This window comes from Haliotis rubra, unplaced genomic scaffold (assembly GCF_003918875.1).
Source record: "Haliotis rubra isolate DU_JTF1 unplaced genomic scaffold, ASM391887v1 Scf19, whole genome shotgun sequence".
NCBI classification, from domain to species: Eukaryota; Metazoa; Mollusca; class Gastropoda; order Lepetellida; family Haliotidae; genus Haliotis; species Haliotis rubra.
This window is the reverse complement of record NW_025765891.1, coordinates 3,085,966-3,158,054: the sequence shown is the minus strand read 5'-3', so window position 1 is coordinate 3,158,054 and position 72,089 is coordinate 3,085,966.

Here is a 72,089-nt window from a genome sequence, read left to right as displayed (position 1 = left end):
ACAAATCTAAAGGAAATATTTAACATCATGATGAAGTGGCTTTGATGAACTAATGTAGAAAAATCAATGTCATTATAACGCCGTGTCCAAAATACCCAATTCGATATACACAGATAAGGGGTCTTGTTTTCCTTATTACTGGAAATAACGAGTCTCTATCAGTTTTGTTTTCTTCTCAATAGCGGTGTTGAAGTACTATATACGTATCACCCCTGTCGCGGTATTTTCAATACGATCAAAGCTCTGTTACCTTACCACCGAATCAAAACAACCCAGAAACAGATTATTTAGATGATCAGATTTACGTAGCATAATAACAGGCCTGTCTTCAAATACACTCACTATCTTGATAACAAAGGCGTGGACTTAATACGCAAGAAAGTGACATGAGTTATAACTCACTTTTTCTATAATCATCGTGATCCATGTGTCGAAAACAATTTTTTTCCAAAGTAAAGCATTTATGAACACTAATATCTTCTTTTTACAAAAAGACAATGAATTATGTTTGTACCAGGGCGAAATTACCTTCATGTAATCTAACAAACATGTTCTTTGTTGATGTTAAGAAGTTTTTCCGGGTGTGTTCATAATGAAATCAATTACTGGATGTAAAAATCTCACTTGTACATATTGCCACCTCTCCCAGTGTAACTAACCCTGTTCTACCCCACACCAATTCTCCTAACGTCTACATCCTTCAAAAAGTTTTATTCTAGCATCAAACTTTTAATTGTAACTGCCACTATGCATGGAACAAGCTTTCCTAGTTTTCTTTAAGTTAGCATGGTTCCATACATGTCGAAGAGGTCTGTAAGTCAGTGAGTCTGAACCAGCCATTAATAAAATTATCAACCCCACACGCCCTGGGGACACGAAATGTTAGCGAACTCGCACCATACCAACTTTATTACGCAACATTTACACACTGGTCACTCATCAGCAAGCCATGAAATATGTGAATTAAACAAATGAATATTAACATTTTATGAGAGAGAGACTATATTGTAGACTTTACAAGAGACTATTTAGACCATATTGATAAATACATTATTATTATTATAGGATATTTATATAGCGTACATATCCAACTAGTAAATGCTCAAGGTGCTCGATCATTGGATGTCAGTCTCAACGGCACATCGCATTATCAATCTCAACTCCTGGGAAGCATACACCTCTTGCAGCCACTAGGTGCACCGAATTAATGTGGCTTTCCCATCTCTACGCGGTACATATTTCAACTGCGGGCACCAGGGACAAACGTGCTATGATGAGTCCCTCACCTGACTGGTTTCTCAGGAACCAAAACTTAGCTTTATCCTGTAAGTATGGAACATTTGTGAGCATTCACACACTTATTTCAAAAGTTCCCCAGTTGGCATGTGCGGCAGGTTTCATTACTGTACAATCGAATCGGCTTTGGGCAAAGACTTCTCATAGGTATGAACTGGATATTGTAGCTTGTATTTACATTCAATCTGCCCTGGGAGCATGTTGTCCCTGGAGTGTAGCCATATAGCTTGTGAGATAATGGAGGTACGAAACTACCAATGTTCAACTGTAGCACAGCCGCCTTCAGTGTACTTGTGCAATCGGGCAGGCCACACATACCGTGCCGTACGGCTACAATGATATACTAGCCTAGACATTATCAAAATATCGTTACGGGGACATTTCCGTACTGTTATAGAGTCGGGGCACTTCAGTAATGGAATTGATGTTGTATTCTCTTCTAACAGCGACACGGATACATAATGACAGCCTCCGTTCTTGCAGGCGTGTTTAGACAGTCCATACCTCTAAAAGAGCAGTATTTCCTGTAATCCTTGACACCTTTGTATCACATCCGCAACGAACAGGATTTCATTCCAATGCGAAAGAAACTTTGAAAAAGAGCCTTTGGTAAATTCTTTATTGAAAGCACAGTAGACGAGTCCGAATCGGCCTGAGACTGCAGAACATCCTTTCTGCAGTGTATACCTTCTGGAGTTCCATTCTATTGAGGTGCCTTCGTTCTACCTGGAGTGTGATAGCTTAGAAAGTTGTAGTCTTAAAGTAACCGAGAATATATTGTTCCACTGGGCTGTTTGTACTGTACATGGCAAAGCTAACGCTCTGTTATTTTCACTCTGTCTAGGGACATTAATAACCTTTAAGGTGTTATTATCATTGTGTATAATGATAGTTATATACTCTATGACGTTACTGACATATGATAACTACCCTGTGGTGCTATTGACGTTGTATCGAGGGATTGTAATATAGCCTTTATGAAGTTATTGATTGTATCTAGGAAGGGTTTCTAGGGATGTTACGCTCGCAGTTTCTAGTGACGGAAATACTATGGTGTTCTTTGTATTAAATCGTAGGAGTGAGTGAGAGAGAGTATGGTTTTACGCCGCCTTTAGCAATATTACAGCAATATCACGGCGGGGGACACCAGAAATGAGCTTCACACATTGTACATAAGTAGAGAATCTAAACCCGGGTCTTCGGCGTGACGAGCAGACGCTTTAACCACTAGGCTACCCCACTGCCCCATTGAATCGTAGGATGGTAGTAGCGTTTATTGTTTTATTCTTATTGTATCTTATGATGGTAATACCCTCTTTAATATTATTTTAGTTGTATTTGGGTCAGGTATTACGACTATTAAAATAGATCTAAACGTGGAATTAAATACTTACCCCCTCTTTCGCATCGCGGTAGTTTCTTTTCAGCCACGTATCGCCGTGGAAACAGACGGAACACAGCAAGTACCCTATCACACTGTCATCAGCGATGTCTTCTGGGTTGATAGCATCCCTCACTAACCTACGAATGTAGAAAGGAATGCCTGAATAGATCTGGTATATTCTTTCTATGACCTGGTTAATTGCAGTTCAACGTGCACCAAATGGTTCAAAATATCAATTCCAGATCTCTCTCATCCAAAATATGATTATCTGTAGGTTTCCAGGATGTTGATGGAAAATTAAGGATTATGGCGTCAAACAGAAAATCAACTAAAAACAATAAAATATGCGTCAGTTTATTGGACTATGAGAGCCTTGGTGTGGCAATGGCTCCACTTCATCGGTACATTACCAACTCAGCCCTACAACCACGTACGGCATCAGGATGAGCAAAGACATAGAGTATAATGTCTGCCATGTATCTATAATGTAACTATTCTGTATTCGATTCCCTTCACACCGAAAAGCACTAAACGATGCCCGGGAGTTTGTTTTGGCAACAAAACTGTAATTGCTTTAAGAAACAGTAACAATGAGTCATCGTAAATGCACATATAAATATACCAATAAAGGGAATATTGTCTTAAAACCATAAACACTTTTAAATATGCCTAGGCGAAGGAACATTTTAGTTATGTAAATAATCAGCCATATGTATCTCATTATAACAGACTACAGCAACAGATAGTTGTTCTCAGGGGACTAATCTAGATTGTATATGCAGAAACGGTGATCTCTGTGTTATATCAGTGACATAATGGTGTATGGACTTTTCTCCACCATGCACAGGACCCCAGGGCTGGTGTCCGGGGACCTATGACATGAGTCACTGACAGTATTCTCACATACATTCGGAAGACTCACTGCGTTCGATCAACAGTTGAGATTAAGGCGCAATTTGCACATCCCTGTTGTAAAGCGGTTGTCTACTCGGTAAACTATTGTCCGTCAATGGACACTTGTAGACACTGTATTCCATGTGAGAGAAGTCACGTTTATTTATGTATTGACTGTAGTGTCAGAATCAAGTTCTAGTTACGAATCCATCGACGTAAGTCGTGGCGAACTCGAGCTTCATGTCCATGTACCCACCCCAGTGATAGGGGCACTGATTCCAGTAACACAATAGTATTGAACATTCACTCCAAAACATGTTCCAGGAATCTGTCCGTAGCCAGGGGCTCATGGAATGATTTGGTCAAGATCTGCAGTAACCCACATATGTCTCGAAAGGATTTTTGTCGATGGCGTGGTAGAGGCATGTGCTTTTGGCCAGTTCACTAGCATAAGGTGTTTGTTGAAATAATATTGGACACCTATTTTCACCTGTTTCCGGCTCTCCGCTATCTATAAGTCTGGGGGGACAGACCTCGTTAAATGTATGCCGTTTTTCCTACTGCCGTACTTGTGATTTATCTGCATTCTGCATATCGTCCCACGAACAGCAAGTAGCCATACATTTTTTCAGGGATAAAACGAAAATATATTGGAAATTCCATCCGTTCAATGTGTTTTACAATGAAAGTTGCAGGAAGTTTTCTTTTCCTGAACAAACATGGAATGTCTCAAATGTTTCCAAAGAGATAAATATGTATTCTAACGGAAACTGAGTTTGTTTTACTCGCACTCGAAAGAAACCTTGTTATAGATATTAGTGATGGAATTATGTGCTCAGGCCTTGTGGGTGTTATTGTGTGTTCTTCTCTTTTTCTGCTTCCGCTTTCAGTTGATGGCTTATAGTAGACATATTTCATATTTACAGTGCCGCGATGTTAATCCTCAAAACATTAAATACAGTTTAGATCTAGCTTCATCACCTGAAGCAAGTCAATAATGTTCACCAGTTTATTGGGTGTACGGATCACCCATGTTATTTTGTAGTAGCTGTTTGTCGTTGTGTTGGTGGTTGTTTTTTGGTAATACTGCTGCTATTGCCACTTATGTCACTGTTGTGATTATCATTACCATTTTCAATGTCATCCCACCAAGGACAATAAAAACACAATGTTGTCTTTGTTTCCCAGTGCCTGACTGATAACGTCCTTTACATATCCACAACCGTATGAAACATTCTGCAGTTGGATGTGCAAGTATTTGTTTTGATTATGAAAAAGGATGTATCGCTTTTATGCGACACAATCACTGTTCGAGTTTTTTGAGATGTGAATAGACACCTGTGTTAGTAACTGGCATGCAATCGGTAACAGATGCACGGACCTTCCAAGTCTCATCACTTACGATGCAAAGTGTATCTGCAGTACAATGTACATAAAATCAATTTCTAATTTGTCGGGTTCAATACGTCAAATTGAAAAGCTCAAGACTGTAATTTACAAGGCTAAACATTGTCAAAATATCATTTTCATTCTGCTATTGAGTCTGAGGTACTTGGTAAGAGAATGTCGTTTTCCCATCTAACAGGTACACGGACATATAATGACAGTCTAAATACTTCCAGACGTGTTTTGAACCATTTCACCCAACGAAAGACCATTTTGATCTTTGTATCAGGCAACTCAATTTGTCTTAAGGTTACCCAGAATAGGAATTCTTTTTAACAAGACAAGAAAATACAAAGGATTCCTTTGGATCTATTTGTCCTACTCCTTTGATGTGTCTCAGTGATATGAGGTATGTGAGACTTGAGAGGATTCTTCACTACCACAGACAGGAAGACTCAAAAACTTTGTACAGAGTTCCGATGAGGCTATTGTGGATGTATGTCAAGGGTTGTGTTCAACCTTATACAAAAGACTGGTAACTTCCTTTATGTCACCAAAAGGTTGGAAGTTATTCAAAGGCGTAAATATGTAATGTTATATAATCGATTGCTGGTGGCACAGGTGGCCGTGTTGTCTCAGACGCCACAATTTGCGGCAATGACTTGCGTCCTTTGGGCAAGCCAGAAACCTGTTACAGTCAGATCCTAATTTGTCCCTGTTAGGTTTCTGGGTTTATCAGCTCCATACTCATGTGTTCATGGGTTTCACCGAACTGATAGAAGTCGGGCTTTTCTCCCACATGGAGCTGATACCACTTGACACAACTTGACTACTCTTCAAAGAAACGTTAAACTCATTCGTTCATTCACTTTTGATAGGAAATTTAGAACAACACACTCCATGCAATGCACATATAGGGATTCCGGTTCAGGAATGTCTAATGACCTCTGTTTGTTCTACAATTAAAATGAAGTTTCGGTGATCACAATGTCAGACTAGTATGTGAGTGAGTGAGTGAGTGAGTTTAGTCTTACGCCGCTTTTAAGCAACATTCCAGCAATATCACGGGGGGGGGGGGGGGCACCAGATATGGGGTTCATACAATGTTCCCATGCGGGGTCTTCGGCGTGACTAGCGAACGCTTTAACCATTAGGCTACCCCAATCCACAGACTAGTATGTCAGCGAGTGAGTGGCTCTTAGTAACACCCAACGCACGATTACATTTAGTGTGGATTCGAAACACACATTTGTTAAACTCCAATGGATACTTGTATCTTTAGTGCAACAAGGAAAAAATAAAAACATTGATGTTTTGCAGAATGAGTGACAACGACATTAGAATCCATGTGGAAACGTCGCATGTACAGAATAAAGAAGATGTATATCTATAAACATTGTCCTCATCCTTCATCTCCTCAACTTCTACAATGCCAATCAAAGAAGCAAATTGAAATGTTGGTATTTTAAGAGAAACAATCACGTTTGTAATTAACTAATCTTTTCATGAAACTGACGATGCGCATCAGCAACAAAGACCAAAGGCATTGTGACAATGTTTCGTGATCGTGGATGTGTATGAAGTTGATTCCATGCTGTACCAGTCTCATGGCATGTGATCCTGATAGGCTGACACGCCAGTCAAAGTTTGTATTGTATTTCATTTCATGTAGGTGTTCGATTACAGAAATTAAAAATATTTTCCAGAAATTTAAACCCTATTAAAACTTGTTTATAAAAGACAATAAAAAATGGTTTGGGGGCACAGCTGTGTGTTGGAACATAAACTTCATCAATGCCAAATGGAGTTCAATTGTAATTTCAGCCACAACGGATATTCATTTATCGATTTTACTACGTGTAGGTTCGTTTACATTATAGTTCGAGTTTATTTCATATGGTTCGAATAACTAGTCGATATCAATTGATATGATATAGCCCTGCAGTCTTCAATATTTGATTTAACTTTGACAAATTCGAAGGATAAAAGATCCCATTACGTTCAAACTATATACCAAGAGAGTGAGTGAGTGAGTTAAAATTTTAAGTCGGATCGGCAATATTTCAGCCATATCGTGACTAAAACTAGTTCTAAATTCATGATACATATAATATAAAACTCTGTCAACGAAGGACAGTAAAATTACTAGATTATCACAAAATGAGTTAAAACTAACTAGCACATATCTTTAAAAGTAGAAAACTATTTTGGACAATACAATGTGAATAATCGCCAACAACTGAATGTAGATCACCATACTAGGGACCATGGGGACTTACAGTATATACCGAAAGAACTATAATATTGTTACTGTGAAACTTTAACTGTATTTAAATGCTGAAATGATATATAAAGAATGTTCACCGATGCGGTTCACGATATGCAGGTCTGTAGTATGCTTCTCCGTGTAAACGAAGCACCAAATAAGTATCAACTGTTGTCACGATAGGGATGTCCCTAATTATCCTCCATACCAACGTCAGAAAACAGTCAAACCAAAATAGATTCTACAGAGCGTTAAAGGCAAATACATTACTGAAATAAAAACACAAAACCTTTTCCACAGTGACCTGAAATTTCTGCCAAGAGCAGATTCGATTGTACGATTTCGACATCATCACTAACATGTGTTTACGAATCACTCCATTTCCGTCAATGTTTCGAATTTACAAATACCATTAACTATATAAGACACTTCGTTGAGTGGCATTTTAGTTGGGAAGTTCAATATTGACAAACGTTATCGATAACAACTTCTTTTATTTCGTGAGTGCGACGTTTCAATGCGGATTCTAGTACCGTTGCCCAGCAGGTTCAAACTTTTGTTTTTGGTGTGTATATTGACATATGGTACAGAGAGTGTAGATTGGTCGTATGGATGGTACACTTATGGATAGGGTAAGTGTCTAATTCCCACAAAGAAATCATATCAACTCGCCAATGTACTGCCGCCAAAAGCCAGTTTCACCGTACTCCGTCAAGACCCTAGCTGCATATTAAAACTATTCACATCCACGTTTACGTTAATACCAAAATGTCATCAGTAGTGTCACCTTGACCTTCACCTTCAACAAGTGTTTGCAAAAGAGACGTTTGGTTCATTCATGTACTTTGACACTAATACGTGGCTGCAGGTTTTGACTTTGTCCCTCCTACTTTGCTCACTGTGGGTTCCTTCCGTGTGACATGAAGAAATCCCTGGAGGCATTGGTGGTTTCAATTACCACGCCAGATACAAAACATCCCGTCCGTAGTCAAAGAGATGATTTGACAAGATGGCAAATGTCTAATTAGATAAAAAAAAACTTCAGTGGACAAATCAGATCTAAAATCTGCAGTTTCTGAACACATTATGAATAATCCCGATCATGAAATTGACTGGGAAACTGAAGTCCTCTCAAAAAACATCAGTGCCTGGCGTAAACGCAAGTTGATTGAAGCTATCTTCATCAAACGCACAAAACCAGCAATAAACAGGGACCAGGGTGTCTACCTCCCAAATGCATGGTACATAAAACAATAAGACAATACACTACCCTCGTCACTGTTCCCATGTATAAAGCATAATTTCTATGTATACACTGCTATTACTTTACATTCTATACATTTATAAATACGTCTCTGTACATTTCTAATTCAATCAACAATTTTGTATAAGTATCTGCACAGTTCTAAATTGATCCATTAATTTTTCAGTAAATGACATCTTATATATTCATAATAACATGTATTCTATGAGCCATGTCATCTGTATCTATTGACCACCACATGTATGGCGTCGTCATAGCATTGTGACGTCATAAGCATTGTGACGTCACGGCCCGAGTTAACAGTTACTGTTCAGTTTACCTGATGATGGGGCCAGAAAAAGCCCTGAAACGTTGTACTCGAGAATAAAAAGAAGATGTAACCCAGAAAAAATCTCTATGTTCATGGCAAATGTCATCATCACTATCTTTAGAAGACAATGAATTTCTTCTATCACTTCCCGTGAAATGAACATGGAGTAAACATCTGTTGACTTGTCCTTGTTGTCCATCTGTCTGCGTTGCTGAATTGCAACCAAACCACTAGGTGTATATAAAGTGTGTTATATATATCCGTGCGTAACTATATCCTTGACTGTTATTAATGGCACATAATTATGGAATACAATTCTCCATAACAAATTTTTACCTTCAAAGGTCATCCCATTTAGGACAGTGTATGGTTCAGATTTGGAACGCCGCACTCAGCAGCATTCCAGCTATATGGCGACGGTCTGTAAATAATCGAATCTGGACCAGACAATCCAATGATCAACATACATTTATTTGTATTACACATTGTAGCTTTACGTTTAGACCCATATCAACCTTTCTTCAGTGTTACCCTTACCCCTTTCACGAACACCTGGTGTCATCACTGACTGGTCTCCAGCCTTGAGTGTTTAATCAGTACTTTACAAACACATCATCATGATAGAGTTGGAATTGTACCGTGAAATCAAATCTGCCGTCAATATACTGGGATTTCTTGATTATGGAAAGGGTTTTCTCGCATCTATCATATAAACGTATAACTAGATTTTGTTTCGAAAACATATACGTTGTTTTAATCACATGAAGACTCTTGCCTTTAGAACTGCTTCCACAACGTAACGACAGTGTTATAGTCAATGGGAGACATTACCGTCCAAGTAAAAGCGACTTTCAGAATAACCTGTAAGCGGAGGGCAATTTGGAGACGAACAATCTACGAGGTAACTTATGTCTTGATGAGGAGCCATAAGTTGGGTCATGACAACAGCGCACAAACATGATGACAACCATTACGTAGAACTGTCTGGAAATGGGAACAGACTCTATATTCACCATCAGAACTGCCGCATCCAAAATGGACGATCGATGAAACTGTAAATGGTGTATTTGTTTTATGAGTGTTCAGTCTATCGCGCCATCGTTATCCAATCCTCCCTGGTCATACATCAGTGAAGTCACGACTGAAGCTGACAGGGGTGAATGGTGTGCTGCCATGCAGTACCCAGCCATTGTCTTGTACTGTGGGATATCACCCAATCAGCACCGTTACCATGTGGCGAGACTCGCGACCCGGGCAAAGAAAACATCAGCAACTTGGAAACATCTGCTGCAGGGTGATAAAACACGTCGATCTTTTCCTGTGGTCATATTAGTATTGCCATTCAGGGAATTCCCCCAAGTTCGTTAGTGTAAACTCTGTTGTAATAGGATAGACAACTAAGCATCAAGGTAACCAAGAGATATGTGGTTTAACTACGTGTGTGTAGACCCTCGGTGCCCTTCGCGTGGAGGAAGTCTGATAAGCTTATGGTGATACATCGATTCACATTTGGAGGATAAAACAGGTCTTTAAGGTAAAGCGTAGAGATTTCAGTATGATTTCCCTTGACGCCGTACGGTTTTATTGGTCGTGTCCCAGAGTTTCGTGTGTCGTTCCACCTGGGCCCGTTGACTATGGCACTAAGTTTACATTGTGGAGACAATTTGATTTCAAACTTATAGATAAGATGAAAATAATAAAGTTGACTTCCATGTGGTTATTCAACTGACTTCGAGGCAACCAGTCACTGCTTTATCCCCTTAAAGCCAAAATCTAAGCAGAGCAAACACAAAGTACCAACTGTAAATGTCTTTGGGCATGTCGCCCAAGCATCGACCCACAGACCTTCCACGTTCATGGTTCAATCCAGTAGAGAGCGAAGACGTCATCTGCTACACTACATGTATCCATCCACCGCCGTCCTAGGTAGTGTAAACACTGGATTGGATTGGATAGTAATCATGTACAGTCAATAACTTCAATATAAAATGTGAAAAGAGAGAATAAAAAAACTAATTGTTGATTAATTTAACTTGCTGAATTCATGAAAAAACTGACAATTGGAACAGTATTACCCACGATAGCTAGTATAATTCCGTTATGGAAACAATGCTCATCATTGCTTGTTGACTCTTGCTGGATCAAATTCACTGGTATTTATACTGCCTACGTGATTCTACAACGGTTTTACCAAAGTCTTGTATGTAAGAAAACACCGAATATTGAACTTTGGTGTTGCCTTTTTCTCCAAGAGCAAAGTTTGAAAGTTTAGACCAGTTACGTGGTTTGAAAGTTTAAACCAGTTACGTGGTTTAAATGGTTTCTTCTTTAACAAGAAGGTATGCTCTGCCGATCATTTCTGTTACTTTCTCTTGGCTCAAGGAAAGCCACAAGACAAGAACTCTACAACTTCAAACGCAGCCCGAGGCTACGACATCATCAGGGGGCAATAATGTGATTAGATCCAAGCCATCTTGTTTACATGCTAGAGAATTTATACATAGCACATATATAACAAGTACAATTTGTTTCTGTCAACTAGTGCCCTGTGTTTGTGTCCCCGTGGCAACATCGCTGAAAGTAAAAGAACGAGAGTTCAAACAAAATCCATCTCACCATTTTTAACTCTTTCCAATAAACGGATGCATTTTACAAAAGGATTTAAAAATGGACATTCATCCACCAAGTTATTTTAGCTATTCCTACAATTAAATTATGTAGGAGTGGATCACATAGTGCGGTGGTTGCTGCATAGAATACGTTTAGTTTAATCCTAGTCATTTTGCACTCGGAAACATCTTTCTTCTAAAGTTCAGGATATTTTACCAGCATTAATCTCAGACGTGTTTCGTTCTATGCAAACTCGCTGTAGAACGTTAGCTAGCTGAAAACAGGAAACACATCCCACAGAAAAACACAATTCTCGTCTAGGTATTTCATTATTCTGCTAAATCACCCTGACTCTGTCATTAGGATGTTGGATATTCCAGTCATCAGTGTTGAGAGTGAGTAGGGATGGAAGTCATATAAATGGCTGCAATTTACAGTGGAGATTTCAAGTCTTGCTTCATGATAAAACATCTTGCTGTTACATCATTCCAAATACATCCACAATGTCTATTAAAATGCATTTTACATGTCTGCAGGAATCTCCACTAAACTAGAGTGCGATTTCGACTATCATGTACATTTGTTAATGATTCACTATCAAATAGTGTTTGATACCAGCTGTTAAGGAAACAATTGGCAATTCCTGTTCAAATGGTGTCACCCATGACAAACATGCGATGGCAAGTCTCTTGTTCACTTGAACAAAAACCCAAACATATGGTATACATCAAGGTATATATATTTTCATTGATGCGTCCGATTTGGAATGGTTCTCCTTATATATACAATTAAGCTTTTTGAAAGTTTTTTCTGAGGCCATGAATGGTGTACACGTGATCAAATAACTTAAACACGAATCGTATGATGGTCTTTGAAATCTAGAGAGAAAGATCATACACTAATATTCCTCAAAGATATAAAACGTAGTAGCCAATGTCTGCAGTTGCAGGACTACTGCTTGACATAGAGGAAAAATTGTCTGCATGTTGGAAGGTTAAAGTCATCCTTATCCTTAAACAGTTGTGTGGATAGTGTTCTGTCTCGGAATAGGTATGCATAGATCACAGTATGAAACAGACTGGTCTTGTAATATATAGGTAAATCCGTGGAAGGGAGTTGGACATTTGATGCTATTCAACCATGTCAAGTCTTTGGTACATATAAGAGCAAGTTAATGTTCTTGACCGAGTTACCTTGTTTATATTTTGTCAATCTGAGCAGACATTCCGATTCATCTCAAAAAAAGAAACAGAGAAGGCCATACAATTGGGGCTCATGACTCATGCCGGTTTCTGGCCCTATATGTCGTGCCTTCAGTCTTTACATAGATGTTGTCAACATTTCATACATGGTTTTCTCCGTTAACTGCAAGTTCTGTTTGTTGTCATTTTGACGAACTGTCCAGATCATATGGTGACAGCTTTTGATGAGATCGACATGTGTAACAAACATTATGATTACAACGAGTTTTTTTCGCACTTGTAAACGAATTTGATTATAATAAATATGGTCTGGTTTTTTTCATAGGTTTGAATTCTCACTCGTAAACAAGATAAACTTTTGTAACTTGTCCAAGATGTGTAAATTAAGGTTCGAAGGAAAGATTTGCTATAGTTCATTGGACCCTGAGAGATAGCCCACACCACTTTGAGTGAGTTAGTATAACCTGACGCGTTTAGCAATATACCTGAGAGCGATATCGACGGACACCATAAGTGGGCTTCATTCATTGTTCCCATGTGGGTAATCGAACCAACGCCCTCGTCGTGACGAGCAAACGCTTTAACCACTAAGCTACCATAATTATAAGACTACGAATAACCATGTGGTCGGAAATAAATGTGATTGTACCTTGCTCTTTGTATATTTGTGATACTTGGTCCATAACACTATTGTGTGAGATCATTACTTCCTTAACGAGCAATTTGACATGGAGCTGACAAAAGGTCAAATCGTTACGCGATTATATATTAGACACAGACAACATTAGCAAAGTTATTTTCATCTTAACAAAATGGTAACAAAGGCGTACAATTGAACAAGTTCAAATTTCAATTTGGAAAGCAATTATTGTCTGGAAAGCAATTATTGGGATCTTAACATAATCAAACTAAAACTTAGGTTAAAAACTCTATTTTGGATATTAACAGCAGTTTAAGAGAAGGACGACTTCCTGACATTTACGGCCGTTAATAAATACTTTTGATGTAGTTGATGCTTTTGATGGCATCACTGTTTTACCCTCCAACCTATAACTCGTCATGCCATAAACCCTCATATGTCCAGGTAGATTATCAGTTGTCAGTTAGCAATTAAATTCAACTGTATCGACCATTCACTAAATAAGTAAATAAGACATCGTCATACTACATCTAAGGTATTCAACTTCGTTAAAAACACCTTCCGTAACACACGTCACCGGTTATGCTTATGTAATTTAGGAATCCCAGAAGTTAATCGTCTAACGCTTAGTATGAACTAATTTCAACATCAAGTTGACTGAGTTATGTTTGATTTGATATCGATTTAACTAGATGATTTGATATCGATTTAACAGTGGTTAACGTCTACGACGTTCATTCCTTCGGCGATTACCTTTCATACTGCCACACTGAAATACTTTTAGAGCGGCTTAAACTCACTCAAATGGCCCCTAGATCAATCTTAGTATTATCTGCTGAGTAAATCCAACATCACCTGTCAAATACAGTGTAACTAACCCTGTTCTACCCGACACCAATTCTCCTAACGTTGACATCCTTCAAATAGTTGTATTCCAGCAACAAACTTTAACTTCTTTAAATTTAAAATGCTACTATTCATGGAACAAGCTTTCCTCGCTTTCTTTAAGTTAGCATTGTTCCATTCATGTCGAAGAGATCTGTAAGCCATTGAGTCTGAACCAGCGATTGATAAAATTAACAACTCCACACGCCCTGGGGACAGGAAATGTTAGCGAACTTGGCTACACTAACTTTATTACGCAACATCTACACACTGGTTACTCGTCACTTAGCCATGAAATAAGTGAGAGAAAGACTATATTGTAGACTTTGCATGATACTAATTAGACCATTTTGATATATACATATTGTGGAGATAAAAGACAAATATGCAAGGATGAGTCCCTCACCTGACCGATTTCTCAGGAACCAAAAGGTAGCTTTCTCCTGTAAGTATGGAACAGTTGGGAGCATTAACACACTTATTTCAAAGTTCATCAGTTGGCATGTACGGCAGGTTTCTTTATTTTACAATCGAATCTGCTTTGGACAGAGACTTCTCATAGGTATGGACTCGATTTTGTAGCTTGTATTTACATTCGATCAGCCCTGGGAGCATGTTGTCCCTGGAGTGTAGCCATACAGCTTGTGAGATAATGGAGGTACGAAACAGTCCATGTTCAACTGTAGCACAGCCGCCTTCAGTGTACTTGTGCAATCGGGCAGGCCACACATACCGTGCCGTAAGGCTACAATGATATACTAGCCCAGACATTATCAAAATATCGTTACGGGGACATTTCCGTACTGTTATAGAGTCGGGGCACTTCAGTAATGGAATGATGTTGTATTCTCTTCTAACAGCGACACGGATACATAATGACAGTCTCCGTTCTTGCAGGCGTGTTTAGACAGTCCATACCTCTAAAAGAGCAGCATTTCCTGTAATCCTGGACACCTTTGTATCACATCCGCAACGAACAGGATTTCATTCCAATGCGAAAGAAACTTTGAAAAAGAGCCTTTGGTAAACTCTTTATTGAAAGCACAGTAGACGAGTCCGAATCAGCTTGAGACTTGAGATAAACATCCCATCTGCAGTGTATACCTTCTGGAGGTCCATTCTATTGAGGTGCCTTCGTTCTACCTGGAGTGTGATAGCTTAGAAAGTTGTAGTCTTAAAGTAACCGAGAATATATTGTTCCACTGGGCTGTTTGTACTGTACATGGCAAAGCTAACGCCCGTTATTTTCACTCTGTCTTGGGACATTAATAATCTTTAAGGTGTTATTATCATTGTGTATAATGATAGTTATATTCTCTATGATGTTATTGACATTAAATCTAGACATGATAACTACCCTGCGATGCTGTTGACGTTGTATCTAGGGATTGTAATATAGCCTTTATGGAGTTATTGATTGTATCTAGGAAGGGTTTCTAGGGATGTTACGCTCTCAGTTTCTAGTCATGGCAATGCTATGGTGTTATTTGTATTAAATCGTAGGAGTGAGTCAGAGAATTTTAGCAAGTTTTAGCAAATGGGCTTCACACATTGTACCCAGGTGGGGAATCGAACCCGGGTCTTCGGCGCGACGAACAAACTCTTTAACCACTAGGCTACCCCATCGTCCCATTAAATCGTAGGATGGTAGTAGCGTTTATTATTTTATTCTCATTGTATCTAATGATGGTAATACCCTCTTTAATATTATTTTAGTGGTATTTTGGTCAGGTGGAATTAAATACTTACCTCCCCTTTCGTATCTCAGTAGTTTTTTTTCAACCACGTAACGCCGTGGACACATGGGGAACACAGCAACTACCCCGTCACACTGTCATCAGCGTTATCTTCCGGGTTGATAGCATCCCCCACTTACCTACGCATGTAGAAAGGGGCGCCTGAATACATCCGATGATCCATTTCGATGACCTGCAGGTTAATTGCAGTTCAACGTGCGCCAACGTGTTGGTTCAAAATATCAATTCCAGATCTCTCTCATCCACAATATCAGTATTTGTAGGTTGCCGGCATGTTGCTGGAATATTGAGGATTAAACAGATAATCAGCAAAAACAATAAAATTAGCATCTCTTTGTTGGACTATGAGAGCCTTGGTGTGGCAATGGTTCCACTTCATCCGTACATTATTAACTCTGCTCTACAACCACATACGGCGCGGAAGGGTACAAGCACAGAAGAGTATAATGTATGCCACGTGTGCCTAATGTAACTTTTCTGCATTCGATTCCCTTCACACCGAAAAGCACGAAACGATGCCCGGGAGTTTGTTTTGGCAACAAAACTGTAATTGCTTTGAGAAACAGAAACAATGAGTCATCGTAATTGCACATACAAATATACCAATAAAGGGAACATTATCTTAAACCATAAACACTTTTAAATATGCCTAGGCGAAGGAGCCTTTTAGTTATGTTAATAATCAGCCATATGTATCGCATTATAACCGACTACAGCAACAGATAGTTGTTCTCGGGGGACTAATTTAGATTGTATATGCAGAAACGGTGATCTCTGTTATATCAGTGACATAATGATGTATGGACTTTTTGTCCACCATGCATAAGACCCCAGGGCTGGTGTCCAGGGACCTATGACATGAATCACTAAAAGTATTCTCACATACATTCGGAAGACTCACTGCTTCAGATCAACAGTTGAGATCAAGACTCAATTTGCAAATCCCTGTTGTAAAGCGCTTTCCGTGGATAATTCCATCGGTTTGTGCCGTCTAAAACTCTAAAAGATCTAAAGATAGCTTAAATATGATTATGATCAAATAAAATAGATAGGTTCTCTCCATGTTATCCATAACAAGTGACAAGAGAAAGGCAAACTTGTTACCGGCAATTTCCCACTGTCATCATTACCTGAAGAAACCTGAAGTTGATGATAAGCAAGAAATGTTAACTTGCGGATCAGAGCAGTCAATTTCACAGGAACAGCTGCATCAAGAAACTGAGAAAATGTCAGTTTATTGATTGTTCCCAACAACAGATAATGATGTAGAGGGTATGACCTCGTTCAATGTATGCCGTTTTTGCGACTGCCGTTCAATGTGTTTTACAACGAAGTTGGGTTTTTCCTGAACAAACATGGAATGTCTGAAATTTGTGCACAGAGATAAATATTTGACTCGCACTCGAAAGAAACGTTGTTATAGACATTACTGATGGAATTATGTGCTCAGGCCTTGTGGGTATTATTATGTGTTCTCTTTTTCTCATTCCTCTTTTAGTTTATGGCTTATAGTAGGCATATTTCTTATTTACAGTGAGGCGTAGTTAATCCTCGAAACATTAAATACAGTTTAGATCTAGCTTCATGACCTGAAGCAAGTCAATAATGTTCACCAATTTATGGGGTATACGGATCACCCATAGTATTTTTGTAGCAGTTGCTTGTTGTTGTGGTGGTGGTTGTTCTTGGGTAAAGATGCTGCTATTGCCCCTTTGTCACTGTTGTGATTATCATTACCATTTTCAATGTCATCCCACCAAGGACAATAAAAACACAATGTTGTCTTTGTTTCCCAGTGCCTGACTGATAACGTCCTTTACATATCCACTACCGTATGAAACATTCTGCAGTGGAATGTCCAAATATTGTTTTTGATTATGGAAAAGGATGTATTGCTTTTACATGTATGCGACACAATCATTGTTGGAGGCTTTTGAGATGTGAATAGACACATGTTTTAGTAACTGGCATGCAATCGGTAACAAATGCCACGGACCTTTCAAGTCTCATCACTTACGATGCAAAATGCATCTGCAGTACAATGTACATAAAATCAATTTCTAATTTGTATGGTTTAATACGTCAAATTGAAAAGCACAAGACTGGTAATTTACAAGGCTAAACATTATCAAAATATCATTATGCTATTGATTCTGAGGTACTTGGTAACAGAATGTCGTTTTCCCATCTAACAGGTACACAGACATATAATGACAGCCTAAATACTTCCAGACATGTTTTAAGCCAATTCACCCAACGAAAGACCATTTTGATCTTTGTATCTGGCAACTCGATTTGTCTTTACGTTGCCCAGGATAGGAATTCTTCTCAACAAGACAAGAAAATCCAAAGGATTCCTTTCGATGTATTGGTTCTAATCCTTTGATGTCACTCAGTGATATGAGGTATGTGAGACTTGAGAGGATTCTTCACTACCACAGACAGGAAGACTCACATACCTTGTACAGAGTTCCGATGAGGCTATTGTGGATGTATGTCAAGAGTTGTGTTCAACCTTATACAAAAAAGGTTGGGGGTTATTCAAAGGCGTATATATGTAATCTGATACAATCGATTGCTGGTGGCACAGGTGGCCGTGTTGTCTCAGACGCCACAATTTGCGGCAATGACTTACGTCCTTTGGGCAAGCCAGAAACCTGTTGCAGTCAGATCCTAATTTGTCCCTGTTAGGTTTCTGGGTTTGTCAGCTCCATACTCATGTGTTCATTGGTTTCACCGAACTGATAGAAGTCGGGCTTTTCTCCCACATGGAGCTGATACCACTTGACACAACTGGACCACTCTTCAAAGTGGCGTTAAACTCATTCACGCACTCCTTCACTTTTGATAGGAAATTTAGAAGAACACACTCCATGCAATGCACATATAGGGATTCCGGTTCAGGAACGACTAATGACTTCTGTTAACGCTTGTGTGATCACAATGTCAGACTAGTATGTGAGTGAGTGAGTGAGTTTAGTCTTACGCCGCTTTTTAGCAACATTCCAGCAATATCACGGCAGGACATCAGATATGGGTTTCATACATTGTGCCCATGCGGGGTCTTCGGCGTGACTAGTGAACGCTTTAACCATTAGGCTACCCCAATCCACAGACTAGTATGTCAGCGAGTGAGTGGCTCTTAATAACACCCAACGCAAGATTACATTTAGTGTGGATTCGAAACACACATTTGTTAAACTCCACTGGATACTTGTATCTTTTATGTAACAGGGAAAAAATAAAAACATTGACGTTTTGCAGAATGAGTGACAACGACATTAGAATCCATGTAGAAACGTCGCATGTACAGAATACAGAAGATGTATATCTATAAACATTGTCCTCATTCTTCATCTCCTCAACCTCTACAATGCCAATCAAAGAAAGAAATTGAGATGTTGGCATTTTATGAGTAACAATCACGTTTGTAATTAACTAATCTTTTCATGAAACTGACGATGCGCACCAGCAACAAAGACCAAGGGCATTGTGACAATGTTTTGTGATCGTGGATGTGTATGAAGTTGATTCCATGCTGTACCAGTCTCATGGCATGTGATGCTGAGACGCTGACATAGCCACGCCAGTCAAAGTTTGTATTGTATTTCATTTCATGTAGGTGTTCGATTACAGAAATTAAAAATATTTTCCATGTTTGAATTTGAACCCTATTAAAATTTGTTTATAAAAGACAGTGAAGCATGGTTTTGAGGCAGAGCTGTGTGTTGGAACATAAACTTCATCAATGCCAAATGGAGTTCAGTTGTAATTTCAGCCACGACGGATATTCATTTATCGATTTGACTACGCTTTGGTTGGTTTACATTATAGTCAGAGTTTATTTCATATGGCATGAATAACTAGTCGATATCAATTGATATGATATAGCCCTGCAGTCTTCAATATTTGATTTAACTTTGACAAATTCGAAGGATAAAAGATCCCATTACGTTTAAACTATATACCGAAAGAACTATAATATTGTTACTGGAAACTTTAACTGCTGAAAAGATATATAAAGATTGTATGATACCAGAGATCTTTACACGTGTGTCTCGCTTAAACGCGTATTTAGTACGACTGAAATGCTTCACCGATGCGGTTCACGATATGCAGGTCTGTAGTATGCTTCTCCGTGTAAACGAAGCACCGAATAAGTATCAACTGTTGACACGATAGGGATGTCCCTAATTATCCTCCACACCAACGTCAGAAAACAGTCAAACCAAAATAGATTCTACAGAGGGTTAAAGGCAAATACATTACTGAAATAAAAACCACAAAACCTTTTCCACAGCGACCTGAAATTTCTGCCAAGAGCAGATTCGATTGTACGGTTTCGACTTCATCATGAACATGTGTTTACGAATCACTGCATTGCCATTGATGTTTCAAATTTACAAATACCATTAACTATATAAGACACTTCGTTGAGTGGCATTTTAGTTGGGAAGTTCAATATTGACAAACGTTATGGATAACAACTTCTTTTCTTTCGTGAGTGCGACGTTTCGATACGGATTCTAGTACCGTTGTCAAGCAGGTTCAATAATTATTTTTTTAAATCTGCCTTAAGCGGAGTACATTATACGACCATACCAGAAGCATGTGTTTATGAACCACTATCAAATAGTGATGATACCAGGTGATCGAGAAACTCTGAGCGTATGCTGCCCTATCCATGGCACACGTCACAAATACATGAAACGCAATTCAACTGTTCACCAGAAAACCCAGGGGCACAGATGACTAAACATTGGTTAGCATCGGACATCATGTTTGTCAATGATGCCTCAGATTTGGAAATGTTCTTCATATGTTAACCATAAAACGGTTTGATACTTAATTGAGGCCTTGAATGCTATATCCCTGATAGAAAGAAATGCCAGTAAACTAGTCTTTGGGGCGTAATTGGCATTAACATATATATTACACACATGAAAAGACACTATTACCTGGTAACATCCAGTAAATCTTTAACTCTAAGTACAACCAGTTCTACATACCAGGAAATCCCGTTAGGCTGGACTTCGTTAGTCAATAGATCCGCCATTCCGGATGTTTGATACTTGGAACGTCTATGAATATAGATAAGAACATGGAGTAAACATCTGTTGACTTGTCCTTGTTGTCCATCTGTCTGCGTTGCTGAATTGCAACCAAAAAAACTAGGTGTGTAAAGTGTGTTTGTGCGTAAATATATCCGTGACTGTTATTAATGGCACATAATTATGGAATAAAATTCTCCATATCAAATTTTTACCATCAAAGGTCATCCCATTTTAGACAGTGTATGGTTCAGATTTGGAACATACATTTATTTGTATTACACATTGTAGGTTTACGTACTTTAGTCCATATCAACCTTTCTTTAGTGTTACTCTTACCCCTTTCACGAACACCTGGTGTCATCACTGACTGGTCTCCAACCTTGACGTTTTAATTAGTACTTTACAAACACATCATCATGATAGAGTTGGAATTGTACCGTGAAATCAACTCTGCTGTCATCAATCTGGGAATTCTTGATTATGGATAGCGTTCTTTCGCATATATTACATAAATGTAAAACTACATTTTGTTTCGTAAACATATAAATTGTTTTAGTCTCTATATTAGGGCAACTCATTTACTGGAAGGGACGGTTTAAGGTACCTCAAAAATATGTCGTATGTGCGCTTACCGTCCAAGTAAAAGCGACTATCAGACTAATCTGTAAACGGAGGGCAATTTGGAGGCGAACAATTTACGAAGTGACTTATGTCTTGATGAGGGGCCATAAGTTGGGTTATGACAACAGCTCACAAACATGATGACAACCATTACGTAGAACTGTCTGGAAATGGGAACAGACTCTATATTCACCATCAGAACTGCCGCATCCAAAATGGACGATCGATGAAACTGTAAATGGTGTATTTGTTTTATGAGTGTTCAGTCTATCGCGCCATCGTTATCCAATTCTCCCTGGTCATACATCAGTGAAGTCACGACTGAAGCTGACGGGGGGGAGGGGGGACTGGTGTGCCACTGTCTTGTACTGTGGGATATCACCCAATCAGCACCGTTACCATGTGGCGAGACTCGCGACCCGGGCAATAAAAACATCAGCAACTTGGAAACATCTGCTGCAGGGTGATAAAACACGTCGATCTTTTCCTGTGGTCATATTAGTATTGCCATTCAGGGAATTCCCCCAAGTTCATTAGTGTGAACTCAGTTGTAATAGGATAGACAACTAAGCATCAAGGTAACCAAGAGATATGTAGTTTAACTGCGTGTGTGTAGACCCTCGGTGCCCTTCGCGTGGAGGAAGTCTGATAAGCTTATGGTGATACATCGATTCACATTTGGAGGATAAAACAGGTCTTTAAGGTAAAGCGTAGAGATTTCGGTATAATTTCCCTTGACGCCGTAATGTTTCATTGGTCGTATCCTAGAGTGGCATGTGTCGTTTCACCTGGGCCCGATGTCTATGGTACTAAGTTTACATTGTGGGGACAATTTGATGGCAAACTTACAGATAAGATGAAAATAATATAGTTGACTTTTATGTGGTTATTCAACTGACTTCGAGGCAATCAGTCATTGCTTTATCTCATTAAAGCCAAACTCTAAGCAGAGCAAACACAAAGTGCCAACTGTAAATGTCTTTGGGTGTGAGTCGCCCAAGGATCGACCCACAGACCTTCCACGTTCACGGTTCAATCCAATAGAGAGCGAAGACGTCATCTGCTACACTACATGTTATCTATCCACCGCCGTCCTAGGTAGTGTAAACACTGGATTGGATTTGATAGTAATGTACAGTCAATAACTTTAATATAAAATGTGAAATGAGAGAATAAAAACTAATTGTTGATTAATTTAACTTGCTGAATTCATGAAAAAACTGACAATTGGAACAGTATTACCCACGATAGCTAGCATAATTCCGTGGTGGAAACAATACTCATCATTGCATGTTGACTCTTGCTGGATCAAGTTCACTGGTATTTATACTGCCTACGTGATTCTACAACGTTTTTACCGAAGTCTTGTATGTTAGAAAACACCGAATATTGAACTTTGGTGTTGCCTTTTTCTCCAAGAGCAAAGTTTGAAAGTTTAAACCAGTTACGTGGTTTAAATGGTTTCTTCTGTTACAAGAAGGTATGCTCTGCCGATCATATCCGTTACTTTCTCTTGGCTCCAGGAAAGCCACAAGACAAGAACTCTACAACTTCAAACGCAGCCCGAGGCTACGACATAATCAGGGGCAATAATGTGATTAGATCCAAGCCATCTTGTTTACATGCAAGAGATTTTATTCACAGCACATGACAAGTACAATTTGTTTCTGTCAACTAGTGCCCTGTGTTTGTGTCCCCGTGGCAGCATCGGTGAAAGTAAAAGAACGAGAGTTTAAACAAAATCCATCTCATCATTTTTAACGCTTTTCTTTCTTCGCATTTTACAAAAGGATTCAAAATGGACATTCATCCTCCAAGCTATTTCAGCTGTTCCTTTAAATTATTTAGGAGTGGATCACATGGTGAGGGGTTTGCTGCATAGAATATGTTTATTTTAATCCTAGTCATTTTGCAATCGGAAACATCGCTTTCTTCTAAAGTTCAGGTATTTGTACCAGCATTAATCTCTGATGTGTTTCGTTCTATGTAAACTAGCTGTAGAAACTTCATGCCTATAAACAGGAAACACGTCCCACTGAAAAACGCAAAGCCTCTTCTGAGCATATTTCTTATTCTGCTAAATCACCATGACTATAGGATGTTATTCTATTCATTAGAGTTGAGAGTCAGCGCGGATGGAAGTCATATAAATGGCCGCTATTTACAGTGCCGACTTCAAGTCTTGCTTCATGTTAAAACATCTTAATGTTTCATCATTCAAAACACACCCTAAATGTCTACAACAATGCATTTTACATGTCTCCAGAAATCTCCGCTAAATCATAGTGTGATTTCGACAACATCATGTAAATGATTCGCTATCAAATAGTGTTTGGTACCGTCTGTTAACGAAAAACATTATGTCACCAGAGTGAGTAAAACTTTACGTCGCTTTTCGCAATATTCGAGCAATGTCCACGGACACCAGAAATGGGCTTCACACATTGTTCCCATGTGGTTAATCGAACCCAGACCCTCGCCGTGACGAGCGAATGCTTTAACCACTAAGCTACCATAACCATTAGGCTACGAATAGCCATGTGGTCGGAAATATATGTGATTGTACCATACTCTTTTGTATATTTGTGATACTTGGTCCATAACACTATTGCTTGAGATCATTACTTCCTCAACGAGCAATTTGACATGGAGCTGACAAAAGGGCAAATCGTTATGCGATTATATGTTAGACTCAGACAACATTATCAAAGTTATTTTCATCCAGACCAATCGGTAACAAAGGCGTACAATTGAACAAGTTCAAATTTCCAAAGCAACTTTTGCAAAGCAATTATTGTGATCTTTATATAATTTCTGCTCAAGCTTAGGGATAAAAACAGAGGTTTAAGAGAATTACGACTTCCTGACATTTAAGGACCGTAAATAAATGACTTTGATGTAATTGATGCTTTTCATGCTTTTCATGAATATCATTGTTTTACACTCCAACCAAGACTGAACAACCCGTGAGGTCATAGCCCCCCAGGTAGATTATCAGTTGTTAGTTAGCAATTAAATGCACCTGTGTCGGCCATGCACTCTATTCCTTAATAAAAGTAAATAATACAAAGTCAGTCTACATCTAAGGTATTCAACATTTACTTTGATCTAATTTCAACATCAAGTTGACAGAGTTATGTTTGATTACGATTGAACTAGATGGTTTCTGTTAAAACTAAAATTATCATCCATGTCTGCTGGAATGTGTGATACTCACAGTAATATTATTATGATCCATAATTCAATAAGTTCGAATGAAAAAAACATTTATAGCACCAAGACCCGATGATCGCTGATTGCAATCCCAAATTCATACCAGCTCAGCACTAAATCTGCTCTATTCTATACCACAATAGTGGTTAACGTCTACGGCGTTCGGTCCTTCGGGGATTGCCTTCCATGTTGTCACACCGTGTCACTGAAATACTATTAAGAGCGGCTTAAAACAAAACTCACACAAATTTTAATATTATCTGCTGAGTAAATTCCAACATCACCTGCCAGAGACGTGGTGACAAGTGAGATTAAAGTTTTGGGGTGTACATTTTCTAGAACACCGTCATATAACTGAAATACTGTTCCAACCGACGTAGCAAAAAAACTAGCTCACTCATTATGCAATACATTATCGAACTGTCTAAAATCTGAAACAAGGACGCTTCTTTCCAGACATATCTTGGAAGAGAGCAATGCGTCCACATTAGGCTTAGAGTCTTAGAAGTCTGTAATGCAAGCTTTGATGTGGACTTAATTGGCAGTAACTGGTCACAGAGGAAACATCAAGTTTCTACTAGTATATCCGTAATTGAGATGTATGTCCTGGAGTGGTCCACTGGGCCCCTGGCTACCGTACACTACTCCTGCAGATGATGGCTCACACCGGAACAGGGATTCTGGGAGAAATAGCTCCACCTATCGGTGTCTCATTGGGAGGACTGAGATGAGTGTTTTCGTCTGAACACTGGCACCGTGACAGAATGTTCCAAGTGGATCTTTTAAACAGATAAAGAGAAACTACTTTTGAAACCTTCGTGATCTATTCTGTCCGCGACGCTGTTCAAAGACATGTTTTAATGTATGTTTTAAAAGAAAGGAGAGAATGAACAAGCTCAACATTACGAATACAAAAAAGTATGTTTACTATCATACAATATCAGAAACGTAAAGTTAATAACATGTTCATCTTGAAAAATTCCAATTGCCTCAATCTCTGACAACCAATTTTAAATTTATGTAACAAACAACTAATTTAAACTGAAACTGAAATTACTTTCTCTGTTGAACAGGGTTATTTTTGCATTTGCGCCACACAGAATGTGTTTTGACAGATATTGGAGACTGGTTTTCCTCTGACGCTGACGTTAACAAATCCCCATATTGTGTCTTACAACATTGGGTATTGTTCTTGTATGAGTGCAGATTACGTAAATTAGATTAAGATGCAATATCAAAGAAATATCAAGGCTCGTGGAAACATGCAACTAATGTATGTTGAATTACAGGAGAAATGAGTGGCTTGAAACATAAAGGGCTGTCATGAGGAAATGCTCAAAAGCAAAAATATATGTAATGATAGTAATAGTGCCAATGTCAATTTACAGTAAATGAATATATTTGATCTGTAGCCATGCCCTGGGCATGCTCGTGTCGCTACATTATCATCACATCGGTCAAAGGTTGAGGCAGAGCTGTGTGTTGGAACATAAAATGCACCAATGCCAAATGGAGTTCAGTTGTAATTTCAGCCACGACGGATATTCATTTATCGATTTTACTACGCACTGGTTTGTTTACATTATAGTCAGAGTTTATTTCATATGGCTTGAATAAATAGTCGATATCAATTGATATGATATAGCCCTGCAGTCTTCAATATTTGATTTAACTTTGACAAATTAGAAGGATAAAAGATCCCATTACGTTCAAACTATATACCGAAAGAACTATAATATTGTTACTGGAAACTTTAACTGCTGAAATGATATATAAAGAATGTATGACACCAGAGATCTCTACACGTGTGTATCGCTTAAACGCGTATTCAGTAAGACTGAAATGCTTCACCGATGCGGTTCACGATATGCAGGTCTGTAGTACGCTTCTCCCTGTAAACGAAGCACCAAGTAAATATCAACTGTTGACACGATAGGGATGTCCCTAATTATCCTCCATACCAACGTCAGAAAACAGTCAAAACAAAATAAATTCTACAGAGCGTTAAAGGCAAATACATTACTGAAATAAAAACCACAAAACCTTTTCCACAGCGACCTGAAATTTCTGCCAAGATCAGATTCGATTGTACGATTTCGACTTTATCACTAACATGTTGTTACGAATCACTGCATTTCCGTCGATGTTTCAAATTTACAAATACCATTAACTATATAAAACACTTCGTTGAGTGGCATTTTAGTTGGGAAGTTCAATATTGACAAACGTTATGGATAACAACTTCTTCTATTTCGTGAGTGCGACGTTTCAATACGGATTCTAGTACCGTTGTCAAGCAGGTTCAATAATTATGTTTTTAAATCTGCCTTAAGCGGAGTACATTATACGACCATACCAGAAGCATGTGTTTATGAACCACTATCAAATAGTGATGATACCAGGTGATCGAGAAACTCTGAGCGTATGCTGCCCTATCCACGGCACACGTCACAAATACATGAAACGCAATTCAACTGTTCACCAGAAAACCCAAGGGCACAGATGGCTCAACAGTGGTTAATATCAGACATCATGTTTGTCAATGATGCCTCAGATTTGGAAATGTTCTTCATATGTTAACCATAAAACGGTGTGATACTTAATTGAGGCCTTGAATGTTATATCCCTGATAGAAAGAAGTGCCAGTAAACTAGTCTTTGGGGCGTTGTAAGTCCCTGTGTAATCTGTAATTGGCATTAACATATATATTACACACATGAAAAGACACTATTACCTGGTAACACTCAGTAAGTCTTTAACTGTAAGTACAGTCAGTTTTACATACCAGGAAATCCCGTTAGGCTGGACTTCGTTAGTCAATAGATCCGCCATTCCGGATGTTTGATACTTGGAACGTCTATGAATATAGATAGGTCTTTTATTTAGGGCCATAGATTCGTTAATCCGGACGACTTCATTTCTCGGGTGAAGATATTGTCCCGATTAACGTAGTTCAGCTGAATTCTAGTCTCTAATTAAATATATCGGTGCAAGACATTTCTAAATATTTCAACTGTTCTGTGTCTTCTTGGATTTTCAATATAAAACACACTTGAACTTGTCCATATCACCCTTGGAGAGAAACTCCTGTCTGCAGAATAGAATTCTCCCTTCATACACTTTGCACAGAAACGTAAATGTGTGTTGAACAACAGTACTTCAATTCTGTTGAATCCTTTCTGCATGGTATTGCTACTGGTAGCTATCATCAATATACTGTCTCCTTGGCCATCTAAAAATGCATGTAGCACAAAGCTATCTGGAGTTGTGGCATCTCAGGTAAATGGGCCAGCAGGAAATGTTCAACCTTACACCTACTGGTGTGTATATTGACATATGGTACAGAGAGTTTAGATTGGCCGTATGGATGGTACAGTTACAGATAGGGTAAGTGTGGTATCAATTCGACAATATACTGTCACTTTTACCCGTATAGCAGGTCCATTTTACTGTACTCCGTCAAGGCCCTGGCTGCCTATTTAGCCGTTTGACTTACCGCATATGGAAACTATTGACATGCACGGTTAAGAAAGTTAATACCAAAATGTCATCAGTAGTGTGACCCTGACCTTCATCTTCGACAAGTATTGCAAAGGACAAATTGGTTCATTCAATATGTGCAGGTTTTGACATTGTCCATCCTACTCTCACTGTAGGTTCCTTCCGTGACATGAAGAAATCCTTTCAACTACAAGATACAAAACATTCTGTAGTCAAAGAGATGTTTGGCAAAATGGCATAATATGTCATCATCACTATATCTTTAGAAGACAATGAATTTCTTCAATCACTTACGGTGAAAACATGGAGTAAACATCTGATGACTTGTCCTTGTTGTCCAGGACCGCCTCCCTGGTGTAGTAGTTAGAGCGTCCGCCCGGAATGCGGAAGGTCGCGGGTTCGATCCCCGACCGCGTCATACCAAAAGACGTTAAAATTTGGTACTTGTTGGTCTCTGCCTGGCGCTCGGCATTAATGGGTACAACAAGGACTGGTCGGCTCGGAGTCAGTATAATGTGTCTGAGTGGGGTATTCATGCTTCACTGCGGCATGGTATCTCAGTGGGCTAGCACTATAAAACCAGCTTCAGTCTGGGCTAGTACAAGCAGCCGCACATACACATACACACGCATGCACGTCGTCATATGAGCGAAATATTCTCAAGCACGACGTTAAACCCAGTTCCACCACCACTACCTTGTTGTCCATCTGTCTGCGTTGCTGAATTGCAACCAAAGAACTAGGTGTATGTAAAGTGTGTTTGTGCGTAAATATATCCGAGACTGTTATTAATGGCACATAATTATGGAATAAACTTCTCCATATCAAATTTTTACCATCAAAGGTCATCCCATTTTAGACAGTGTATGGTTCAGATTTGGAACGCCGCACTCAGCAATATTCCAGCTCTATGGTGGCGGTCTGGACGAGACAAACCAGTTATTAACATACATTTATTTGTATTACACATTGTAGCTTTACGTACTTTAGTCCATATCAACCTTTCTTTAGTGTTACTCTTACCCCTTTCACGAACACCTGGTGTCATCACTGATTGGTCTCCAGCCTTGACGTTTTAATTAGTACTTTACAAACACATCATCATGATAAAGTTGGAATTGTACCGTGAAATCAACTCTGCTGTCATCAATCTGGGAATTCTTGATTATGGATAGAGTTCTTTCGCATATATTACATAAACGTAAAACTACATTTTGTTTCGTAAACATATAAATTGTTTTAGTCTCTATATTAGTGCAACTCATTTACTGGAAGGGACAGTTTAAGGTACCTCGAAAATATGTCGTATGTGCGCTTACCGTCCAAGTAAAAGCGACTATCAGACTAATCTGTAAACGGAGGGCAATTTGGAGACGAACAATCTACGAGGTGACGTATATCTTGATGAGGGGCCATAAGTTAGGTCATGACAACAGCTCACAAACATGATGACAACCATTACGTAGAACTACCTGGAAATGGGAACAGACTCTATATTCACCATCACAACCGCCACATCCAAAATGGACGATCGATGAAACTGTAAATGGTGTATTTGTTTTATGAGTGTTCAGTCTATCGCGCCATCGTTATCCAATGCTCCCTGACCGTACATCAGTGAAGTCACGACTGAAGCTGACAGGGGGGACTGGTATGCTGCCATGCAGTACCCAGCCATTGTCTTGTACTGTGGGATATCACCCAATCAGCACCGTTACCATATGGCGAGACTCGAGACCCGGGCAATAAAAACATCAGCAACTTGGAAACATCTGCTGCAGGGTGATAAAACACGTCGATCTTTTCCTGTGGTCATATTAGTATTGCCATTCAGGGAATTCCCCCAAGTTCGTTAGTGTGAACTCAGTTGTAATAGGATAGACAACTAAGCATCAAGGTAACCAAGAGATATGTAGTTTAACTGCGTGTGTGTAGACCCTCGGTGCCCTTCGCGTGGAGGAAGTCTGATAAGCTTATGGTGATACATCGATTCACATTTGGAGGATAAAACAGGTCTTTAAGGTAAAGCGTAGAGATTTCGGTATCATATCCCCTGACGCCGTACTGTTTTATTGGTCGTATCCTAGAGTGGCGTGTGTCGTTTCACCTGGGCCCATTGTCTATGGCACTTAGTTTACATTGTGGGGACAATTTGATTTCAAACTTATAGATATGATGAAAATAATATAGTTGACTTTTATGTGGTTATTCAACTGACTTCGAGGCAATCAGTCACTGCTTTATCTCATTAAAGCCAAACTCTAAGCAGAGCAAACACAAAGTGCCAACTGTAAATGTCTTTGGGTGTGAGTCGCCCAAGGATCGACCCACAGACCTTCCACGTTCATGGTTCAATCCAATAGAGAGCGAAGACGTCATCTGCTACACTACATGTTATCTATCCACCGCCGTCCTAGGTAGTGTAAACACTGGATTGGACTGGATAGTAATCATGTACAATCAATAACTTTAATATCAAATGTGAAATGAGACAATAAAACTATTGCTCATTATTTTAACTTGCTGAATTCATGTAAAAAATGACAATTGGAACAGTATCACCCACGATAGCTAGCATAATTCCGTGGTGGAAACAAATACTCATCATTACATGTGGACTCTTGCTGGATCAAATTCACTGGTATTTATACTGTTTTTACCAAAGTCTTGTATGTAAGAAAACACCGAATATTGAACTTTGGTGTTGCCTTTTTCTCCAAGAGCAAAGTTTGAAAGTTAAACCAGTTACGTGGTTTAAATGGTTTCTTCTGTTACAAGTAGGTATGCTCTGCCGATCATCTCTGTTACTTTCTCTTGGCTCCAGGAAAGCCACAAGACAAGAACTCTACAACTTCAAACGCAGCCCGAGACTACGACATAATCAGGGGCAATAATGTGATTAGATCCAAGCCATCTTGTTTACATGCAAGAGATTTTATTCACAGCACATGACAAGTACAATTTGTTTCTGTCAACTAGTGCCCTGTGTTTGTGTCCCCGTGGCAGCATCGGTGAAAGTAAAAGAACGAGAGTTCAAACAAAATCCATCTCATCATTTTTAACGCTTTTCTTTTCTTCACATTTTACAAAAGGATTCAAAAATGGACATTCATCCTCCAAGTTATTTCAGCTGTTCCTACAATTAAATTATTTAGGAGTGGATCAAATGGTGAAGAGTTTGCTGCATAGAATATGTTTATTTTAATCCTAGTCATTTTGCAATCGGAAACATCGCTTTCTTCTAAAGTTCAGGTATTTGTACCAGCATTAATCTCTGATGTGTTTCGTTCTATGCAAACTAGCTGTAGAAACTTCATGCCTATAAACAGGAAACACGTTCCACTGAAAAACGCAAAGCCTCTTTTGAGCATTTTCTTATTCTGCTAAATCACCATGACTACAGGATGTTATTCTAGTCATTAGTGTTGAGAGTCAGCGCGGATGGAAGTCATATAAATGGCCGCTATTTACAGTGCCGACTTCAAGTCTTGCTTCATGTTAAAACATCTTAATGTTACATCATTCAAAACACACCCTAAATGTCTACAACAATGCATTTTACATGTCTCCAGAAATCTCCGCTAAATCATAGTGTGATTTCGACAACAGCATGTAAATGATTCGCTATCAAATAGTGTTTGGTACCGTCTGTTAACGAAAAACATTATGTCACCAGAGTGAGTAAAACTTTACGTCGCTTTTCGCAATATTCGAGCAATGTCCACGGACACCAGAAATGGGCTTCACACATTGTTCCCATGTGGTTAATCGAACCCAGACCCTCGCCGTGACGAGCGAATGCTTTAACCACTAAGCTACCATAACCATTAGGCTACGAATAGCCATGTGGTCGGAAATATATGTGATTGTACCATACTCTTTTGTATATTTGTGATACTTGGTCCATAAAACTATTGTGTGAGATCATTACTTCCTCAACGAGCAATTTGACATGGAGCTGACAAAAGGGCAAATCGTTATGCGATTATATGTTAGACTCAGACAACATTATCAAAGTTATTTTCATCCAGACCAAACGGTAACAAAGGCGTACAATTGAACAAGTTCAAATTTCAAAAGTAACTTTTGCAAAGCAATTATTGTGATCTTTACATAATCTGTGCTCAAGCTTAGGTTAAAATCTCGAGTTAGGATATTAACGGAGGTTTAAGAGAATTACGACTTCCTGACATTTAAGGACCGTAAATAAATGACTTTGATGTAATTGATGCTTTTCATGCTTTTCATGGATATCATTGTTTTACACTCCAACCAAGACTGAACAACCCGTGAGGCCATAGCCCCCCAGGTAGATTATCAGTTGTTAGTTAGCAATTAAATGCATCTGTGTCGGCCATGCACTCTATTCCTTAATTAAAGTAAATAATACAACGTCAGTCTACATCTAAGGTATTCAACATTTACTTTGATTTAATTTCAACATCAAGTTGACAGAGTTATGTTTGATACAGATTGAACTAGATGGATTCTGTTAAAACTAAAATTATCACCCATGTCTGCTGGAATGTGTGATACTCACAGTAATATTATTATGATCCATAATTCAATAAGTTCGAATGAAAAAAACATTTATAGCACCAAGATCCGATGATCGCTGATTGTAATCCCAAATTCATACCAGCTCAGCACTAAATCTGCTCTATTCTATACCACAATAGTGGTTAACGTCTACGACGTTCGATCCTTCGGGGATTGCCTTCCATGCTGCCACACCGTGTCACTGAAATACTATTAAGAGCGGCTTAAAACAAAACTCACACAAATTTTAATATTATCTGCTGAGTAAAGTCCAACATCACCTGCCAGAGACGTGGTGACAAGTGAGATTAAAGTTTTGGGGTGTACATTTTCTAGCACAGCGTCATATAACTGAAATACTGTTCCAACCGACGTAGCAAAAAAAACTAGCTCACTCATTATGCAATACATTATCGAACTATCTAAAAACTGAAACAAGGACGCTTCTTTCCAGACATATCTTGGAAGAGAGCAATGCGTCCACATTAGGCTTAGAGTCTTAGAAGTCTGTAATGCAAGCTTTGATGTGGACTTAATTGGCAGTAACTGGTCACAGAGGAAACATCAAGTTTCTACTAGTATATCCGTAATTGAGATGTATGTCCTGGAGTGGTCCACTGGGCCCCTGGCTACCGTACACTACTCCTGCAGATGATGGCTCACACCGGAACAGGGATTCTGGGAGAAATAGCGCCACCTGTCGGTGTCTCATTGGGAGGACTGAGATGAGTGTTTTCGTCTGAACACTGGCACCGTGACAGAATGTTCCAACTGGATCTTTTAAACAGATAAAGAGAAACTACTTTTGAAACCTTCGTGATCTATTCTGTCCGCGACGCTGTTCAAAGACATGTTTTAATGTATGTTTTAAAGAAAGGAGAGAATGAACAAGCTCAACATTACGAATACAAAAAATATGTTTACTATCATACAATATCAGAAACGTAAAGTTAATAACATGTTCATCTTGAAAAAGTCCGATTGCCTCATTCTCTGGCAACCAATTTTAAATTTATATTACAAACTACTAATTGAAACTGAAACTGAAATTACTTTCTCTGTTGAACAGGGTTATTTTTGCATTTGCGCCCTACAGAATGTGTTTTGACAGATATTGGAGACTGGTTTTCCTCTGACGCTGACGTTAACAAATCCCCATATTATGTCTTACAACATTGGTTATTGTTCTTGTATGAGTACAGATTACGTAAATTAGATTAAGATGCAATATCAAAGAAATATCAAGGCTCGTGGAAACATGCAACTTATGTATGCTGACTTACAGGAGAAATGAGTGGCTTGGAAACATAAAGGGCTGTCATGAGGAAATGTTCAAAAGCAAAAATATATGTAATGATAGTAATAGTGCATCCAATGTCAATTTACAGTATATGAATATATTTGATCTGTAGCCATGCCCTGGGCATGCTCGTGTCGCTACATTATCATCACATCGGTCAAAGGACTTGTTTGCCGCGAGGAAATTGGATTGTCACATTCGTTTCATATCTACGATATTTCCTAATATGAAGAAAAGTCAAAGAGCGAACTGCAGCTTACATGATATTGATTTGTAGACTTCAAGAGGTTAAAGGCAAACCATGATTCCAAGAAGCACTGAACATTGAACAATCAGTATCAGGATGTAAACCTTGATTAAAAACTTAATTGACACCGTTTTATGTGTCTAGTTTTCATCACGTATTATTTATTTCATTGCTTTTGATAAATGAATATTGACTTTCTCGTAAACTTGACAGAGATTATGATATATCTTTCACGGCAGTTTCCGCTCTTAGGAATATATATCATTTTTACGCATCGTCTTTCAACTGATGTTTCACAAGCACATGCTAATAATATTGCTGGAGTCGTACAATGGATGTCTTAGAAAACCTTTAGAGAAGGGTTCAGGGGATCCATAATGACAGCAAACCGTTAATCGAGAGAAGTAAACATTTAAATGTTTTGGATATAGTGGGATAATATCTGTCTTTTCTCATTTACAGTGTGCAGTTTTGCAAGAGGGTTTGAATCATGACTTCTCTATATTCCACTGCTCTCAAGCTAAAGCCAGCATCAGTTTACACATATATTTTCTAAGAGTGTAAATATGCATGAAACTTTCGATGTATAATTGTTTCCTTACTATTCTGTAAGGGCTTTAGAAGCGCCGAAATCATTATCGATAGTGCATGTTCAGTATGTATAAAATCAATTATTTCTACATCGCAGTTACATAGAAACAAAACATTAGTCATGCTTTATCGAATTGTAAACCTGATGCGTGCCTTTGCGTTGATTAGTAAGGGGAAAAGACTGACAAGGAAGTCGACAGAAAGGGGGTTGACTGTCGGCAATTGTGTGAAAACATTACTACAGTTCAGTAGTAGTAGTGAATCAGTAGTGATCGTGGTATCATCGATCGTCACGTCGGAGACCCGGGTTCGATTCCCCATTTAGGTACATTGCGTGAAGCCCATTTCTAGTATCCCCGCCGTGATATTGCTGGAATATTGCAAACAGTGGCTTACTTACTTCACAGACATGTCCGACAGTCACTCACTTTATAGACACAACATGCTGGAGGGTCCCAATACGGGGTTCAATATTGCGAACCATCTCACAGAGGAGCGGGAATTCATTCCATGGCCACATGCCGACAATAAAGGGGTTTGCTGCCCAAGTTGTAGGGGTGACAGGGGGATTTCATATTGGTAGTTTCGTGCTCAACTGGAATATTACTTGTGGGAAAGCTTGAAAGAATAAATCAGTGTCTCATTAGCTCCATCTCTGAAGCGCAGATAAGTAGGATCTCGGCAATGAATATACAAGCAACATTTCTCGACCAACAACCAGCCATTCTTGTTGTCCTACGTCAAAGGATCTATTTTAGAAAAAAAATCAGTCTTGGTGTTTACATGGCACACGTTTAGTGGTGCAATCAATAGAGTTTGCTTATCTTTCCAAGATTTCTAAGGGTGCCAAACGACTCTTGCTAAGCTATTTGATCACGATTATTCGAAGCTTCGGTGAAACTTTGACTCCCTATGTTGACCTGTTCCAACTGTTCGCCGCTTTGTTTCAATTTTGTTCAGGTGAACATTGACTTGCCTGTGCATGTGTTTGTGATGTTAGACACCATTTGGGTTGGATAAGCTCACATTTTGCGAACATTTGGTATCATTACTATTTGATACTGATTCACAAACACATGTTCATGATATAGTTGAAATCGTATAGTCGATTTCGGATTTAGCAGAGATTGCTTTGAATGTGGAAAGGCGCTAATGTTTTTGTTCATCTCGGGTTCAATTTGGTCTTCAGCAACCCGTGCTTGTCGCACGAGGTGACTTACGGGATCGGGTGGTCAGGCTTACTGGCCCTCGTTGACACATGTCATTGTTTCCCCCGTTGAATAGATCGATGCGCATGATGTTGATCACTGGAATGTCTGGTCCAGAATCGATTATTCAGGAATATTGCTGTGCGGCGTTAAAACTAAAGGATGATGCATAGATTTGTTTCTTTGTGTCTTCAACCCTCTTCGAAAAGAGTTTTAACTTTTGTTGCTTTTTGGGTTCGCACTGAATTCTTTTGCGTACAGATTTCTTTGTTAACCTGCTGTTTCAGTTTGGAAATCGCCACCTCACAAGAGCATGCGCCCAGGCTTATCGACATATCTATCTTTGGGAATTGTCAAGTGCCTCTTTGGCACAGCATAAATATCATTATCAAATCGTGCACCTACCATTTTATCAAACAAACTTCATAATTCAATTTAACATGTAACAGATCATTCTTACCTGTTGTGTCATCACCGATTTTCAGTGAACCATTCGTGTTATTGTCCGCTATTGTGCCTTTGAATCCCAACCGAATTGGTTTCGGTAGATATACGGGACTGATTATTGGCTGGTGTTGGCGTGCTATGTTATATTGTACACGTAGCCTTGTATTTCGGTGCAATCATATACTGTGCATCGTAAAGCTCATCAAACCAAACAAGTCATAAAACTCATTAAAGTCAGGAAATCGATTTCAGGATGTTTGTATTTGCAATCAGTTTGTAAAGCCTGTTAAATAAAAGTGGTTATTCTCTAGCGTTGGCGTTTTATATTTACTTTTAGTAATACATGTGCAGTGCAGCATTTGTGTTGGTCAGATACAATAGCCGGCATAACACAGTCTGCTTTCATGTGGACAAACGCCCACAGAGCTCACGGCATTCTGTCTTTGTTCTTTGAAGGGCTTCTGTGAAAGCGTGCGAGTGCTCCTTGAGACTAGTGGGGCATCTACTTGAGATTACATCCCCAATACAAATGACAGTAAAGCTCTCGTTACATTCTTCTGAGCATGGTTCGTCACAGAGTCGGACGATCAGTGGCAGCATGAAGATAGGCCTGGGGGTTGTGATCTTTTATTTTGCACTGTCTATGAACATGAATACAAAAGCTTAATATGTACTATCAACTATCAGCGTCTTTCTTTAAGGGGTATTCATATCGTTTACTCTGTCATAATAACAAATAGCCGTTCACTTCAAAGTTACGTATTTTACGCACACAAAAATCGCAATTTTGATGTTATCATTTATTTGTTATGCATGTGATCATTTGAATCTGTCGTGTCCGTATAGGCGATGAGCTCTGCTCGGTAATTAGGGCCAACGGGTTATATTAAATTTACTGATAAGAGATCTACACACGATGATAACGGTACCTGTGCATAAACGTCCTGTGCATTTTCAACTTGTGAAGATCCGGGTTAGAATTGGTCTTCAGTAACCAATGCTTGTCGTAAGAGGCGAGTAGGGATCGACTTGGCTAACACATGATATCGTGTCCCAATTGCGTGGAACGATGCTCATGCTGTTGATCACTTGAATGTCTGGTTCAGACACGATTATTTACAGACCGCCGCCATGTAGCTGGAATATTGCTGAATGCGGCGTTAAACAGCATCCATCCAACCATCGGTCATTTTCCTAACTTACCTACGGCGCCACTATAAATAACACCACCCACGATCCCTTGCAGTCACATAGGTAATATGATTAATATTTCAAAATAACATCTATTCAAAATGAAGTCCAGCAAGTAACATGTAAATATTGCCTCTTGGCAAACCTGTCGTTCTTTTAAGAACAAATACGAAAGCTTGATGATCCTTACGTCAATTTGACATCAAAGCTGACCCCCAACGTGGTCGTTTACCATTTTGCTCAAGTCTGTGACAAAACAGTCCAGGCCGTATTCCGGACCTGGCACTACAGCACAACTCACTTCTGTGTGGCCTAATGATGGATGATGCAGCAATTTCGTTCAATCATGCGAGGGAATTTCCCCGAGACAGTCTAAATTTATCATAGTCGTAATATCCAACACTGACAGGCAAGTCTGCTACCCCCAAGGGTATCCCTAGCTATCACATCACGCTGGTTCAGCTCTACCAACGTCAAATCTTCTCAAGCAATTTGTATCACTCCGCACGTCTCTTTTGTCTCTAAATAAACCCTAGTTTCTGTTAGATCATATCCCCGCATAGTGTTTTCTACAACACTGCCTTAATAGGCTCAGGTTCACATTCAGGAGCATTTATTGGTTATGGCTTTCTGTTTAATTATTTTTATATATATTGTATTAAATTGAACAAAACTCACTAGCTGCACAGCCCACGTGCAGACACAGGAAGTTCGAATATTCTGTATCTTTGTTTTGTTAAAGGACGAGTTCACCATTTATTTTTTGTCTTGCACTTTTTTAACATGAAAAGTTCTTTTGTTAGTAGTTTCAAAGATAAAACAGTACAGATATCACAAGTTACTAATGTATTTCTTTTCATTATATCGATTTACATTTTGAACATTTACCAAGATCTTTATTTCCATAATAGACATGCCATGGCTTATTCCCCTTGCAACATGACGTCACTCGTGACAATTGATAAACGAATGACGTCATTAGACCTTGCTAGACACATATTTCACGTGGTGCAGGAACAGGTTGGTTACTGTGTCTCGATGCATAGCCTACTGGTTGAACCCTCATGTTGCCTGGTCGTCATCTGGCTCCGTGTACCGGTCAGTGACGCACTGTGATGACGTCGCACTTTCAAAAAACGTAGGCATTGTACAAAAGGTGTTACCACGTAGATATAACCAAACAGTGTAACATTCAACTTGCGTCATTGTCTTTCCAACTGTATCTTCTTTCAGCAAATACCCGCACTGGACCTGCCAAGCCGTCCATGAATGTTTCGGTATTTCCTACTTTTCTACTGAAATCTTAAATAGATGCCCATGCTCTTCACTTTAGTGTCGAAAACATTATCAAAATTACATCACAATCAGACATCAGTGTATAAATTCTGTGGGAAATTACCCTTTCTGCGATATCCGCTCATTGTAGGGAAGGTAAAAATGCATGCATCGTCAATTTCGCCTATTTTTACTTTTTCGAATATTCAAATATTTACTCGGAGAATTGAAGTTCAAGATGGAATATTAGTGATCCCGGTATATTTTTATCAAATCACCGCTGATGATTCTAAAACTTCGTCGATGACGTCGATTAAGTTTGTCGGTACTGTAACCTTGGTCTGTGGATGCTCCCAGGTAGTATACGCTCAACACCTGCATCATCAACAGTCCCACATCAGCCTGGCACTATTGTGATGTTCAAAGCGGGGTTCAGAGCACTAACCAGTTGATGTAGACAACTGCCGAGTAAGACAAATGTTAAGAATCATTCAGAGACTTGCCTTCATTCATGATTGTACGTGGGATGATCCCAACCGTAAAATAGTAGACTTTCTCTTTAATATCATCTTTGATGGATAATGATTCATAAACACTAATCATGTAAACTGTACAATGAGGATTTCAAATCACTATTCAAATGGTTTTGTCGCTTTTAACTTAACTTCGACAACTTTGAACGCTGCCTAATGTCGATATTTTTTCATGTTCTGGTTTGATGCTAAAGCGGCATGAAGTCTTATTGTCTTTGAAAATACCATGAACCTTGCCTCTTGTCGCTGGATACGCGCAGGACGGCTCCCGACATTGGCACACGGTTGTGCAAGTTTCCTTCTATTAAATAGTGCTAACTTACCTTCATGGTTTTCTACTCTAATCGATAATTATTTTATCGATAATAACTATATTATCCAATATTTGTCAGCTGCACTAAGACGTCATGCATTGTCAGCATTCTGAATCCCAAAGTAAGATCTATCCACAAAAAAAGGACTAGTATGTTTCTTATAAATGTTATTATGACGAAGAACAATATATCCATGATGCACTGCAGGTTGTGTGTGAGTGAGTGAATATGTTTTTACGCCGCTTTTAGCAATATTCCAGCAATATCACGGCGGGGGACACCAATAAGGGGATTCATACATTGTACCCATGTGGGGAATCGAACCCTGTTCTTGGGCGTGACGAGCGAACACTTTAACCACTGGGCTACCCCACCTCCCCTTGTGTGTGATATCCGATCAAATGATTATTCCTCTGAAAACTATGGCGTACTACAGAATGTGTAGTCCATGGGCTGATATAGGTGACCGCCCCCCCCCCTTATCATCGGGCGCCATGAGCATACACTAGTGTGTGGTAACGGCGCCATACAAATGGACATTATTATTATTATTATTTGAACATTCAAATTCCAGGTGTTTGCAGCCTGGGTGCGGGGGTTTTGGGAAATTTAGTTTTTGCTTTTTTCACAAAATGCATTCTAATAACTACTTTCTATCAGGAACTATAAAAATATTTAAGGTTTATTGATTAGTTACCGGTACAGGAAGACATTAACTTTGAAAAATGTATTGCGTCTAAGGAAAAAATAAAACAGTTGGCAATAGCTCTAAAATGATCAAAAATAATGTTACAGCTATAATTAAAGCATGAAAAGACTTTGAGATGGTTTATTGTAGTCTGGGTGCGGGGGATTTTTTATGCCGTGACCCCCCAAAAGGGGGGCAGGGGATAAAATTTGGAAAAATGAGTTTGTTTGTTTTTTCACAAAATACATTCTAATAACTGCCCTTTATCAGGAACAATGAAAATTTCTACCGTTTATTATTTACTTAGAGGCACAGGAAGACTTTAAATTTGACAAATTTGAGGATGTACACGCCATAGAATGCTTTGTGTTCATCACAGGAAGAAGCGGACACTATATCATTCTTCGCGTTTTGCATGTTAATGCTCAGCATCCTTCTGCTGCACAAGTTGTGACATGATCAGCTGATACAGATGTGTTGATTCTGCTTCTGAAGGTTGTTCGAAAGGTGAAAACTTCTGTTCTATTTGACACAGGCACTGGTGACAAACGAAGACTTCTGGATGTACAAAGTGTCATCAATCTGAAAGGGTCCACTCTGTGCAATGTCCAGCCAGCCCTTCATGCATTTACAGGACGTGATACCCCCAGTGCCTTTGTCAGACGCGGCAAAGTTCTCCCCATTGAGCTTCTCGAATCTCACCCTGACTTTGAGAATGCTTTTTCCAAGATAGGACTTTCTGATGAGACAGCTACTGACTTATTGAGTTCTTTGGTCTGCTTTGTCTGTCATATGTATGGTCAAGTCACACACAATGTAAATGAGGCTCGCTACCAAATCTTCGTGAAGAAGTTAAAACACAAGGGAGGACAGACTATGACAAGCTATGATGGTGTAGAAATGAGACTCCTTCCACCTTGCAGAGACTCCCTACATATGCACATACAGCATGGAATCACCAGGCCTTGATCTGGATCAATGCTGACAAGAATCACCCCAGTGTTGCTCACCCTGTGGGCTATGGGTGGCTGAAAGGGGGAGTAAATGCTCTGAAATGTCAATGGACCATAGGCAACATCCTTCCACAAGAGTTGACTGACATAATATCGAGCAAACACTTAGATTTGAGTAGAATTTAGGATTCAGACGAAGTTTAGATTGAAAGTCTTCTGGACACAATCTATGATGATTCGGCATAAAGGTACATACATATAAGTAATGGTAACTCAATGTTATAGAAAGCCAAAGTGAGAATAAACCATCATGCTTTAAGTATAGCTGTAACAATAATTTTGATCATTTCAGAGCAATTGAAGGAATAATACGTTCTTAAACCAACTGCCAACTAGACAGTGTAGAAAAACAGCATTCAAGTTTGATTTCCCCCTTAGACACAATGCATTTTTAAATTTAAAGTCTTCCTGTCCCTCTAACTAAATAATACACGGTAGATATTTTCATTGTTCCTGATAAAGGGCAGTTATAAGAATGTATCTTTTTAAAAAAAAAAAAAATATCCCAAATATTTCAAAGTAAATGTCTTCCTGTACCGGTAACTAATCAATAAACCTTAAATAGTTTTATAGTTCCTGATAGAAAGCAGTTATTAGAATGTATTTTGCGAAAAATACAAAAACTAATTTTCCCAAATTTTTCCCACCCTGAAAAGTCCCCCGCACCCAGGCTGCAAACACCTGGAAATTGAATGTACATATGATAAACTTTCACCTATATCAGCCCATGGACTAGTGTCGTTATGTGTTAATGTTTACCTAGGATTAATTAGATACTGCTCCTAAAGACGTGATTGCACAATGGCTACGAAAGAACACAAGCAGTTAAAGAAGGTCACAGGTGTGTGTGTGTGTGTGAAAAACCGGTCTTGAAAGTTTAATTTATTTATTGATGAATATGTAACTCGGCACTTACAAATTGATCCAAAAATAGAATAAAATCGTGTTTTAACATAATATTCAGTAATGGTTTCAGGAAATGTCTTATCGACCAACAATGGAAGCTTTAGACATAAGATGGGCACATTGGTTTGGTTCGGATTGTTGTTTAACGCCAGCTATATGGCGGCGGTCTGTAAATAATCGAGTCTGGACCAGACAATCCAGTGATCAAAAGCGTGAGCATCGATCCACGCAATTGGGATACGATGTGTCAACCAAGTCAGCGAGCTGACCGCCCGAGCATGGGTTGCAGAAGACCAATTCTAACCCGGATCTTCACAGGTCTATGGGCACATTGAATTAGGATCATTCTGAGGATACTTTGTGAAACCGATTAACGTCGGACTAACGTAACCTTAATTCTAACTTTAGTAGTAAAGTGAACTTCAGCTTCGGTTCTTTGTAACCCGTTGTCCTGACTACCCAATGAATTACGTCGCCTGTTACGGCACGTATTGGTTCCAGAGGACCTATTGTTACCAAGAATCCCCGCGAGGCTAGCAGTTAAGTGTTATCCTTATTATACAGCGGAAATACCCCATCGTCTCACAAGCCACTAATTACAATGTCTAAACCTAGACAGCAACCCCAGACAGTCCCTCTTTAATACACTCACCACAAAATTCTTTTTGGTTCCCGATAGTTTCGAGACGGTTACTGTAATACACTCTATCGGCATCATGAATGGCTCTCCAAATTACGCTATGCTGTACATCGATCTGAGGCACCTACTACTGTTTATAGGGAATGACTAAATGGGAATACGTTGGCATATAATCATCCCAGTAGCTGAACCCCACTGGATCCCAAGTATTCGGCTCTTATGACAAACAATTGATACTGGGGAACATTGTGTTACCAGAAATCCCCACGAATGTCACATTGAGACTGTACAACAATCACAACACGAACATACTGCAGGATGGAAGTAGGAGTCACTTTCTCATTGCTAGGATCACTTATGTTTGTGACAATAACCGTGTAGTTGAGTATGTCTAACAGGCATAAACAGGTCTTTGTCACATGAGGACTGATGTACATAGAATTCATCTGTTGGCAAAAACGCCGAGGGAATTCTTAACTTTTGATGTAGGCATGTCAAACAATATTCAGTGTATCAATCAAATATGCCTGTTTACCATTTATCAACATTTCCATTTTATGCAATGCAAAACTAATTGAAACTCTGGTTATATTCATCCGTTATCGTTTGACAAAAAAGCTAGTTTGAAAGGACAGTTGTCAGCGTCAGAAAAACTGTTTTCGAAAAAGAAGAAAGGATGTTACAATCCTGAGAGAATATGCCATGTCCAGAAACTTGGGATGAAATCAATGTTAAAATAATTGGAATTTTTCAGTTTTACTGAAATAATTTTTGTTCACCATATACTTTCTTCAACATTAGGAATTTGATTTCTGAATCACGAACTATTAGTTTCCTGGCGTGTCGGTATTGGTGTTTAGGGCTCTCTGAAACGTGAAGACGTGATTGTTTCATCTTATTCCGGTTGATTGAAAAGGTACGGGGTTATCATGTTTTTTGTAATGCTGACGTGAGATGCTAGACGTGAGGATGTTTACGTAAGAGCTTTTATAATGCGACTCGAGTAAATTTGCCCGATTATCAAAATATGATCAAATGGTGTTACAAAGTCTCTTGTACCTTATTAGAGATGGCGTTAATAATGGAAACAGTCCATAGAGGCCGGTGATGACGACGGTTAGAAGGAGTAAGAAGGAACTTTATGGAAAACAATTTCTTTGTTATATATGATGCGACGTTTCGCGATAGATTCGTACACCGTTGTCAAGCAAGAGTGATCGGTTAGAAGGAGGTTGGTCAATCAAACAGATCGGTGAGAAGGAGATTGGTGTTGGAAGTTTTGGAGGTGTTGTTTGTGTTGGTGGTGGTGGTGGTGATGAGGATGATCATAAGGGAAACGGGTACTGTTTTCCACCGTGATATCGCTGAATTATTACTAAAAGCGGTGTAAAACCATAATCTCTTTCTTCACTCTCTCACTCTCACTCTCACCCTCAAACTCACACTCACACTCACTCACTCTGCTGATTCTGCTAATTTAGAGGCGGAAGAGGACGGTGATTAGGGAAAGATAGTAATGTAATAGGGAGCTGGAAGAAGATGATAGTGCTGGAAGGGAATTGTGACATTGTGATTGGAAACGGAGGAGGTGGATGGTGATGCTGTTGTGATCAGGGAGAAAGAGGATGGTTAGGGTGAGATATAGGCGAAGCGTGGTGATGATGGTAGTGATGAAAGGATAGACATGGCGATATGGAGAAGGTGGATGGTGATTGGGGTGGTTATTGAAGGAGGAAGTTATGGTAGATGAACAGGAGGAGTGTGGTGGCAATGTGGTGACTGAGGTAGATGGTGATGTTGTGTTGAGAAGGAGAAGCGGAAGTATTATTTCATCACGTCAAATATTCACTGATGTCTGGCATACAAGTATGCAGTATAGTTCAAGGGACAAGGTGTCCCAACTAGATTCCGATTGGCAATTCGTCGCGATTCCCTAAACATTCACCTCCTTTAAAAACCGTTTCGTCGCTCTCGCCATGTAATCATTCAGTCTGAAATAATGTTTGTCATCCCCTGCACTGCGAGCCATCGAGTTTGATTCTATCACGGAGGAGTTTCTCCTCCGAGAGACGAGGAACTTTCATGGACACGATGTATGTTTAAAATTTAAATATGTTGTCAAGTGATAATAGCCAATTCTCATATAACATGAGCTTTCAAAGTCATTCTTGTTTATCCAGCACATGTCTGTTGACTTTAGGTGTTGATTGGAATGCAATCGGAAATTGTTTCCCGATCCCGTCTAACCGACGTGGTATAGGAATGAGCGTTTTATTTGTAACGTCATGTGCGACTGATTATTGGACACATAACCTACACACGTATCAAACTGATAGCCGTGTTTGTCACATGTACCAGAAAATAACTTAGCTTTTCGATCATGGTGGCGCTGTTTGTTGTTCGTGCAAAGGAGTCTCAGGGTTAGTGAGTGAAATTAGTCGTACTACTGTGAAACGGTATTTTAGAATGAGGCTCAAATGATGTTAACATTCAGCTAGGTTTTCAAATTCCAAGTAAAGACAGACCAAAGATCACAATTAAGGCAAATGAGGATTTAAACCAACTACCAACACACCCTGTCGTCGCTTAGGGATGGAATTATTTACGGGGTGAAGATCCGCTTGTCCTGGGTTCGAATCCCAGGTCAACCTGATCACGAGCCTTGATATGTATGGACAGAAGTTGTGCACGTGAGTTTCAGCAGCGTGGTCAAGGTCTGAAACCCGCTCCTCTGGGCCTACGTCACACGCTGAAGTGACATGCTGCCTTTGGATAACAGAAATACTTCAAAGTCAGTTGAGTAGGCTCATTGTTAAAGCGTCCGCCCGTCTCGCTGAGGACCCGGGTTCGATTCCCCACACGGATATAATTTCTGGTGTCCCCCACCCTGACTTTGCTGGAATTTTGCTAAAAGCGACGTAAAACCATACTCACTCACTCACTCAGTCACTTTAAACATAGCTACTTCACTCTTGTGTGAATGTTAAAAGCGATCTATTCATTATTATACTAATTAAAGTATTCCTGCATCTAGGCACATGATCTTCCAACCAGCAGGTTTTGGAAGTATTTTCCATGGTATCCATAGTTAAGTCCCTGCACTCTAGAGCTTACACATTGATCACTCATGCTTAATCACCTGTCTCCACGCTTCCGACTCTTCAACCTTCTAAATATTCCCAAATAACCGCTTTGGATTGCACATGTCGATCAAGGAGCCATTTTAGCAAAAAATATCTAAGATATTATATCAATAATGTTATCAACTCTTCAGTGTGCCCTATATGTTATGAAAGGCGTTTACATTCTTCAAAGCCTCCACAATCAAATTTGATAAGCAACTTATTTTTTCTTCTAGTTAAGTGTCTTGACTTCAAAGAAACTCGATCAGAGGCTTTCTTTTATCCTGGAATTATATAAGTCCGTTGATTGATTGCATAGTTTGCGCATTTTTTTAGTCTTTAATAACGTACGGATATCCATGCAAGGGCAAATGTGTGCTGCGGTATTTATATTTTGTTTGAGAAAAACTCATGTTTGTATGCACAGAATACCAATTACCTACAGTTACTCCCTAAAGTGTATTTCTTAAGAAAAAAGTTAAAAATCTAATTTACTACTTTTATCTTAGGAGTAAACTTATTGAATTTCTAACGGATTTATTTAATAACAATGAAGCTTTAGGAGAGGATTCTTGAAGGCATCGGTAAATCTGTTCTCTTGCTATATAATTGGATGAACTAGTTCATTTGAAGTCTTTGTAGAAGCCATTCCACATTAATTTTTTTGTGTAACTTTCAAACAGTCCTGTCACGTTGGAGGAACCGCATCTGTGCACCTTCACACACAAACAAGAAATGACTTCATTCTTATTACATTGTATGCCCATACTTTGGAGTTTCAATCACAGTGAAAACATGATTAATCTCATCAAAATCAGATCGTAGTAATCTACACTCACATCCAAAGATATCCTGTTACTCGTCATGTCAAGACGACCTTTCAGCCGACCAATCAGAGCACTTTACGATCTCTGAAACTGAAATTCAAAATGTATAATCTAATCATGCAACCCCGATGCAAGACGAGGTATTCCGAAAGACAATCACTGACTGTACGTCTGAATCTGTTGAAATAATCATCTATTATTGGCTTCAGTAGAAGAAAGATTGGAAAGAGAAGATATCTGCTGTGAGGAATATTGTCATACAACGTCATCTATAAAATATTCACCAAATAATTAAATTTCTTCTTTTTAAAATTGTGTGTAGACAAAGCACAATTTGGAACAGACGTCTCCAGTGTAAGACAGGTGCTCGATCAGGAAGGATACTCGGGTCTGCTTCCTGGCAGTCAAAAAGATCTTTTGACGTGACCTTTAATGGGATTCATCTCATTATGTGAACCGGTGGACAATAAGCTTTTACAGTTTGAAACAATATAATCAGTTTTGTCGTACCCTGTAGGTGAGTGGTTACGAGATATGTTACCAACTGTCCACGGTCCGCACCAAGTACGGTCCGCACCACGGTGGACTGTATGGCTGAAGCTGCAGGGGAAGCTGTATCCCAACCTGTACGTGCTTGGTTGAAACATATGTCACCAATTCTACACAAACTTGCTCCTCATCTTAAACCAATACACACTCTATTACAAAGAAATGGACGAAAACACATCATCAAACAAATTGAAAATATAAATGCAGGACTCTGTCAATGGGTTCCATAAAAGTTTAACAGGGGGCGAGATCAAAATTGACAATGTTTCTCAAAAGTGAAATTTGAGAGTGCGCTATCGCTTAGTTTGTTTTACCCAATGATCTAATTCCTTGCTCAGGCGACTACAAGTCTCTTCTACATCGTTTCTTCGTTTGGTGTTCTTGCTCGCAATGTGATATGTCGAAATCCTTTACTTTGGGAAATTGAAGAATTGATATAATAAAAACCTTAACCCTTTTTTCATGCAAACTTTGTTTAATGAGTATAAATCGTACTCATCCAACTTGAAATATGTTTGTCTCTGTCACGAAAGAATAATCGATCAGCAACTCTGGCCATGTACATGTACTATGAATTCATGTTAAACGGCTTAGATATACACTGACACGTGGGTACTCCGGATCTCGTCAGTCCCTGGAATTCAGACGAATAATGTCTGGCACGTTCTCATACAAAGACAATAAGTACATGTCAATGACTGAAATGCCACATGGATCGACGTTGGCGTTTCTCAGTGTGGGGGCATTTTAGTGATAGTTTTGGATCGAAATCAGCTAATCGAAAGATCATGGCAGTTGTTGAACAAAACTATTAGTGCAAAAGAAATTAATTCCTACAGAAGAAGGAAATGTAATCTCTTCATTAGCCACCAAACAACCAACGAGATAAGTCTTTTCTCTCTCTCTCTCTCTCTCTCTCTCTCTCTCTCTCTCTCTCTCTCTCTCTCTCTCTCTCTCTCTCTCTCTCTCTCTCTCTCCTCTCTCACTCTCACCCATTCAACCACTCACCCACTCACCCACCCACTCACTCACTCACTCACTTTGTCAGAGCGAACCATGGACAGTGCCGTCTAACATCTTCAGGTCCACCACACCGACATTCTGATTTAACTGAAGCAATGCCTTTGAAAAGATGAACCGACCAAGTGCAATACAGATCGTTCCATGATGCCTTAAACTGCTTGAAAACAGTTCCGTTATTGCCACTGGCTGTGCTATTGATGGTTTACATTCATATCATTTTCCATTCAGCTTCTCTAGAGAGGATCCTCACATGGTGATAGATCACCCAAAAGTTGCCTGAGTGAAAGGACCTGCAGAAATCTCTGTAATGGATGGACGGAATGACCCCGGAATCGGCCTCAAGCCTCTTATTCCTTTCACCTCACCAATGTTCACGTTTCCGCGCGTTGTCAGAGTGGTTTTCCAGCTAATTCAGACTGTGTTTACAAAGCCGGATTCATGGCGAGTTTCATTTTGACTTTTGCATTATTTTGTAGTTAAGTGACTTATTTTGTAAAACCACGGTGAAAACTGAATTGAAAAGCCAAACATTGTAAAATACTCAAAATAGATATATCAAGTTTCTTTAAGATTGACATAAACGCTGCTACATAAAGCTGGAGGTTCGGGGATGATAGGTATTTATGGTTATAACATGTTGAACATGTATGGACTATCGTTCTTCATCATTTCTAATCGTCTTTCAAACAACAGCAAATTCCTTCAAATTCTATTTCAGTTTTGAGTGAGTGAGTTGGTGAAGTTAACCTTGATATCCGATCCTGACACCTGACACCATATTGTCAAACTGTCTTGAGGGTGATTTTGTTTGAGTTTGTTTCTTCATTGTGGGTCCTGATATAGATATAGAAAACCCATTAATGGTGGTTGTAACCAAGAACATTGTAAATTGTCATCGGGATCGGCCAAGTGAATGTTCTGCAAAAAGTTCCAAGAACTGAACAATGTGGATGACATGGGGTTCGTAACAGTAAATGAAATTACTCCTGTTTGCCTGAATTGTTAGACATTAGGGAAACTGAGTATGTTCAGGTTAAAGTTCCCATCCCTTTGTTTGCAAATGTAAACAAATATTATTTTATTAATTTAGTGGAGTCAAATTACAGATTGACCATATGTTTCAAAACAGTATCAAGAAGCATACCATCAATGTCACCTATACAGTCAATAGCCATATTAGGAACTAAATAGACTTTCTTGGACTGTGGTTGCAGTCGTTTGTTAATAATAATAATAAGTGCATGTATAATGCGCTAACTTCCGTCACTAGGTGAATGCTCATAGCGCTTACAAAGTCCACTGGTATGTACAAAGTTTGTAATTTGTAGATTAGGCAGTGTTGTAAAACTGTTTAAACAGGTAGGTCTTTAAAGCCCTTTTAAAAGTGCTGAGATTTTCAATTCTTTTCAAGTCACAAGGCAGTTTAATCCACAATGTTGCTGCGTTGAAGGAAAAGGATTTTTTCCCAAACCATCTAAGCTTTGGCTTTGGCACACAGAGGAGACAAAGGTCTGCAGATCGTAGTGGTTCATAGTGTTTTTGTGAGTTCTGACAGATAAGCAGGAGCAGAATGGTGATAGGATTGATAAGCTAAGGACAGTATCTTGTACTCAATTCTTGCATGAACAGGAAGCCAGTGAAGCTGGATCAGAGTTGGAGTTATGTGGGATGATTTCTTGCACCTCATCGCAATCCTGGCTGCTGTGTTTTCAACACGTTGCAACCTTTGGAGTTGCTCGTTTGATACGTTGGCCAAGAGACTGTTGCAATAATCCAGTCGTGATAACACCAAAGAGCGCACAAGAGCATGGGCCGCATTTGTGGGAAGAACGTGTCTGATAGCCCCGATGCTTCGTAGCTGATAGTGACAGGCCCTGATCGTCAGACTGATATTAGCTTCCCAGGAGAGTTCCTGGTCAAATAGGACTCCGAGGTTCTTGACTTTGCCTGAAAACCGAATGTCAGACTTCCTCACACGTATCTGAGTTTTCCTCACTTTGGTACGATTGGTACGAGTGCCCACTAGTAAAGCTTCTATCTTGCTGTCATTCAGTTTGAGCATATTTGAGTTCATACATCGCTTTATGTCATCAATGCAGATTTCCATGTTTAGAAGATTCGACTGAGAGTGTAGGGCACGAAACACCTTCATCAGTTGCGTGCCATCTGCATACAAGTGATGATCTACCTCATTGACAGATATCAGTTGACCTAGCTCACACGTACACAGAGTAAATAGAATAGGGGCCAGAACTGACCCCTGTGGAACACCATACCTGAGAACAGTCTGATCTGATGTGTGACCCCTGACAATCACAGATTGTGTTCGGTTGGACAGATAGGATTCAATCCAGCTGAGGGCGGTCCCAGTCACACCAATGTTAGTCTCCAGAGTTCTGATGAGTCTTTCGTGGTCTATCGTGTCAAACGCTGAAGACAGGTCCAGGAGTACGAGAAGTCCAACTTGCCCATTATCAACAGCAACTTGCAGATCATTGAGAACGCGGAATAGTGCAGTTTCACAGCTATAACCCTTTCTGTATGCAGACTGAAATTTGTCCAACAGGTCATACTGAGATAGATGTGCAGACAGACAGGCCTTAACAGAACGTTCCAGGACTTTCGACATAAACGTCAAGTTAGACACAGGTCTGTAGTTTCTGAATTCTGATGAATCCACGCCATGCTTCTTTATGAGGGGCTTGACAATGGCTTGCTTCATGGTGGTAGGGACAGACCCTGAACTCAGACTTTCATTGACGATTCTTGTGATACCCGGAATCAAAACGTCAATATGCTTTATTAGAATCTTGGTTGGAATGGGATCAAGATCACAAGTTGTTGGTTTGCTTTCCGAGATAATTTTGCATATCTCCTGGTCTGAAAAGACCAGAAAGCAGTTTAAGACGTCACCTTCAAACGACGAAAGGTAGAGTGTAGTTTTGGTGCTTCATTAGAGTTCTCAGATGCAAGGTAGGTGCGGATATTTTAAATCTTATCCAAAAAAATAAGTGTTGAACAAATTTGCCAGCTCTTTGTCATCATCTATATCCGGAAGAACTGTTCCTACTTTCTTACCCATCAACGAAAAGACAAAGTCATGCAGGGCATTGGCATCACTTGTACACTCATTTATCTTCAAATGACAGTAGTCAGACTTGGATTTCCTCATTTGCATAGTAGCAGCGTTCCTTGCATGCTTGTATATTTGCCGATGTACTTTTAACTTCGACTTTCTCCACTGACGTTCAGCCTTACATCTCTGGTTCTTAGCACAGACGACATCCTCGTTGTACGAGGGAGACCCCAATCTCTGGGACATCTTTTTGATGGCACACGGGGCATGTTTGTCCAACAGTCTTTTGTTTGTTCTTAATTTCTATTTTGTTTTTTACATATGTTCTGCTGCTTTTCAACTGTTTGTAACATTTATCACTGTCGGGTGATGCTGGAGGGTGGGGTGGATACGCTAGCCCTCTCGCGAACTCCTGGCCCCGACTTCTCGAAACAAACTTAAGTTTTTACTCAAATTTCAAACTGAGTTTGACTATTTGAAACGGCTGAATTTTAACTAATCTGTATTTTTTAAATAAAAAGAGCCCAAACAACTTCAGTATTCTATTCACCAAACTCAAATTATCTACTATGTTTGAATTAAATATTGATTTCAGTTCATTCTGGGAAATGCGTTTTCTCAAATTTGAGTAAAAACTCTAACTTAAGTCAAAACTTAAGTATGTTTCGAGAAATCGGGGCCTGGTGTGATAGTGATTCCTAACCACATGCTCATGATATAGACGGAGATGTACAGTCGCTTCTGCTGTAGGACAAAACGTTTGGTTGCTTTCATGTAGTTGGAGCACACGAATCATCCATGTTTGGTGCTCCCCATGTAACTTGTTTTAAAAGTTTCAATCACTGAATGGTGATAAAAGACCAATTTATTTGTATCATACAATATATATGTGGAATCCTACATGTAACTATGAATTTTCAAATATCAAGACAGTAAATATTTGTATTCAAGACTTCAAGATCTATATATCCAAACAGCGACTGAGGAAGACACACCCTTCGCTTCGCACCGCACCGCACAGCACATTCATCAACAAGCATAGTAATCTCTAATAATTAAGTGCATTTCTTTGCTCGTATGTACCGGCACTCGTCATGAAGCTATATATACATATCTGTCCACATCGATAGGGGTTCTGGAAAGGCAAGGAAATCTAATTTAAAAGATGCCATTATCAAAATCGTATTTACAGACCCTCTACAGTATAGGCATTGATTCCATCATCCATCTCCCTATTTTGATACTATCATAAGACTCATTATTACATGGCGGCCCTAATATCTAAAGCAAACAGTCTTTACCGGGTTAGATCGATCCTACACTAAAGGCCCATTAAATAGAAGGAAATATTGGAGCACGATCATTTTCGCAGCAAATAGTGTAGTCGTATTCATGGTCCCTTTATCAAAATACGCTCTCTTGTGTGGATAAAGCCTCTAATATGGTAACTGGGACTGACTCAGAATGGAATGAAATGAGCCCATCCACAGAACGTAATAAATTGATGATTTTATAAATATTACTGTGTATGATAGGGTAATAGAATTGAATGTATGATGATTCAAGTGTGAAAACTGTTACAACCACTTATATTAAGTAAAGTATCACTCCTGAAAGCATTACAACCACAGCACATGGACATCAACATGATCTCGTCACCTGCCTGGTGTGATTCCCAGCTATGCCTCTAGTACGTTGATGAATGTACAAGTTAGGGCCTCATTTATTTATGTATTTCACGTAGCCACCAAATTCTGAACTAAAAAATAAAACTTAATAAAGATAAAATTATCTGAATAATTTATTGTAAATCTTATTACAATTTCTCGCGTTCTTTCGACTTGTGGCAGCGACTGATTAATATGACGAGGTGGTACGTTTTAGGTTCGAGGTTTAGGTTTTTTTGTTTTGTTTTGTTTCTTGTTTGTTTGGGGGTTTTTTGTTTTGTTTGCTGTTGTTGTTGGGGTTTTTTGGGTGGTGGCGGCAATAAAATTAGTTGGGTCGGCCGTCGATGAGAAACACAAAAATAAAGATGCTGCCCTTACAGCTGACACCATGTTGTCAACCACTGTACACACGCGGCATCACTGTGTGGCGGGACACTTTCCGTGTCTAGGCTATCCCGCTATTAAATTGTTTGCTGACCGTCGTCGCATGACAGAGGTACTGCTATGCGACCTGGGGCTACAACCAAACTCTTTCAGCAGATTGTGTGAGTGGCGGTGTTAGCGATAGATCACGACATTGTCACCCTGGTCATTTCACCAAGTTTCAGTGATCCATTCGCTTACCTTTCACTACTATTTTTCCCTTTGCGCCCAATAGAATCGGTTTCAGCAGATAATCGATATCGATTATTCTCTGGTGTTGACTGTATATTAACTGCACGCAACCATTTTAGTAAATACATTCCCCTTTACGTTATACATGTATAGACACTGCCATTCAACATCATCCGTTGGGGATATATATAAAAACCGTTGCAATTAAAGTTTACAATGCATATTTTTACCAACATTTCAAAAAGCGTTATTCGGCTCTTTCTCAGAACTCAAGTTATTCCATCACAGTTAAAGCTTTCAAAACGTTTGTGGTAGACATGTAGACACTTCACTATTTCATGTATCAGCCACAAAGTATATGTCTGAGGTAATTCCCTATTTCGACTTGTTTCATACGTTCCCGGATTTTCCAGGTGAACAACTTACTTTCCGCTACATGCACGTGTGATAGTTGCTCTCGATCGGGCAGGATACCCTCACCATTTCGCTAACACCTGGTATCATCACCTGGTATCATTCATAAACACACGTGTCATTGTATCTCATGCTATCACTCACTGGTCCAGTGTCGGTTGTTTACAGACCGATGGAGTACAGCTGTAATACGGCTGAGTGGGGCGTTAAACATACAAACACATGCACAGAATGTAGTCCTAATGGTAAAATCGACTCATATATTTTTACGGATATGGAAAGGGTTTCTATCATACATTTTCATTCAAAAGCATTGTTTTGTTTGAGAAGCTGCTGAAAACATAATTACACACAAATACATGAACATTTCTTTATGCATAATATTTAAGTGAATTTACACAAACCACCATTTGTTGATACAATTTGACAACATACTTTAAGAGATTTATTGTTCAGTATTTTTTATGATAAACACCTTATGTAAAAATATACATTTTGAAGTTTCGGCCGTTTATACCACCGCTTATTTGTAATGCGTTCGCTTGTTTGTCTGGTGCAAACCCGACATCAAACTAGAACGTTACTGAGCGCAGCGTTTAACAACGTCAGCTCAACGTAGCGTTTAACAACGTCAGCTCAACGTCGTTTAACAACGTCAGCTCAACGTAGCGTTTAACAACGTCAGCTCAACGTAGCGTTTAACAACGTCGGCTCAACGTAGCGTTTAACAACGTCAGCTCAACGTAGCGTTTAACAACGTCAGCTCAACGTAGCGTTTAACAACGTCAGCTCAACGTAGCGTTTAACAACGTCAGCTCAACGTCAGCGTTTAACAACGTCAGCTCAACGTAGCGTTTAACAACGTCAACCTCAACGTAGCGTTTAACAACGTCAAACGTCAGCTTTAACGTAACGCAGAACACAGCGTTTAACAACGTCAGCTCAACGTAGCGTTTAACAACGTCAGCTCAACGTATGAAGATCGATACCGTTATCCACGTGCAATGCTTTACCCATTATATTATCACTATGTTTAAAACCCGTTATCGCCCTATCGTTTCTTTTCAATATTGTTACATTTTGAACTTCAGTGAGAAGCCTCGTGGATGATGCAATTACTCATCTACCTGGAGGTGATGTACATTCAGATAATGTCTTGCAATAGCAATATGACTCAATAACACTATTTATGTACAAGCCCAGTGGTTCCCTGGTAGTTAATAGCCTAACAGCTATCTATTCTTATTGATACGTAATAACCTCACAGCTCTGGGTGATTTGCTGTCAAATAATATTGAACTGTTTCTATCGTTGCGAGAAAAACCTCCCTTGATTGTAATGAAGCCTGACAGAGTCTGTTCTCGCAATGACCTAGGGAGCTACGCCGCCTCAAAGTAAACTATCTACACAATCAGACAAGCCAACTGTTCACTTTCTTAAACATTCAATTACTCGTGCAATGAATCAATACGAAACCCTGATTTACATGCTAATACAGGGACTGGTCAGCTCGACCGGCCAGTAGAGAGGCCCCAGTGCCATATCCAGCAATTACCAATACCTTGGGGATACACTGCGGACGTTGAAGTGTTAGTGTTTTCTATAGGCTGGGGGGCAACACTCGCAGACGCTGGGGGTCAGGCCTTGTGAGACGAGGGTCATTGCCAGCAGAGCCAACCATGTAATACCTGTCACGGAATGGTTATTTCGGGTTGGAGATTGGTTTGTTTCTTCAACGTTGACCTGGTTGATCCTGTGTATTGAACACTGTTTTAAAGGGGCTCTACAGCCTGGTGCTAATGTCCATCCTTGTCCTGGCTTAAGTGACATCTGTGAACATAGACGCTGTCTCTGTGTAAATAAGCATTAGAACATATAACTGTGTGATACTGAAGCCGCTTTAACGCAGTCACTTCCATATAGATTCGAAGAAGTGGAATAACAGGGAACATTTTACGATTAAGAATTTCTGACTACATTGTACACATATAGGGGGGGGTCGGCTGAGATAGTGATGTTTCTCCGTGATAGTGATGTTCAAAGGAGATAGTGGTGATTGGTGGAGATGGTCATGTATATTGGTGATGGGGATGTCCATTGAATGTTGTTATGTTTGCTGGGGACTGTGATTGTCATTTAGGAGATAAGCATATTGTGTTTTTGAAATTGATTGTTTTTTGTGGTCTCACTCTAGAGTAGATAATAGTGATTAATGCTTGGAAACCTTGGAAATTGTAATGTCCAGGAGAGATTGTGGTGTTTATTGGGGGCAATCATGTCCCTTGGGGAAAGTGAGGCTTGTGGGAGTTAGTCATCTTACAAGCAGATAGTGATGAATGGTGGACATACATATTGAGGATAGTGATGTTTATAAGGTAGGGATGCTTATGGTGGATAGTGATATTTTAGGAGATAATGGTGATTATTGGGATAGTGATGTTCAAAGGGGACAGTGAGGATTGGTGGAGATAGTCATGCATATTGGGAACAGTGGTGATTATTGGGAATAGTGTTCGTTGGTGATGTGGATGGTAGGTAATGATGTTCAGTGGAGTGAGTTCGTGCCAGAAGGAAGTTGCAATTGAAATCGCTCAGAGATTGAAAGGCTCAGAGATGACAAATCATTTTGGCGAGAACTGTTCCCTAACAAGGTATCATAGACGCAATCGTTAACGGTATATTGTATATATCATGTCATCTTGTCGATTCAACATGGAGAGATCTGCGTTCAAGTGTCTTAAACATAGAGACTAAGACCATTATTCGTGTTCCACATTTGCCAATTATCTGTTGGGCTAACAGAGCAATGCTAAAATCATTTCGTTTCATTATTAGTACTGTTTTGTAGATTCCCTGTCATTTTTATATAAAACTTTGAAAGTTACATGGAATGACATTTATTGGATACACGATAAGAACTGTTGCCTTGTCACCAAATATAAATTTCTAACACGCTGAACCTCTTTTCACACAAGTATATCGTGAATTGCATGTTTTAATGTAATATATTGAATTTACGTATTGTGAATCATAAAGGTATAAAAACATAAGCGTATACGGTATACAAGGTATAAATAAACACACGAACACTGCTGTTTTAGCCTCGCCGATTATTAGGTTCAGCAGAATCGGGTTTTTTAATTAAAAATACAGTTTGCTCTTTAAAGTGTAAGTTTAAGAACAAATTTCCTACAGCATGTAAGACTACTCACACGGAAACAGATTTGTTTTCTGGTTACGCAAGCTTTGTGAATTTAATGTTATTTTATAGACTTTTTATTGACTGTTTCTCTGTTCCATGTGAAACACTTCAAACAGGCGTTTACAAGACGTCGTATCAGCTCGATGTTTATTGTGTAATGGCGCGGCAACATGTCGACACCATTATACGTAACGAGAATGACGATTTCAACTAGATTGAAGTCCAAAAATCGTGTAATTGATTCGAACAATTTACTTTATATATGAGACTTGCAAATTAATGACGCCGGAAACGGGTTTGTACAAAACGACCCGCTGCTTTAGAACGGATAAAGATCGAAGGGACTTTTATAACGGGAATAACAAAGTCAGCTCAGGCTGGGTAATATGACATGAAATAAACATTACTGTTGTACTGAAGGGTCCAAATACAAATCAGGTCTTTTCTTCCTCCAGCCTTTGTATAACAATAGCCGAACTAGCAGCCCTGGAGAGATGTAGCTTTACACTTTGCGAGTGAAGAACGATGTTATTGCAATGTCGATTTTCTAACACAATAATACCCGAAATAACCTCAAGCAAATTGTTTAACAGCGGAGAAAGTTTGGAGGTGCTAGAACTAGTTTATGAAGCGTAGAATGAGAGAAGATTGCAAATTTCCTCAACAGATATCAACTGGAATAATTTTTCAATAATCGCTTTTATGAATAGGCGATTTTCTTGGTCATTAACGAAACTTGTGATATTCCTCTGTTGTAAAGAAAGAAACGGTCAATAGGTACTGGGCAATTAGCGCGGACTCAGAGCGCTGTGACTGAACATGGCAGATACACCGTCGGTCGATATGGCGAATCTAGATGGCTAGAGGGAAGGGATAGCGTTATCGAGAAATAAAACACCCATTTCCTTTTCAATTGTTAGCGCCAGAAAAGAGATAGAGAAATAAAATAGTGAGTGTAATGGTGTACTATTTTTAGTTGAGCTGCAACTTTTTTATCACGTCAGACTATGTGATCACGGATAAAGTCAAACTGTGATCACGGATCATATGATACTGTGTCTATAATACTGATGGGCGTATTGTTACCACAATTACAGGGACACGAGTATCACCGATTATCCAAGAATGCAAAAGCCAAAAAACTTTTAAAATGTTATATTTGTGTCAAATGAGAGACTACGTGAGTGAATGATAAAAAACAATGGCAGACACTTTTATTTGTAATGGGCGTTTCTGTTTTTGAAGGGCGACAAAACATTTTCCATATTCATAAGAAATATCGGCTTAGAGTCAATTGGTCGATTCCAAACTATTTTCATAGTTGAATTATTTCCATATGTTATCTTGATATGAATATTAATATCTGTCAAAAGTATCGCTGTTTTATGTTGGTATTGCCGTGAAATGACGTCAAAGAATATGTTCAAATATAACTTATGACGTGTCCACGCCAAGCCTCGCGTATGTAAGGAGTATGTAAAACTTAGGAAAACAACGGTGGGTATCTAAGGGTCTGAGTGCCAATGATAAGTAATAGCTAGGAAGAAATATTTCATTAGAATATTTTTCACACTATTCTCGATTCTGTTTCCTTACACGTGTCCAACAGACATTTTATGTTGAAATAAATGGCAACTGTTTTCAAGCTTTGCTCGAGACAGAATGACAGATGCCGGCCTGTCAATCTCACCGCAACTACACGGAAGTGATCAGTTAAACAAATCCCTATCGTGGAGTGAGGAGTATACGATGAGTTTTCAACACTCTCCCTCTTCACGTACAAAAAAACAAGCATGCGGAAATAAGGCAGTTTCTTGTCTGTCGTTTTCGAATTTTCTGAAATTGTTTCTCATTTTTAAATCCTTTGATGAGACAATGTCCATCGTTATTTGATTAGCTCGGAGCGATACACCCAGGTTGAACGCGAGATGGATCCATCAGAACTGGAAGATGTCATTTATTCAGAATCTTCAAAAGACAGGTTTGTTGTAATACTTTTGCCTCCTTTCAAAATGAAATCGATGATATTGTCAATCAGCAGCGCTCGGTACAAAGTACGCCGAGTTGTAACGACCATGATCGGTGTGTTCCGGTTATACATGATTGTGCTGCAAATCGTATGGGGACGGATTGTTATATGTTTTATCCTTACCGTTTTTATCTTTATGAGGTTGAAGTAGCGTAAAATTATTGTCCTCCTGAGAGGGTACGTACGTCCCGAAACATTCAAAGGAAATTAAAATTTACCAGCTGTTTTAAATGTAGTATTCTTGTCATTTTAATTTTGGCTAAATTTGACTTCAGTCGCCAGCAGCTGAAGGGATGATATAAATCCAGCTAGGGTCTATGCAGGTAGCGAAAGTAATGTAAGTCCCCATGGTCCCTAATTTGGTGATCTACCTTCAGTTGTTGGCGATTTATAGCCAGTTTTTATATTGTATTGTCCAAATAGTGCTATTAGTTTTAACTTTCCACACTATTTTTAGTTGTAATTGTGATATTCTAGTTGTTTTACTGTCCTTCGTAGACAGGTTTTTATCATATACATATATTCCATTTCAATGTCAATACAGTGACTTCAAACCCACTATCAAAAGCTATACTCGGGACCTGATGCAAAAAGGTGGGACACTCAAGTAGGAAGAAACAAACTCCATGAATTGAAGCCAACAATCGGTTATACCTACTTGGGTTGTCAGTCAAGACGCGATGAGGTAATTTTACGACGATGTCGTATTGGCCACAGTCGATTTACACATGACTATCTGCTGAAAACGGATGGAGATGGACCCCCATGTGTGTCTCTTTGCGATGAGGTGTGTTCACCGTCAAGCATATCCTGCTTGAATGCGTGGACTTATCGCCTGCAAGGGACTCACATTATGATGCAACAAACCTAAAGATCTGTTCTCACGCGTGAGCGCCCATCTGATACTGAACTACCTGAGGGAAGTTGATCTGTATCATAAATTGTAACTGTGAAATATAACAACCATAAATTGTAACTATGAAATGTAACAATCCGCCTGCTTTTAAATTTGATGCTATGACTTTTTTCTGCTTTTGAATGACAATATAATCAATAAATGTCTTTGAAATAAAACTCATTCCGAGTATGTACTTACAATATTTACTAATGCAAACTTGTTCTCGTCACTATATGGCTGGAAAAATGCCGATGTGACGTAAAGCTCAACTCAACTCAACTCAACTCAAATATGTTCTCGTCACGATATGGCTGAGATATTGCCGGTGTGACGTTAAATATTAACTCACTCACTCACCTATCTTTATGAAAATAGCTTAGAGTCCCATGTCACTTTCTAGTAACAAAGACGGTTTGTTTTATGATTGTTATAATTATGAACATATGACAATACAGGTTTCGTTTGATATACGTGTAAATACTTCCTGTAACCATGTGGGTGAAGTAATGTGTTAAGGGTGCAGCAAGTCACGTTATATGTAGCGTGTATAAAACATTGGTTAGGGGTAAAATTAATCTTTAATACTTTTCAAATAAAATCAGTTGATTATAGCAATTGTTTATAAAAGCAAGTTCCAGTTACATCGCAAATTGGGTAGCCAAATGGTATCAGCGTCAGCTCGTCAAGGGTTCCCCACATGGGTTAAATGGGGCCGTCCTACGATTTAAACATGATCATATGATATAACAGAGACAATTTCCTTTCATAAACATAGGAATCAAAGTGATGTGTTGGTGGCAGACCTGCAGAGTTTCGTTATCGTGATAGGGTTTGGAAGAGACATCGATGTGGTATGAGGCCTGTATCGCCTCATAATCTAGATCAACTCCATGCGGTACTGGGCAATGTGTGGCCAGGGATCCCAAGGGCTCCGATCAGAACCGCATCCAGAGCATGATCAAACCGTTTAATGTAGTGGGCCATGGGGTCACAATCACAATTCATGAGATTCTCTTCCTTGAGAATATCCCTTGCATTAGGGTGCAGCAGAACTAAAGGCAACACAATGAAGACTTTTTAAATGTTCCGCTTAAGCCACGGGCTGCAAAATATATCTGTATCAATTGAATACATGTTAATAAAATGACTGTGTCAATAAATGTGAAAATAATGTTGGAATATATTGCATGATAACAAAGGGCAGAAGCAAGCGTAATTGTATGGACAGCAGGTAAATTACGACCGACTTGGCGACCAGAATTAGAATAAACAAAACGTCTTTTTTTTTATATACTCAGTCACAATTCAATTTTTTTTTTAAATTTATTTGGCTTATTTGACAGGTTAATTGAGTCTCCTATAGGTTAAATGCATACCGAAAATAGGACCAGTGCTGAGTTAGGAGTGTTTATAGGCCATTTGTTCATGTTTGCGACTTGAGGCAACAAGAAACAGTTTGCGATAAACACGATGATAACCATCGTGAATCTTCCAGAAACATCAATACCATTTACAGGTAATATATCAATACAAGTCATTTCACTCATCTTTACACTGTGATAGGTATTGATTTTAACATATGTGTGGGAAAGGGAAAGATTTGCTCCGAATGCAATTTTTAATCAGTTGCAAATACACACGATTTGATAAACGACGTGAGACGCAGGCTGGCCGGTCAACGGCACTACTTCCTTATGACGGATACTCAGCCACCAAACATCGGTTTATTGTTGCCATAATTACAGAGACGCGAGTAGATGACTGGTCGTGTCAGGGCTTCGTCGTGCCTTGTGTACTCGATAATTTGTCAATTAACGGAATATGCATTTATTAACTTTATCTAACGACCTGCATTAACTTTATCGTAGCAGCATTAATGCATTTTGAAGCTGGCACGTCACTTTATAACTGTTTATGGTGTTATTTATGATGGTCATTAATGAATGCATCTCAATTAATATTTAGATTTATATAAACGTACTGTTATCGCTTATAATACGCTTTAATGTTAATGCGTTCCTCCAAGAATTACGTCCCTTTAAATTGGTTAGACGCACTGGTTGCAAATGAACCCCCGAGGCCGCGGAATCGTTTATTTTGCCTTGTTATATACATATCTGTCACGGAGATCTAAGTTTCCTGGACACTGCCAAGTCCCAGTAAGCCCATGACGGTAATTTTATGTCCATCTTGACACTAACGATCCCCGGATATTTATTGCCGGTCCATTCACTTCCCTCACTGCTACTTCCGATGTCAACTGCTCATCAGGGGGAGCCACTTTGACTGCTAGTGCAGGGGATGATGGGTAATGAGTGAGGTGTAATGTACAAGTATTCTCCTTTGGACTATATCTAACACAATATGTTCCGGAAGAGCACTTGGTGGACACGAGTATACATGATATGATGAAGTTGACCTGAAATGGGATTTATTGGCATTGGTTATTCAGGTGTGTTGGCTTATGTATCGACGTACGTGCATACAGGTGCGTGCATGCGTGCGTGTGTATGTGTGGTATTTTGTACAAGCCTGGGCTATTGCTTGCTTTACGATGCCAGCTCCCTGAGGCACCATGGCGTACAGTCCTGGGCCTAGATTTTCGAAGCTCTCTTAGCGCTAAGATAGTCGTAAGTTAATGTTAATGTATGGCACTTACGACTATCTTAGCGCTAAGAGAGCTTCGAAAATCTGGGCCCAGAACACTCCAGCTGATAAGCCCTGAAGGCGGAGCGGCAGCCAGGATAACAACAAGTACAAGCCTTACGCGGACGTCGGTATAGCGCGGCCGGACAGGGACACATAAGCCGGTGTCCTTCCATTTGTGAGAACTCCCAGTTGTGAGACACATTAATTAATGGTTCAGTGCACATAGGTGGTGTTTCCACATCCCTGCAAGGAAAGTGGGATCAGCCCAGTACCCACATGAGGCATAGTTCATTGATGAGTTGATTTAATTATGTGTTTAATTATTAAAGACATTTACCTGAGTATGTTAATCAATTTATCTTATAAAGTTTCATTAAGTTACCTCCACAAGATTCAGTTACATAGCAAATCAGTAATTAGCTAGGGTGAATCCATTCTATCAGACAGGGGAGTATGGTGTGTTTTCGTTGTTAATTACCTACTCCACGTCTCATAACTGGGAGTCTCACAACTGGGAGTTCTCACAAATGGGAGTAGACCCATAAGCCTATCTTCTTCAAAAATTAACTTCAAAGTCGAATAAACTTTAAAACTCTTTTTCAGTTTTGCAATTTGCTGTAATTTGGTTGTTTGTTGATATTAACCGAAGTACTTTTAGACGAAGCAAATTTGACAATTAGTTACACCATAAATCTCCCCCCGTTTTTAGTACCTAACGACTTACCTTTCATGACGTTATCGTGTGTATGTTTGGCGAATTTCATAAACAGCATCTAACCGATCACTGGTATCTGTTTTGCATAAAATCATCAACTATTATTCTGAAACGTCGCCTTTGACCAAAAAAGCATTTAGCCGCAACACATACATACCTGAATTCATCATACATTTTATACTCAAATGACGTATTGCATTTGTCACCAATGCAAAGTGTGTACATGAAATCAAACGAAATATATGAGACATGAACACGAATACTGTGCTTGTTTTGTTTTGGTCATGAACAAAAAATGCCCTGAAGCTCATTGACCTGGTCCTAAGCATAGTGAAATTATGTCCCCTTTTCTTAATGTGTGTGTGGTGGGGTCTTTTGTAACAAGCCATGTTCTTTATTGAATACATAATGTTTTACATATCACTAACCCAGTTGATATATACTTTAGTTATGTCGTCCGAATACCAGATTGTATTTTGTGAGCTAACGTTTTCCTTAAAGTACAGATTGTGGCAGAGAATGTGAGTCGACACCCACACAGACGGTTATGGCAAGACGAACTGACCTTGTCTGCTTAAATTATTTCTTCCTCTCCTTAATACCGTGTTATTGTACAACTAAAACACGAAGACGTAACCAATTGCACGCGTAACCCTATGCACATATAATCAATAGTACAGATTACTGTCAACACTGTTCCTGTCATGCCTGTACATGGTTGTCTCATGCGTGGTTGGCGGTAATTTAATCTACGCGGTTGTCGATACAACATTGTTTTCGCATGGATAGAAAACCGAATCGAACGTGAATCGGACAGCATTGTTAATTGTTCACCTTTTATTAAGAGGCTTGTTTTTTAAATGGACAATACAGTGGAACCGGGTACGTCTGTACATATCGAGAAATGAGTAAGTTTAGTTTTACGCCGCTTTTAGCAATATTCCAGCAATATCACAGCGTGGTACACCAGAAATAGGCTTCACACATTGTACCCATGTGGGGAATCAAACCCGGGCCTTCGGCGTGACGAGTGAACGCTATAACCAGTAGGCTACCCCACCGCCACACATTGCAAGGATATCACACATTCTTTCACAACCTGCATTCTGTTCCCGCATATACCGAGAAAGAATATAACATTCAAATGCACATCTTTTGTGAACCTGCCACATTGGTAATATGAAATACTGATCTTGTTAACATGGTTAAATAACGTGTTGTTCTTCCTTCTTTATCATATTATATAGGCTGGTTAACTTGACATTTGACCAGAACGGTGAAACCGCGTCATCCTGATTCATGATATTTCGTCACCATAATGGTTACCCTAATACAGTCAGTTATAGCGATATTTATAACAAACCAACATTAAATCACGCACTATAAGTCAATATTTCTATTTTTGATATGATATTACGAAATGAGTTCGAAGGATCATGGGGGTCCGTGCATGTACGTTCTAATTAGGTAGGAGTCTGACATTTTCTGTCCTTTTAGGAGAAAATGTTTCATCAACTTAAGGAACATCCACTAAGTCACTTAAACACGCATGTATCACTAAGTCACATAAACACGTGTCGATCACTAAGTCACTTAAACACGTGTCGATCACTAAGACACTTAAACACGTGTCGATCACTAAGTCACTTAAACCCGTGTCGATCACTAAGTCACTTAAACACGTGTCGATCACTAAGTCGCTGTAAACACGTGTCGATCACTAAGTCACTTAAACACGCGTGTATCACTAAGTCACTTAAACACGTGTCGATCACTAAGTCACTTAAACACGTGTCGATCACTAAGTTTTTCTAAAAACACGCGTGTATCACTAAGTCATTTAAACACGTGTCTATCGGTTTAATATCAAACATTTGAGCAGGGCTGAAGTCAGCGAGTGTGACAGAAACAAACTGTAGGTAGATTATGATGGAGCCTTGGAAAATACCTGGAAAACGTGTTCTCACCCTGAACTGGCTTCAACTGGCGACACTGCTTGGATGAGATCAAAGAAGGAGATATCGCAATAATGTAATTACCGGCCATCAGTTATCATGACGTCTTGATCACATGACGTGACCACCAACGCCATTAACGCTGGGTGGCTGTAATTTCTACACAAGACATTGGTTATTACTTATTACATACTGAGAAAGTTGGAAAAATGGTTCGTGTGATAAATAGTAATCACCCTTGTGTCTTCCAAGGTCTATATATCAAGGCGAATTGCCTTGCCTATTTTGACTTTTATCACCTCGCCTCTTATGAGATTTCCCCAATTACTGCCAGTGTCTGTGGGCGTTCTAATATTGCTGGTATATTTCTTAAGGCATGCAATCTCTGAATTACGGCAAGTGGGTCATCAAATGTCACACCACCTGTCCCAACAAGTATCCAGTAACGCTGAACCTATTTCACTGTCAGCGAATATACACTTCAAAGATTATCATGTTCGAGCCACGCGCTAAGTGGATGATGAAGCATAGCATTTTTCAAACTGACATCGATTTCATGTCAAAATATCCACAATATCCACCATATCTCAACCATTAGTGTACTCAGAAAGACTTATCTACGGTGCTTTATCACGATGACGATGTTAACCTGTGTCGGATATGTGTCACAGATTCCCTACGAAACCCATCGGCGTTCTTGTCCCTCATTTACTGATGAAAGGAAGACAAATGCGTCTGGGGGAAGGCGTAATCTAGGGCCACTGGTCAGCGACATCGATACTGGTGGAAATCAACGATGATTGGATGACCATGGTCAATTGGCCAGAATCTGTCTTAGGAAGGTGCAAGCATCAATTGTGCTTTGTTCTTTCTTGGATAGACTGTTGTCAGTCGTTTATCTGTGTACGCATGTATCATTGTCGCCTTACGTTGGGACAATCTATGGATATAATTACGTGTCGTCCACAGTTTAACCATCTGTTCAACAGCAGACCGCAGCACATTCATCATTTGTTCTTTGGAATCTCATTACGTGAGAATTACGGGTCAGACAAGGAACCCAGCACCTCTTCCATTGTGGTGGTTTTACTAATGTTTGCTCCTTGTTGCCCATCCTTTTATGTCATCACTGAAACTGTTGGCGTTTGTCTCTTGAAGGGTTTCGGGTCATTGTCCAAAATGGAGGCACTGTTACAATAACAGTGACAGCATAAAATATAGTAACAGTGGTAATAGGTACATGGGCTTCCATTATTGACCTAGCCTGTTTATTCAGAGTAAATAGATTGCTTTACACAGCTACTGGTAGTGGTATAATGTCAGATGAGAGAGGATTGCGCTTGTCAACGTTTATTTAGTTATACTTTAATTTATGTATTTTCAACATTCAACAGTCATAATAAATTCTTGAAATTTGAGAATCATTGTAACTGGCCGAGGTTATCATGGCATGGTATCCATATCTCGTCCCCATTAGAGACCAGAACTGCCTGGCATTGTCGGCCCATGGAATCCATCAGACCACAGATTCTGGTCTGGGGACTGTCCACCCCTCTTCCAAAAGTTCTTGTGGCAGCTGTGGGAGTTTCTGTGGCTGTTGATGATGTGATCGCAGACGTTGATCACGAGCATCCCAGAAATGGTCGATGGTTTTGGGATCTGGAAACCTTGACAGACAAGACAGTTCATGGATGTTGTGTTTCCTCCAACATCCGTTCTCAGGCGTTTTGAGAAATTACGTATTGTGACCGATAATGTTCATGTATGTAACGGTGTACCTTTAACTTGCCCTGGGCGTATATCAAGTAAGTACTTCCAGTATGGGTGTTTGCGGACCACATCATTACACCACCCGCAACCAGACCTGTCCACTTCTTGTGTGCAGTTTCGAGCATAACGTTCCCCACGCCGTCACTAAACACAATGTCTTCAGTCTGTACGGAGAAGCAAAAGCGAGACTCACTAAACCAAACACTTGTCAATTGCTGTAGTGACCATACTCGTGACATTGACGTTACTTGTCAGTCAGTGCGACGGTTCCTCGCTATCTATCGAGTCACGTACGTGACGAACCTACTCTGTTGTGGCACATGGTCCACCGCATCTGGGTAGGTCACGTGTTGACACCTGTGTCTGTTAACGGTTCCATTGTCTTGTAATGGTGCTTGGCGATACTACGGCCGAGTCGCCTGTCTGCAGTCGGCCGATGGCGTTGTTGCGTTGAGCTATTGTCAGTCATGGCATGTTTTCACTTTTCACTTGCTGTACAACTGTAATGTCAGACAAGTGAAAATCTAACGTTTTCAAAGCCCAACAAATCATGTTGCACGACCATTACATGTTGGTATGCTTTGGCCACCGCGCTCCCAGGTGGTTGCATTTTTACATTTCCCTAAGGTCTTCGATATTCTTTTGATCGTATTTTATTCTACCCGCATAAATCATTCCTAATGCATGAGAAATTCACATGACTTGTGTATAATACTTTGTTTGCACCTGCAGAGTTTAAACTCCAAAAGCATTAAATTAGTAATTATAACTTGCACATCACGCTTATATTAGTCAGTAAACCATTCTTGATAATTGATAATTTTGAAACACAATGCTCTGAACTTCTGCTGAATCTTGGTAGAAGCAATGTACAACAACTTCAAAATCGTTTTAAAATAACGAAATTACACTGTCATATATAAACATGGATTTTAACACAGAATCGGAACAGTACAATGAACTCTGCTTCTTGAAGAGAGATCCTAAGACTGTGGAAATAGTTTTCAAGTTTTTAGGGTTCAAATCCAATTTGGCCGAAATATATTAGATACACAAAACCAGTGACACAAGAATGACAAAATCTGGTGGAAGTGTTTGTCAACAGTCGTTTATTGATATTTGTGAATGTATGGATAAAGAAAGAGCAGATGCTTGTTTAAAATGTAATCTTAAAACGTAGCGATACATCCGTAGTCATTGTTGTTATTCTACCCATGAAGGTCTGGGTTAGACTGAACCTGTAGTAACCCATGCTTGTCGTAAGAGGCGACTAACGGGATCGGGTGGTCAGGCTCTCTGGCTTGGTTGACACATGTCATCGGTTCCCAATTGCGCAGATCGATGCTCATGCTGTTGATCACTGGATTGTCTGGTCCAGACTCGATTATTTACAGACCGCCGCCACATAGCTGGAATATTGCTGAGTGAGGCGTAAAACTAAACTCACTCACTCACTGTTGTCATTCTACATGTATCACACCTTGAGCTTTCCCAGTTTCCCATTTCACAATTGCAATAAAATGTTCGTGTCGATATTACGCTTCAAACAAAACAGGACAATTTCATACAGTGTTAGAAGGCACCGTATTATACTGATAATTCATGCTCTTTGAAATATTTCGTGAAATTGGACAGCGATTTTTATAATTAGTTCACAAAATAATAATTTCACAAGCCACTGACCTGAAAAATTGAATCATCAGTTTATATTCTTTTTACGTAAATGCAATTTTGTAATCGCTATTTCATTGGCAACCGTTAATTATTCATTGTTACAACTGCAACTGGAGACGCGATGCTGTAGTTGCTTCATATTGGTCAGGAGGCATATAGTGAGTGAGTGCTGGAAAAAGTCACTCACTGGATATCCTCTTCACAATCTCATTGGCGGTAAGCACTACCGATTAATTAAATTATTAACTGCAAAAAAATATTTGTTTTATCAATATTTTACCAAATCGTATTTTGTCACCTGATGTGAGTAAGCCTTATTGTAATTTGGGTTGGTTCGCCACTCATCAAATTTGGATTCGGCAAACCGTTTGAGGAGTGATTAGCCAAAATAACTTATTATTTTCACACTTTTACGTATTTTGAAAAATACAACTTGGTTCAATTTCTAGTGGTAGTTTTGCTGTTCACATTTTATTCAATCTGATAGAAACGTTCCGAACATTAAGAATTAATTCATCCTCTAAGTATGATCATATTTGCATCGTAGATGGAGCAAGATGGCCTCTCTCGGACCTCTGTATTGCCTTCAAGTACTTGGAGTGAGAAAAGCACACATTTCATCATCATAAACCTAGTTCCAGCTGACCAATGACCTCCTGAAGGCTTCAAAACTAGTTCCCGGTAACGCGGAGGGATTTCACAGATGATAAGTGATACGGCAAGAGGTCACAAATTTACAATCACCGATCACTTACTTACTGACACCTTTGATTATAATTGTTGAATTAGAGAGATGTCCCTGGCGGTAACGGCAAACAAACCTACAAGAGGATGATTTCCCGACTAGATCTCGGTTTGAGGCCCAGTTTAGTGGAAAATGAGGAAATGAGATGAAAGGAGTGATTAGTGTTTGTGTGAGACGAAGAGAGCGGTCAGCGCCATCATTAGTAGATACCACACCTATAATAATTCGTATTGAAGATCAAACATGGCGTCTTTATCACGCTGTGGAGGAGGACGTGGATGAACCAGGCCATAAGCCTCCCGATATTGATTGACAAATAAGTTCACTCAGCGCAACTGTAAATTGTAATTTGTTGGAGATTATTTCCACATATTCATTGCGGAAATGCTTCTTTGCGAACACAAGCGATTCTTCAGATGTAACCTCTTTCTAGATTGTCCTCAATTAGTTTATGTCTTTAATACTCCTGTGGTTACGACTCGAGGTGTAAGACATTTACGTTGTCTAATTCAGAAAATATTTCTTCAACACAGTGTAGCAGGAGGGTGTCGTGCAACGTCATCAATATTTGGACGCTGTTCCTGTTCAGGCGCCGTGGTACCAATGAAATTGACTGGAAGAAATTGTTATACTGATAGTTTCCCTGCTCGGGAACACGAGGAAATAAATTCACTAGATATATTACTAGGAACACCATCTTACATCTTACACAGAGCCTGAAATGTAAAACGAGACCTGTATTCCGGCGTGTTCGGGGGCGGTGGTGTAGCCTAGTGGTTAAAGCGGTCGCTCGTCACGCCGAAGGCCCGAGTTCGATTTCCCGCATGGGTACAATGTGTGAAACCCATTCCTGGTGTCCCCTGCCATGATATTGCTGGAATATTTGTAAAAGTGGCGCAGAACCCAACTCACTCACTCCGGCGTGTGCGTTGATGTTCTGTCAGTTAACATCTAGTGTCTGTCATAGTTCTCTTGGTGCGATATTGTGTCCCACACAACCCGGGTAAGACAGGGATGCAATTAGAAAACCTGACATGACTATGATACGTTTATCGTCACCATTTCTCTTACACAGACCTTTATGTGAATGGCCGTTTTCCATAGAAATGCTGCACTCATCTTCAAAGAGTGACTCTGGTGTATATCAAAGACTTTCTTAAAGAGGCACCAACAACGTAGAACTCACGTGGCTTGGGTGTGGCTGTTGTAACGCGCAGATATCCTATTAATGTTCACATAAAAGTAAAAATCATCAGCTACTGGTGTAAGTTATAACTGAAACTAGTAAATTTCCCCAAATTCCTCATAACAAATTTAGATCATCTCTCCAGAATGCTGATTTCGACCAACTAAAAGTAGTCAAAAATATTCTTCAAAACGTCGGACTCTCCTATATTAATAATATTCTGTTCTGTTCTGTACATGTTTTGTTGTGTTCTGTTTTCACCTAATGATGCCCTGTTCAATAACAAAGCTAGAGTGGAACTTTACACCTCTCGTTTACTAGATTGTGTTCTACTATTGTTACGGTTAATAAATTGCCACAGACAAGTCTAAAATATTCAATAATATATTGGGCAAACAATGAGCAAGATACAATGAAGCACAATACAGATTTCTAGTACAATGCAATTGAGTCACAAATATAAAATATCAACTCACCACGAGCCTTGGTAATTACAGTGAGATCACATATTCTAAATGAAGCTTGTTTACAAATGAGAGGAGTCAAGCAGGAAGTGTCAGGGTCAGACTATGTTGACGAAGGCAAACAACGATGGTAGGCAACTCCAAAAGTCCCGTAATTCCGTGTGCCAGTCCGTGTGTGGTTCTGTGAGGCACAACACAACAACCAGCCTTTATATATACTGACGCAGATTCTAGAACTTTCGAGGAAAGCGTGGCTGTATCATTACTCACTCAGTACTTTCTCGAACGGAAGTCAACAAGATAAACAAAAAATTGTCAAGGGCAGGTAACTCTG